Source organism: Physeter macrocephalus, unplaced genomic scaffold (genome assembly GCF_002837175.3).
Source record: "Physeter macrocephalus isolate SW-GA unplaced genomic scaffold, ASM283717v5 random_174, whole genome shotgun sequence".
Taxonomy (NCBI): domain Eukaryota; kingdom Metazoa; phylum Chordata; class Mammalia; order Artiodactyla; family Physeteridae; genus Physeter; species Physeter macrocephalus.
In genome coordinates, this window is record NW_021145482.1 from 44,662 (window position 1) to 100,000 (window position 55,339).

Here is a 55,339-nt window from a genome sequence, read left to right on the forward strand (position 1 = left end):
TCCCACGTGCCCCGGAGCGGCTGGGCCCGTGAGCCACAACTACTGAGCCTGCGCGTCCGGAGCCTGTGCTCCGCCACAGGAGAGGCCACAATAGTGCGAGGCCCGCGTACCGCAAAAAAAAAAAAAAAAAAAAAAGCTCTGTGATGTTACTACCAGACCTAAAGGCTAGAAAGAGTGAATTTATGCCTTCCAGAAAACCTGGAGCTTTGTCCATGGCCAGTTATCTGGGCCCTGTTGCTCTCACCTGGGCTGAGCTAGAAAGGCAACCGCCTTTTGACCAAAGGTATAATTCCTTTACATGGAGGGCTCTTGGGTCTAGAATTCCTAAAGAAGAGGTCCAACTGGATCTTCTCTTTGTAACTTCAGTGTCATGAATGGCCTCAGGTGAGAGCAGGAACATTACAGGCAACCATCCACTACGAGCCCCTGGCTGCTCAGGGCAGCCTCAGTCTGTTGACAGAGGGACCTCTGTGTGTTGAGTCCCCATCTCTTCCCTAAATCATCACTCACCGTGCATCTGAACTTGTATTTCTTAAAGAAAGTGCTAGAAATGGGAGATGCAAAAAACTGCTCATTTGCTAAAAATTTAGGGGCATTTTAGGCAATGTACTTTAGCCACCAGGAGCACAGGAATTTCCCTTCAGAGAAAATTCCCATTTTTTCCAAAGACAAATCTTGTAGTACTTCTAACCCATGGAGCTACTGGGATATGTATAAAAGACCTCGGTAACCCGAAGGGAGGGTGTAGGAAGACTTTTTTATTTGTAAAAATGCTCTAGAATTAGAAGACGGTGGAATGTTCTAGATTCTCTGCTTTTGAAGATAAGGATTACGACTCTATTCATTCAACCGAATATTTTTAAGAACCTGCTATGTGCTAGGCTTTCTCCTTATTGGACTTCTAGCAGTAAATAAGCAGAACTAGCCCCTGCCCTTAAGGAGCATATATTCAAATGGTGGCGACAGATGATTTTCAAGTATACAAATAAATACATAATGCTGGGGAGCAATAAGGGATATGAAAAAGCTGGAAGCAGGACCAGAGGCTGCAGAGCGGTATGTGAGGGCTGAGTAAAGACCATTTTTGATGGAGTTATTATGGAAACTCTCCGGGAGGCGAGATTAGGATAGGTGTCTAATAAAAGTGAATTAATGAACACACAACTCAAGCCCAGAGCTCCATAGTTTATGCTAAGCAAGCCGTATACATGGGCCACATTGTTGATTAGGTAGGAGTGGGGTTGAATGTGCGTATTAGTTTAGTTTCCTAGGGCTGTTGGAACAAATTGCCACCAACCGGGCAGAAAAAGCAGGAATTTATTCTTTTGTAGTTCTGGAGACCAGAAGTCCAAAATCAAGGTGTCACCAGGGCTGGGCTCCTTCTGAAGGCTCTAGGGAAGCATCCTTCTTTGCCTCTTCCAGCCTCTGGTGGTTGTAAGCTTTCCTTGGCTTGTGGCAGCACGCTTCAATCTCTGTCTCCGTCTTCACATGGCCATCTCCTCTGTGTGTCTGTCTTCTCTCCTGTCTCTTGTAAGGACACCTGTCATTGGATTTAGTACCTACCTGGCTAATCAGGAGAACCTCATCTTGAGATCCTTAACTTCACCTGCAAAGACCCTTTTCCCAAATAAGGACATAGTCTCAGATTCTGAGGGTTAGGATGTGGACGTATCTTTTGGGGGCCGCTATTCAACCCTGTAAAGTGTGCAGTCTGGGAAAATCACTTTGACAGCAGGTTTCAAATCAAAATGAAATGTGGCCCGAGTGGCGTCCTGGTGCTCTTTCCCCGCGTCGCCATGGTCGTGATTCATTTCAGTGGTGACGGGGAGGAAGCAGCACGGGCGCTGGGGAGACGGATGACGCGGCAGTGTGTGGTTGCCGCGTGGCTGTCACGCGGAGCCACTGGGTAGCCCAGAGAGCCTGCCCGGCTCAGCAGCTTCTAGTTAGACCATATGCTGCCCAGGGGGGACCATCACAGGGCTGTGGGTCTTCATGGGGGTGCCTCATAGAATAAATAGCAGGTCTTCCAGAACTGAGAAATCAAGGAAATACAATTCGGCCCAGAGGAACAGAATAGAGAAGCGGTTCAAACAGGCCGAGAGAGGGGCAGTCACATTCTATTTGGCTATTTCCCAAGCAAAAGTCAAACAGTACTCATGGTGGCAGGAGACCGGGTAAGTTGCAAAAGTCAGCAGCTTGGGAAGCTGGGACCTCAGCCCAAGAGGAGCTTTTACTGCATTGAGCGACCGTCCCTTCTGGGAATGTCCTCGGTGGGGTGTGCAGGTGCCTCTGCGGCAGCTGTGGCGCGGAACCCACCTCCAGAGGGCGGGCACTCTGCCCTAAGACTTTACCGCCTAGTCTTTTCTCAGCCAAGTCTTTTGCCAGAAGAAGGCAGGGAGGAGCAAGTCAGTGTGCCCAGAGCCCGCCCGAATTGGAGATGATGTTTGCCCAATTCGGTGTAACGCCAGCTGTTGCTCCAGGTGCTAAGTTAGACACTTGGTAATTAGCCGGGCTAATTTATTTAATCATGTTTGTACTGTTTTGCTTCTCGCAGTTGTTCTTCTTGCCCTGATCCTTCAGGTTTTCCTGGATCCACGCCCAGGAGTGTTTGTTGAAAGGTGGTGTTGGGGCAGGATGGATGTTTACTGATGCCAGAGATTAGAGCAGGCTCCTGCTTGGTGCTGGTTGGCACAGGATCCTGGTCACCTCCATATTCCAGGTCAGAGTTTCTCAACCTCGGCACTGTTGACCTGGGGGCCGTTTTTGTGGGCCACCACCCTGTGCGTTGTAGGATGTCGGGTGGCATCCCTTGACCTGCACCCACTAGGTCCCAGTAATGTTCCCCAGCCCCCGTTCTGAAAACCAGCAGTGTCTTCGTATGTCACCAGTTGCCTCCTGCTAGGGTCAGAGTTGCTCCCAACTGAGAAACCCCTGTTCTAGTTACGGTACTGGTCACTGATGTTCTTAACCTGGACTTTTTAGATGAAAATTATTCTTCCAGGGCCATGCCGTAGGTTGGGATGATGAATGTCCTTTCTTAACCATCTCCCATTGCTCTCTTTTTGGACTTGCCCTGACTTGACCAACCAAAGCCCTCGACCAGGGAAGGAGCTGGCTTGGATGAACCCCAAACAGGTTCTTCTGTGGAAGATGTACAGTCGTCGTGTTGACCAGGGAAGGGAACAAGAAAGCTGTGGTATATAGAGGGACAGCAGGTGGCAGGGTTAGCGTCACCAGGAAGATAAGCAGAACCAGAAAAGTCACTTCTGTGTTGAAGGGGAAGCTAAGCTTCGCCAGCTGCTTAGATGGAATCGATCCAACATGGCGGCTGGGCCTGGGAGGGGAGACCATTTGTAGTTTCTGTGTTGGTGTTCCCCCTGGGGCCAGCTCTCTCAATCTCACTTCTAAAATTAGGGCTGTGGGCTGTATCAGGTCCTTCAGAGCCTTGATCTCCTATCCGAGACTCGGATTCATTTTGGTACCCCACACAGGTGCCAACTTAGTGCTTTATGTACAGAAGACACTTTGTTTTTGGCAAATGAGTGAAGATTGATATACTCTTTGAAAGGATCCAGATCATCCGAGGTAGGTCTGCAAGGAAGGGGAAGAGGTAGAAGAAGAGGGAGAAAGCATCAGCTGAGAACTATTAACCTAGAGCAGCACTGTCCCACACAAATAAAACTCAAGCCACGCATGTAATTTTAAATGTTCTAGTAATCGCATTTGAAAAAAGACAAAGGAAGCAGATAAAATCAATTTTAATAATGTATTTTATATAATCCAGTATATCCCCAATCTTATCTCAACATGCAGTCAATATAAAAAAATCTATTAGTGAGATAGCCTCCTTTTTTCCATGCAGAGTCTAGGAAATCTGGTGTGTATTTTACACTTAGCAGCACATTTCAATTCGGACTTGTCACATTTCCAGTGATTATTGGCTAGTGGCTTCTGTCCTGGACGGTGTTGGCCTAGAGAGGAAGTTTAAGTGATTAAATTTGGGGGAAAAACTATTCATCAGAGACGGGAATAAAAAATGAGCTGAAGGACTTAGGGGGACAGTGTTCATCACAAACGCTCCTGACCACCTGTCACCGTAGCGCCTCCACATCTCCTCAACAGTATCTGCTCGCAGGAACCCATCGGCTACCGGCGTCTCCTCCCCCGACCCCTCCGTTGTCCACTCTGCTCGCTTTTGTTTCAAACGAATGAGCACACAGAAAAGGGCCCTGCATTCCACTGGGCAGAGTCTTACTCAAACGTGGCACGGTTGTGTTTTCTCAATTAATCAGGGGCCTGCCTCCCGCCCTTCTCTGCTGCTTTCTCGGCACCTTCATCAGGGTCCTAGCTTGACTCCAGCTTCCAGGGGAATTTCAGGGGCCCGACAGACACCTGCCCAGGTCAATAAAAACCAACTTGGGTCCCTCTTTCCTCCTCTACCAATAAGAAACATCACAAGACTTTTCCTAAGAAGAGAGGAAGGGAGAGAGAAGCAATAATGATGGTGGACAAAGAAGGCGCCGAAAGCAAGACAATCAAGAGACAAGTCATGTCCTTTAAGAGGCAAGGAGTTGAGAAGTGGCGCTTGGTTTCTCAAAAACGTTTTGGGTTTAGCTGTCACGTCCACAGTCTCTCTCTCTCTTGCCACTGCCAAGGATTGAGGACTCTGGAAATAGGACTCTGTTTGGGCTTTTGCTTCTGCTGTAGAAGGCCATGTCATTCCCTCCCCTGGTATCACCTTGAGGTTTCCAAAATGCCCTGTGGTCAGAGTTTTATGGGCAGGCCTGGTTAAGCAGCTGCCCAGGTGATGCAATTTAATGGGGCCTCAGAAATGGGTCCCCTCGTTCTCCCCTCTACCCCCCTCCTCTACCGTCAGATCAGTGGTTCTCAATCGGGGGCAATATTCCCTCCCCAGGGGACGAATGGCAATGTTTGGAGACATTTTTGATGCCACAACGTAGCGGGGAGGGGGGGGTGCTACTGGCATCTAGTGGGTAGAGGCCAGTTTAGATGCTGCTCCTTAAACATCCTACAGTGCACAAGGCAGCCCCCCTCAATAAAGAATTATCCGACCCAAAAGATCAGGAGCGCCCAGGGTGAGAAACCCTGTGTCAGAGCACCTTTCCTTTGAATTTTAGAGACTTCTGGCCTAAAAAGAATCTTCTTTTAGGAGGAGAATCTTCTTTGAGCAACTTTGACCCTAGCAGGTGGCAACTGGTAACATACGAAGACACTGCTGGTTTTCAGAACGGGGGCTGGGGAACATTACTGGGACCTAGTGGGTGCAGGTCAAGGGATGCCACCCGACATCCTACAACGCACAGGGTGGTGGCCCACAAAAACGGCCCCCAAGTCAACAGTGCCGAGGTTGAGAAACTCTGGCCTGGAATATGGAGGTGACCAGGATCCTGCGCCAACCAGCACCAAGCGGGGCCTGCAGAAGGCCCTGGGGGAGGTTAGCTGCGCTTAGGCATATATATGACTAAATGACCACCTTGTTGATCAGTTAACACCTGCTGGGGCTTCGTGGGCAGCCAGCTGAGAATAAGACCTGGATCCAGGTGGTGTCTGAGGGAGGAGGGTAGCCAGGAGGTAATGAGAGCTGAGTGACCCCCAGACTAAAGGTCACAACTTCCTAATTTTCTAAGAGAGGGTGTGCTTTCCTGGTAAGGGTCCCCTTTCTTCCTCTCCAAAGCCTTCCCCTCTATCAGCAAAACCCCAGTCAAGTCCAGCTGGGGACCCATTACTTGCGTCTCTGAAGCTAGAGTAATGGACCAGCCTTTCCTGATGTCGTCGTCGTAAGGAGGTTGCTTTGCATAGATTAGGCAAAAGTGAACACTCAGCCTTCCCCATTGCTCTTAGGAGGGTCAGAGCCAGCCAGAAACCTTGGCATGGAAGTCCCTGTAGGGAAAGAGAACAAAGCAAAAAAAAGAAAGAAAAGAAAGAAGATCTCCTGGTCTACCAAGCCTGTGGTATGGATTGGCCTTGAAGTTTACTCACATTGGACGGAGGCTTTGCGCCTGGCCTCCGGGGCTCGAGTCTATCTTCACACAGACCGTCAGTGGAGCTGTGAGACTCTCACAGCTCACGTGGACCTACACTCTTCATAAATGTGCATTTCACTTCCAGCCGGCTCCGTCCAGTAGCCCCAGGTGTCTGTCTGTCTACCAGGGTGGAGACAGCCTACGTCCAGGTGTGGAAACGCAAGGACTCTGTCCCCAGAGACCCTTCTTTCGGAGAATCTGGGGGTCTGGGGCCTGAATACCACGGCAAAACCTTGACTTTGCTTTGGCTCCACCCAGAGAAAACTCCTCTCAGAGGAGCCGGCTGAGTCACTTGGCGTCTAGGGAGCTTGTGCAGGTTTCCTACGAAGTTATGGGCGATCTGGAGTCCGTCATCCCTGACAGGCTCCTGCCCCACGGCTCTCCTTGTAGAGGTCCTGCGAAGATTAAAAGGCATTTGGGGCCTGGAGGGGAGAGAGAGCGCATAATTCTGGGATGCTGAGGGGAGGAAAATCCTCTCCTGTTGTTGAAAAGAAAAATGTGAATTAGCCCGATGCCTGCTTGACTGTTTCTGTCCTAGTGTCACCTGAGATGGGCCTTTAGATCTCCTAACTCTTAATATTTGCATTTTTCGCTGTTATATATTTTTTTCTTTTTCTTTATCTTTTTTTTTTTTTTTTTTTTTTTTTGCCTCTGCTCCCAAGCAACTTTGGTAGGAGTACTTAAGTAGGAATCATTCTAGACTCGGGCTAAGAAGACCTGTCACCAGCTGGCTGTGTGACCTGGGGTGAGTCACCTAACCTCTATGAGCCTCAGTTCCTCATTCACAAAGCAGAGTCACACTGACCTAGCAGAGTTGCAAAGATCTAAGGAACTAATATTAAAGAAGGAGCTTTGCAACATATGACAAACAGGTGGCTTATTACTTGGACTGGGGAATTTTTTTCAGCTCTCCCCCCGAGGAGACCTTCTCACAGTCCAAGGTAGGAACCTTCACCAGCAGGTGTGTCACTTCTAAGACCTTCCATCACTCTTTAACCTCCGGCTTCCAGGGTTCAGAGCAATCGCTTATTGGAAAAGACAAGAACTGGGTGAGAGCAAGAAAGGGTAGGGATTTGGAGTAATTGCAGTGGTTGTATAATTACAGATCCTGGTCCCCATTAGTCCTGGGGCCGTGTGCAAGGAGCATAAATCATTTGTGTCCCCCTTAAAGGGACTGAATCTCCCATCCCCCGTGCTGTGGCCAGCACTGTCTGCTACATTCCGATTTTTTTTTTACCATAGGCTGGATTGTTCACTTTAATAAGTTTCCTTCCCCAATAAAAGCCAGGTGGGGGCCTAGGGAAACCCACATCTGCCAGGCCAGCCCCTGCAGCCGGAGGCCACTTCCTCTCCTTCAGCTTTGTCCCTTTAACCACTTTGTTCAGCCAGGAGCGTGTTGCCATCTTGCCCCACTGACTGTCCCTTGGAAGAGCAGAGAAGAGGCAGGAGAGGGCAAGCCGGCAGGGAGAGGAAGAGATCAGAAGGAAAGGGGAGGCAGGGCAGCCCATTAAAGGGAAATAAATTCTGCAGAGGGGAAGCGAGGGCTCCCTCCCCCAAGTCTCTGTAAATCATTGTGTTTTAGGGGCGGGATGCGGAGAGAAGTGGGAGATGGGCTGGCCCTGATAACTGGGGTCATTTCTCCTACTTACGTCCGTCTGAATTTTCAGATGCTCCATCAGAGAGCAGCCTCCAGCTGGAAACCGCCGGGGCTCCTTGCTTTAATTTACTGTTGTCATTCTTACTCTAAAATCAGAGCCGCGGTTACTTAAGGAGAGCATTTTAAGAGGTTTATTAGAAAAACATGGCTGGTTTGTTTCTACTGCCTGTTCTCCCTGGAACACCCTATATCCCGAGCTGCTGCATGAGCATGGCGGATACAAGGGTGGGATTCCTGTAGGTTGTTTGAAATTGACTCACTTTTAGAAGTTCTATTTTGTCCCGGAAGGCTTCTTTCAGACCCAACGTTCATTATAACCTCTGGATCCCTGGCCTTGCTTCTCTTTGTCTTGTTAACTGATCTTTCAACCAGAAAGGCATTTCTCAGGGGTGGGATTCACCAACAAAGGGCCCCAGAGATCTGGCTATGGGTGTGTTTATTTTGTGCGTCGACCTTGTGCTAAAATGGTTTGCGTTAGTTGCCAGTACTTCAGTTGTGGGTCTTTCATATAGTTCTGGATCTCTGGCTCTCCTTGAGAAGGTAAAGGTAACTGAGGACAGAGCCAGTCTTCTTCTTTGGCTACAGACTCCGGGAGCTGCAAAGTGCCACCTCCTCGGGTTTGTCACAGTTCCCGTCACTTCTTCGTTCATTTTTATGCTCAGCCAGCTTCACTCATTTCTGTTTTCCACCTGGTCCCTGAAGACAGCTGAGTTTGAGACCTCTCTGCTTTAGCAGAAGCCTTGAGTTACCCACCAGGTGATGACCTTGGGGTATGTGCACGGGCTTCCCTGCAATGAGCTGCGGGACCTCTCTCTGGAAAGTAGACTTATTTGGCACGTGCAGGTCCATTGGCCGATTTGGAGGTAGACCTGCCTCCCGGTAGCTAGCTGTGTGACTTTGGGCAAGTCACCTCCCCTCTCTGGGCCTCACTCTTCTCTTGTTTAAGAAGTACAGTAGTAGTTTAAAAAGTTGTAGCCGCTTATCCCTCGGTGTAAACAAAACCTTACATGAGGGTCAAATATCCTGAATGGTTGAATGCAGGAGCTGAAGGGAGTTGGAGAGCCTGGAAGGGCGTGTCGGGGTTTCCCACTGTTCCCTCAGGCCTCCACGGAGAAGCCTCTGGAAGTGTGAGTCCCACCTGGTGGGAGCAAATGTGAACCCTGATGCCCACTGTACAGAGCTTATCCCAGTGGTCACTGCATGAAAGAAGGAAAAGTACCTTTATGTGTCCTCTTACTATATATACACTCCTAATGTATGAGTGGCTGCCACGTGCAAAGCGTTTCTTCTAGGCCCTGCTAGAAGGGTGCGATCTGGTTCCTATCTTCAAGGGGGTGGCAGACAGCATAACACAGGTAGAGTGTGTGAGTGCAGGCTTGGCCTCTGGGCGACTTCAGTGGGAGAACGTGCCAGGCAGGAGTGTCTAGGGGAGATGCAGAAAGTTGTCAGAGAGGAATAAAAGCTTTCGGGAGGCCTCGAAGGGTCTCCAGCTCTCATGGCAGAGCTGGAGTGGGGGAGGAAAGATGGCCATTTCAGGTGGAAGCGTGCTTTGAGCCCTAGGGCCAGAGGTGGATCTGGGCAGGGCTTCCTAGGACGGGGTAGGGCTGGAGGAGGACTAGAGCAGAGAAGATAGTGGGTGGGGTAAAAAAGAGGGAGGATCTTAAAGGGCAGGCCTGGGAGTTTGCAGAACCTGGAAGGCTTCTGAGCTAGGGCTTGGCGCGACCTGAGCCCACTGGCAGCAGGCTAGGGAGGGAGAGAAGGCAGGTGGGCAAGGGGTAGTAGGTAGATGGGAGGCCCAGCAACGAGGGTCTGCACGGGATCTCAGCAGTGGTGGAGAGAAGGGGGTGATGAAGCAGGCGACATTGGGGGGCGAAATTGACAGCGTGGGGACTGAATGCTTGTGGGGTTAAGAGCAAGATGCATCCAAGGTGATGTCACAAGTATAAGCCCAAGTCTAACCTAATGGGTGGGTCCTCCCTATTTCCCTAATTATTTAATTTGAGTCTGTTGGGTGTCTCTCTCGTCCTAACTGGGTGTCACGCGTAAGCCGAGATGGATAACGCAGGAGGGGTTACGATGGGTTTCTGGAATTGCTTGGGTGTTGTTCATGGGAAGATGTCCTCTTGGCTGCTGGGGATGGGAGTTTGAAATTAGGAAGAGAGGCCAGAGGTAGTGCTTTATTTATTTAAAGAAACATTTATTCCCTTCCTTCTCTGCATCAGATAATACCAGATCCTAGGGATAAATGTATGCGTGGCGTCTAGCTCCCTTTGGAGCTGAGCGAATGCCTGATGGTGGGAAATAAACACATGAACAAAGAAAGCACGTGGGATGGAGGAGAGGGTGGAGCGGGGCCCAGGGATGGTCAACCTCCCGGTGCCACGGGACGCTGGGGAGACGGGGGATGTGCACCCACACCCAGGAAAGATGTAGCCCTGGGGTGGACCCATAGCGGGGGGTCTGGGAGATGAAGGGGAGGGGAGGGTGAGGATGGGACCCTGGAGAACATGGCAGTGATAAGCTGGGTAGAGGCGGGTGAGACATGGGGGACACAGAAGGGAGCCAGGGGTGTGCAGGTGGGGGAGGAAAGACAGGGTTTATAATGGGGATGCAGACCTATAATAATAACTGATCATAACCATCGGTTCAGTGTGGGCTGTGGCCTGTGCAGCCTTGTAAATGCACTACATGCACCAAAATCTAGTTCGTTAAGCAATGGTAGGCTCTGGTTTCACCCCATTTTACAGATTGAAGTTCAGAGAGGCAGGAAGAAGTCGCTGGCTCCAGAGATGACCGTTTCTTGCATTTTGGGTGCTTCTATCCCAAGAGTCACTGTCTGATCTGAACAGAGGCCATCTGCATTGCCTGGAATAGAACTAACCCAAGCTGGTCTTCTTCTTTTTTTTTTTTTTTTTTTTTTTTACACATATATACATTCTTTTTTATATTCTTTTCCATTCTGGTTTATCACAGGATATTGAGTATAGTTCCCTGTGCTAGACAGTAGGACCTTGTTTGTCCATTCTAAATGTAATAGTTTGCATCTGCTAACCCCCAACTCCCAGTCCCTCCCTCTCCCTCCCCCCCTCCCCCTTGGCCACCACAGGTCTGTCCTCTACGTCTGTGAGTCTGTTTCTGTTTCGTAGATAAGGTTCATTTGGTGCTTCTTCTTGAACTCAGCTGCACCTCGCCTGTTTCCTCCTGGCCTCCCCTGACCTTGCCACTCAAAAGCTAACACGAGAGGAGATGCCGGGCGAGTGCAGTGTTGACAAGGTGCCGTCTGTCTGGTTAGAGGATGTCGGCTGTTCAGACAGGCCCTCTGTGCCCTGCGATTCTCCCTGCAGGAAAGGGACTTGGTCTTTGTGCCTTTGGTCTGAGCGGAGTGAGGCAAGGGAGGTGGAATTCTGCAGGTGTGGTTGCCGGCCGCGGTTTTGTGTGTTTCCCTGCACGGCTCACGGCTAATGACAGGGCAACTGGCAGGTAGGAACACGATCACGCCCTGGGGCTCCGCTCGCACCAGGGTGGTTGGGCAGAGAAGACAATGGCAGATGTTCCTGGAATTCCCAAGCCGGATACAAAATTGCTAGCAGGATGCAGAGAAAGAGGAAAGAGACAAGTGTTTTACATAATGCGAAGCCCGCCTCCTGCCTGCTCGGCCCCTCGGAGTGCCGAGGCCCGTGGGTCGGGCCTCCTTTTCCAGAAGCCCCGAGGATCAGGGAAGCCGCGTGTGTGTCCGGGGGGCAGAGTGCTGCTCCAGAAGAGGCTTTCTCTCGCTCTGGTAGGTTTATATCCCGGATCCATGGCTTTCCACCGGGTGTGGTGAGACCAACGCAGCCAAGGGATGAGCTTCTACCCAGAAGCGCCGTGGTGCCCGGGATGGAAAAGAAATTGGGCAGTGAGCCGGAAAGGAATGGGAAGCAGCCACCCAGCTCTCTTCCCTGTCTGGGTGGCAGTAGAAACACCAGAGCGTTTTTGCATCCAGCCTAGAAGGAGGAGGCCAGCCAGGCAGAAACGGAAGATTCGGGAGACCCGAGGGGCTGAAAGGCAGAGGCCTCTCGTGGGGGGCTGTGAGTGGGCAGAAGGCTACTTCTGGGGGGCCGGGGGTGGGACCTCGGGAGCCAGGGAGCCAGTTCACCCCCCAGAGCTGACACTGGTGACCTGAGGTTCGCGCCTCTGCCCCAGGTGAACTCGCCCCTTCACTGCTCTACTTCCTGTGAGCCACCCTGCAAGGTAGTGCTTAGCAGTTTGTAAATGTACCACCCTCTTCCCTCACCCAAAAGCTGGCTGTTCTTGGAGTCTCTTCGAGCTCTGTTTCACTTGGGAGAACGTTCGAGAAGGAATTGGTGCAGGAAGGAGATGGGTGTCCCTCCTCAGTGGGGCCTGGGAGGCGAGGTTTTCCTGAGCTAGTCGCACGACGCCCGAGGGAGACAGGTGGCTGCTTCTCATGGTCTCCTCCTCAGGATGTCGTCCGAGGGTGCTGAACACGTCTGTCCGTGTGTCTCCGTCTGCAGTCCCATTGCTTGGGTTCAGATCCTTGCTGTGTGAACGTCACGTGTCCACTGTTTTCTCATAACCCTCGATCTCCCCATCTACAAAACAGAGATAATATGTACCTACCTCGAGTGTCGTGATGAGTATTATGATGAGAATAAAAAGAAGTTTTCCACGTTGAGTTCTTCCCTGTAGTAAGTGCTCCACAGATGTTAGCTCTCATTATTCTTCCATTTCTTTTCAAAAGAAAGAACTCACAGAGGGTTTCCCTTTAAATATTTGACTTTGGACCAGGCAGGGGTTGACAAACTATAGCCCTCTGGCCAAAACCAACCTGCCACCTGTTTTTGTATAGGTCATGGGCTAAGAATCATTTTCACACTAAAGGTTTTCTTTTAAAAAGCAACATTTTCTGACACGTGAAAATGATATGAAATTCAAATTGCAGTGTTCTCACATAAAGTTTTATTGGAACTTAGCCATGCCCGTTTGTTTGCGTATTGCATGTGGCTGCTTTCACGGTGCCAAGGCAGAGTTGAGTAGTTGTGATAGAAACCATACGGCCCATGAAGCTGAAAATATTTACTATCTGGTCCTTTACAGAAAGTTTGCCAATCCCTGTTCTAGATGACTAACTGCTAAACAGGGAGGGTGAGGTAGGCGCCCAGAACAAAAATTATAGGCTTAACGCTGACTGGAATAAAAAGCCCACTCACCGCCAGAAAAGAAGATAAAGCTTCGCTATTTTAAAATCAGAGAACAGGAAACCGGGTCTGAGTTTGGGAAATCCTGCAAGTGATGTTCGTGCTATTTTTTCAGAAACAGACTCTGAGTTTCAGGCCCCCAAGCCCCAAGTGTTTGCAGAGGCTGTGTGTTCTTCAGTCCCTTAAGGAGGGAACCCGCCAGGTTGTTGAATGGGTCAGTACCAACAGGGGTGGGAGGGCCAGGAGAGCAGGGGGCAGGCCCAGCACCTCTCCTTCCCCCCATCCTTCCTCCCTTTTCCAAGTGGACCCCACTGGTGAAAACAGAGCCTTGCTTGGGGAGCTCGTTTGATTTCACCTGTCGTGTGTATTTGTCTGTTTATATTCTGCCTCATTCCACCTTGTTATAGAAAGGATTTACGGCAGCCAGGACCCTCGAATGTGTGAATCACAAACCCCAGAAGAAACAAAACTTAGGGGCTGTGGTGAGAAGAGTAAGCTGAGTGAAGTGTCATTGGTGATCTAAAAAAGATGACAGTGCAGACATAGAAAACAAACTTAGGGTTACCAGAGGGGAAATGGCAGGGGGGAGGGGTAACTTAGAAGGATGGGATTAACAGATACACACCACTATATATAAAAAAGGTAAGCAACAAGGATTTACTGTATAGCACAGGGAACTATATGCAGTATCTTGTAAGAACCTGTAACGGAAGAGAATCGGAAAAAAACATAGGTGTGAGTGAATCATTTTGCTGTACATCTGAAACTAACAAGACTGTGGATCAGCTCTACTTTAGTAAAACAAAAACACAGTGAGGTAAATTTGTGTGTGCTGACATGGAAGGTTCTTCAAGATGTCCTGTTAAGTGACAAGATGCAAAACAGTGTGACAGCATCGATAATGATAATAACTATTAGAACATGTATCAGGAACAAACATGGAAGGGATTCGCAAAAAAATAGAAGAGGTGACAGCGGAGCCGAGCTTTGAATTTTTCAACCAAGGGAGCATTTTCTTCTTGCCTTTTTCTCTCGGCCTGCTGGGACCCCCATCCCTGCTGCTCACGGGGCCCACTGGGTGTACTGCGGACCGACGCAGGAGAGAGGGCCGGCACGGAGTGCAGGCCAGGCTGGGAGTTGGACGGGCTCGGCGATGAGACTGAGTAATGGATGGAAACCGCGAATCCATGGGTGACCCGGCTGAGAGCACAGGTTATGAATCACCCCAGCCTTCGCGCCTGGCTCTGGAGGAGCGGTTCACACATTCCCAAGGGAGCCAGTGTCTGGGAGACATGTCGTGGGCCCTGGGAGAGGAGTTTCAACAACATGTGGCCTCGGAGGAACTTGTTCCCATGGGTAACACCCAGCTCCCCGGCGTGAAAAATCCCAGGCAAAGGAGATGAGGCTCTGAACCTTCGTGTGTGTGCACGCGCGCGCACGCGCTCACGTTGTAAAGGACGCGTCTGGTCCATTCTGGGACCTCACTGTTAGCTACTGGCTCTGTGTCCGTGGAGGCCGGTGAGGACCCTCATCCCCACCATCACAGGGAAGACGTAGCCTTGATGGCGAGCCTGCCTGTCTGTAGCCATCCCACCATTTTTCTCGAAGACTCTCCCTCCACGAAATCCTTCTCCAAACCCATGATTTGCAAGAAACATTACCGATTCAACCACGAGGTCTCCTCATTTGCCCGCACACTTGAATCGTGTGGTTAGAGGGGGCTGGCCACCTTTAATTGATTTCAGAAAGGCCAGGCGAGCCCTCTACAGCTGCTTATTTCTCCCAGCCTCAGCCGTACAGCTCTGGCAACTTCTAGACACATCAGCCCCTCAGGGCTTCTTCTGCATGCGTGGTTCATAGGGGAAAGAATAGACCTCACAGCAGCCTCTCTTACCACTGCCTTTTCTTTTACAAACCTGACTACCAAATGACCAGATACCAGGTAGCCTTTCTCGTTGCACTGTTACCAGTCATTGCTGAATTAAATCCTTGTTTTATATTTTTATAAAATCTTTATTTTTGCTCACCTGTGATGCCCTCCTGTTGAAAAGCCCTTAGCTTGTCCCAACCTTCCTGGGTAGCAAGAACCTGAAAACCTTGGAAATCGAGTATCTCGTGTGGACAGTGGATCCAAGAAGAGGAGGAATCTAGTGGATGCCTCCTTACCAATTAAGTGAAAAAAACAGGGCGCTGTGATGGGGTTCACATGAGGGTCGGTGGCGTGGTGTATGAACTGGGGACATGACTTGGCTGTGGGAGCCCGCGGATCTGTGATGTTTGCTGGATAGCTGGTTCGTCACACTCACTAGTACACAATGCTTATTTAAACCAAAGCAATGCTTCCTAAAAACAGTAACCTACACTTAGACGTTCATATCTATAAACTTGTATTGCATCGAGTCCATCTGTCTCCTGTGTATGTTCTGGTAGCCCCCAGGGGTACCTGTGGTGGTTCATCCCAAGCTAGCTGGTGGGTTTCCAGTGAATTCCTCATTTCCTCTTGTTCTTTGTGAGCGGGTGTAGCTTTGGGGGCCTGGCAGTTCCTCAGAAGCAGAGAGAGGACGTTTGTGGACGGGTTGCTGAGCTAATACCCAGGAACTGGGTTCTGTGTTGTTTGTCCCACCCACTGGAGGGTAGAGGGGCAGAGAAGGTGGCCACGCAGTGGGCACAGCAATCGTAGAAACGACCAGCCCTGCCGGGGCAGGAGACACACGTGCTGTGGTTATCCTTGGATCGTGGAGAGTTATCTGAAACACATTCGAGAACCATTTTCCTTGTTTCCGCATCACGGACTTTGCTTTCTATTTCCTTTCTGCCACGCTCCTTGTGAAAATGAAGACGTTGTCAGGCCAGCCTCCTCGTGGGGGGTGATTTGCAGAGTGTCTGAGGAGGCCGGAGGGACCAAGTTTCCTTCCAGGAGAGCTGCCTGTCGGCCGCAGCTCAGCTGTTTTCTAGCTTATTCTGTCTTGGGATGGGTACCAAACCGCGGCCAGGTTTCTCATTTTCCGAGGCTGCTGCTCTCTGACATGCTCTCAGGGATTAAAGGTTGAACACAGGTGGGTTTCTTACCCCTCCTGTCCCTGTCACCTGGATATTACCATGGCGATAATCCTCCCTGAAACAAAAATAAAAGGCAGAACCGGTTGGACAGAAAGTGTGGCCACAGACTTCCACTGCGACTTCCACTGCGACTGAGCCATAAGGAACCTGGAGGCTCTCTGGAGCTCCTTCCATGTCCCGAGGAGCAGGAAGTAGAAGAATGAGTGGCGTGGCCGGCGTGGGGCGAACAGCCCCGGACTGGCGATGTGTCACATCGCACTGGAGGGGAAGCTCCAGTTCGGCTCCTTCGTGGGTTTGGTGGGTTTATGTTCTTTCTGCAGCCGCAGTCCTGTCCGGCCTCCTCCGGCCCCGGGGAGAAACATTACCGTGGAGCCCCAGTCGGTCAGCGGAGATTAGCTGAGTTTTGAATCCCGAGGGAGGATGGGGGCTGGGGATTATAATCCCCTCTGCAGAGTCTTGTGGGGCGTGCAATGGTGGAGGTTTTGGCTTCTTGAGGAGCCCCGGGGTTTAGGAAGGCAGGTTTCACTATGTCAGCACTGAGAAACCCGTTTGGGGTTCAAGGACCCACAATAACTAGACAAGGAGAGGTGTTTGCTCAGCCTCCTGAGTAGGACTTAGAGTTAGGGTTAGGTTTAGGGTTGAGGTTAGGGTTAGGGTTAGGTTTGGCTGGGGGAGAACGTCGAGTGGGCCCTCGGGAGTCGCTCTTCCCCTCTTCTCTCTCTTAACATCCTCTGCGGAATATTCTGAAGGGTTGGCAGATTCTAAGAGAGGATGTCGTTGGCTCATGGGATCTTCTCAGTAGCGGCTCAAAGCAGTGACCTGGGATTGGTACCAAGAAGCATTTCACTGTCTGGTTTCTCTGGAGATTCTAGAAAGAAAGGCGGGAGAGAAAAAGACGGAGATCTGTGTAGGGCGGTTTTGCATGCAGCCTCCCTGGGGCGGGGCGGTGGTCTGATAACCTGGCTGACCTCTCAGTCTCCTCCTGCCCTAAAGTATGAGCCACATGCATTGTTGGGTGACATGCACAGACGGATGAGCCAGCGGCCAGCCATTCACCCCACAGGTATCCACCGGGCGCCTACTAAGTGCCACGGGCTAGTCGTGAACACAGCAGAGAAAAGTCTTCTTTCTCCATCACTAGAGAGATAGCAGGCTATAAACAGATACACTGATAGATCCAGAAATGATCAGTGCTCGGAGAAAAAGAGAGAGGTCAAGGGATAGAGTGATGATGGATGGCCAGGAGAGCTTTTCTCAGGAGGTAACATCTGAACAGAGACCAGGCAGGTGTCTAGGGGAAGAATGTTCTAGGCCAGTGGTCAGCAGACAATGGCTCTCGGGCCAAAACTGGCTGCCACCTGTTTTTGTAAATAGAATTTGATTGGAACTCGGCCCCGCCGAGTCATTTATGTGTCGTCTGTGGCTGCTTCCTCACCGTTGCAGCCGCGTTAAGTAGCTGTGACCGAGATCGCCTGGCCCACAGAGACCACCTACTGTCTGGTCGTCGACCGAGAAAGTTTGGGAGCTTCTGATCTAGGCAGGAGCAGAGTGCACGTGCTACTCTTTATGGGTCCATTCTCCTGGTGATGGACACCTCAGTTGTCCCTAACTCTTGGGCACAAGGCAACTCTTCGGTCATCCATCCTTCCCATGTCACTGGGTTTACCTGTGTGAGACTCCAGGAAAGAAGTTATTTTTCACATTAGGATGAGCAAGGGAGCGTAAAACTGCCGACAGGCGATTTTAATCAGATTATAGAACCTGCCGTACATCCTGCCGCCAGGGCTGTTGATTCTCTCAGGGACAAAACTGGCTCATTTGCGCTTTGTTCAGAGCCTGTAGTACCCCTGGTTCATTCTTAGGGGTTTGTGTACATCTTCAAGGGACCATGTCCGTGCAAGCACTTACTTGGAAGACCATAAAGGCTGAATAAATGTTGGAGGTGGGAAAAGATGATGTTCTTAAACTCAGCGTTGTAAGTTATCCATAGTACAGATTAAAAAAAATTTTTTTTAATTTTTAAAATTTTATTTATTTTTCACCTTCCTTCAGCATCCCAATCTAGACTCAAAGTTTCCTGAGAGTGGGGTCCATTCCTTCTATTCCCAAAGCCTGGCAGAGTGCTGGCACTTAATGGGAACAGAGCAGATGCTTTTTGAATAAAGAGATGCCATCTCCTGTTAAGTGCTTCTGAGCAAAGTAGAAATTTGTTATTTTAAAAAACAGGGCTTCCCTGGGGGCGCAGCGGTTGAGAGTCCGCCTGCCGATGCAGGGGACGCGGGTTCGCGCCCCGGTCCGGGAGGATCCCACGTGCCGCGGAGCGGCTGGGCCCGTGAGCCGCGGCCGCTGAGCCTGCGCGTCCGGAGCCTGCGCTCCGCAACGGGAGGGGCCGCGGCAGTGAGAGACCCGCGTACCGCAAAAAAAAAACCCCAAGCAACCAAGCAAACAAACAAAAAAAACAAAACAATCATTTACATTCTAAAGCTGAACAGAAACGGGTTCAGGCACTGATTTTGTTTGTTTGTCTTTGGAGGGTACATATCGTGCTTGATAGACAGTCGGGCTTATCCTGACCCAGTGGATGGCGTGGAGCCGAGTGGCGTCACTGTTTGGGCTGCAGAGAAATTGCACAAGCGCACAGAATTATGTGTTCTCACCACATGGCCTTTGCCCGTGCCTGTCCTCCTGCCAGGAATACCCAGCCTGGGGTCTCTCTGCAGGCCTGTGTCTTTCTCAGCATTCCAGACCCAGCTCTTCCATAACCTTGGCCCTCAGAAATTTTTCTCTTGACTTCACAGCGTTAGTAACTGTGCCGTGCATCTGGCAGTGGATCACATGCCACCCTGTGGCATCTGTCTAAGTGGACGCTGGGTTGCAGGGTTCTTAGGGCTCAGACCATGGTTTATGGGTCTGGATGGTCCTTGGAGGGCTGGCTCTGGGCTTTCCTGTGGCAGGCTCAGTGCATATTGATTTATTGATTGATAGGATGGCCCATTGATAGTACGACCATTGTAAGTTGCCCTGTTAATATCTGCCACAATCTTACTTTGGTTTGATTCTCCCAGGAGACACGGCTCCAGTGCTTTGAGAAAGTACCATCCATGTTTCTCTTAGATCCTTTCTGCTGATGGTCCAGAGCAGTTCCTTTTGTGAGGTGGACTTTGTTTTAGATGCCTGGTGCTGGTCCCTGAGATAGAGAAGTATTTCAGGCAGAGCTGACACCAGGTCTTCGAAATTAGACTATTTTTTCCAGCGTCTGTTTAATTGACAGTCTCAACTTTGCATGAACCAGGAAGTTTGTCCGTTTAACTTCCTTGTGATCTCTGGAGAAGGGGATGAGGAATGAATATGCTGGATGGGGGGCGGGGTGGGGAGAGAGAGAGAGAGAGAAAGGGGTGGGGAGGGGAGAGAGAGGTGAAAGGAAAACATCTCATGGAAAGCCAGCCATGGCGGTGCTGAGGGCCCTTCATAGTGGCTCTCACGGCCTGTGCTCGGTGGGTGCTGGGCTGGAGGTGGCGAGGGAATAAGCCTTCCTCTTGCTGTTGAGTGGTTGCCAATGCAGGTTTTAATTATTTCATTTATATAACGTCGCTGCTGTTGATTTTTGAACATTGAAAGCAGCCCATTCATAAGCCTTTGCCTCATATTTTGGGTGTGAGGGCGGTGACATTTTCTTTACCCTGCATTGTTGCCATGCACAGGGCAGTGCTGGAGAAACTTAATGCTGGAAGAGGCCCTGTTCTGTTACAGACGGACTCTGCCCTGGGACACATCACGGGGAGCCGTTCTTTCTGGGCCTCAGTTGCTCCACTGGAAGAGAGAACTGGGAGATGTCGTAAGGCCCTTCTGGGGCCTCAAAACATTTCTGAATGGGCTCCGCCCACGGTTCCCAGTGACTGCCCCAATCTCATCCTCTTTCTGGCTTCTGGGCAGTTATTCCAGCCATGGCAAGCAGGTGTCTGCTGAGTTCTGGAGATCTGATAAGCGGAGCATGGCCCCTGGGAGGAGCCTGGAATGAAAATGGTTTCTAAGCATTCTTGCTTGTGACTTCCAGAAATGGTTGGACCTTTTGTCCATCCGTCAGCACAAACAAGGCCCCTGCCGTAATGGAGCCTTTGGGAAAGATGGTATTTGGATCCAGAAGCAGTGCCTGCCCTTGGGGCCTTAAATTGTGGTTCTGGAGCTGAAGCAGACATGCCCAAGAAAGGACTGCTTCTCTGTTACAGGTTTTCCCAAACTGGAGCCATTTTAGTCCAGCCTTTACTAGTTAATTCTATTACTTTTTTTTTTAAGTGACTTGATTTAAAAGCACTGGTTCTCTCTTTTTTTTAAAGGCTTTTTATTGAAGTATAGTTGATTTACAATATCATGTAAGTTTTGGGTATACAGCACAGCAATTCAGTTACACACACACACACACACACACACACACACACACACACGTTTTCAGGTTCTTTTTCCTTATAGGTAATTACATAATATAATATTGAGTATAGTTCTCTGAGCTATACAGTAGGTCCTTGTTAGTTACCTATTTTATGTATAGTAGTGTGTATCTGTTAATCCCAAACTCCTCATTTATCTCTCCCCTCACTGCCTTTCCCCTTTGGTAATTGCTTATAAAATCACTTACAACTTAAAAAAATAAAAGCAGTGGTTCTCAACAGAGGAGGGGTGTTGTCCCCCTGGGGACATGGAGCAATGTCTGGAGACATTCTTGGCTGTCACCACTTGCGGGGGGAGGGACGGGTGCGTGTGCCACTGGCATCTAGTGGGCAGATGAGGCCAGGGGCTCTGCTAAACGTCCTACAGTGCACAGGACAGCCCCCGGCACAAGGAATTATCCAGCCCGAAATGCCAATAAGGCTGAGGTTGAGAAACGCTGGTGTAAAGAAACGTTCGTTTTAAATGAAATTTAGTGAACCAGTATCACTTCTCATACATCCAAAGTAAATATAAAAATAATGAGCACATTGAAATCAAAACCATGTTTATAAATTCTAGGTAGATGCTATTGTCTGCCAAGCCTCTGGGCTTGAGACTATCTTTCTCTTTATAATAAAGGGAAATTAGCACGTGGGGAGATGTCACAGACATCCCAGGCGGCACCGAACCGAGCTTTTCTCCTTGCAGGTAATCCGTAGGATTAAAAGAGAAGAAGGTAAAGAGAGTTGCCTCCTCCTGCTGGGATTTGGTGCTCTTTTGTGCTGTCTGCCCACTACCTAAAATAAAACTGCGTTACCCCCTTGATGTGCCCCATCCCAAGCTTTGGGAAACACAGTCTCAGTGCCGTGGGTGTAAGTATTGATATAAGCAGCTGAGAGCTGTTGCCTGCAAGGATGGACTCCCTGTACTTCTGGCTCCTGGGTGCTAGAGCTGATCAGTAGGCCTAGATGGGACTCTTTTTTCTCTTTTTTCACAGGTAGTCATAATAATAACAGCCCCCTTTAGGCACAGGCTTTTCTCATCTTCGAAGAGCTTGATAAACGTGAGCGAATCTCCCTGTTCCCCCGTGAGGCCAGGAGTCCCATGTTTCACTGGATGGTGCCACCAAGGCCAGAGACATGGAGTGAGTCATAGCATTCCAGGCTGGGAGTTAGGTGAGGTTAGGGTTGGGGTTCAAGTTTACAGCTGCCGGACTCCTGGACATGGCCTTCTCTGCACCACACCTTTCTCTTGGCCGGCCCTGCCTTGGTATTTGAGCCAAACCTCAAACTCAGGCGGGTCTGGAGAGAGAGAGGGTGACATTTCTTTTCCCTTCTCTCCGAGGGCAGCTCTTACAGGGGCAGCTCAATGCTTTTCTTTAAAAATAAATAAATAAATAAATAATTCCCCTATGGCAAGGTAAACCCCCCAAAACCAGGGAGTTACTTTAAGAAAATATTTTCCTTGTGGACCCTGTTTCCCAGGATGTTGGTAGGAGTGGGGCCGGAGCAATGCTGCTTTTCACAGGCTCTGTTTGAAGACGGCTGTGGTTGGCAGGGCCCGGGCACAAGGACCGAGGGCGTCTGGCTACGAGCCGTGACCGCGTCGACAAGGACCACCATGGCGCGAGCAGCCTCTGGGTGCCTGCGGACACGGCGGCATTTCCTTTGCGCTTATCCCAGACTCTTCTGGACCTGGCCGGGAGGGGAGCCAACGGGAGGCGTCAGGGAAAAGAACCAGTAGGGGGGGCTTAGGGGACAGAAGCTACAGGGTGACAGCAGCCATCTCATACTACTTCCCGAGGGTTCAAAAAATAAAAGAGTAGAATCTTCGGGATTCAAGAGACATTGAAACCTGCCAGTGGATCACCATGGGTCTCTGAGTCTCGTAACTTCAGGGGAGGTGGTCCGATGGGAGCCACACGGGGATCCTGTGATAGTGGCCCTTAAATACGCTCCACCACAGACTCGAATGAATCAAGGCAGAGGATGTACTTCCAGTCGGAGCTGGAGGGGTGGAGTGAGAGTATGTTTTTGTTTATGTTGGTAGCGCCACCAGGTATGGATTGGACAAACTTCTCGTGGCACGGAGATCCTCATGTGTGCCTGGCCCAGGGCAGGGGACATCCTGGGTTGCTTTTTTTTTTTTTTTTTTCTCTTGGTATGCGGGCCTCCCTCTGCTGTGGCCTCTCCCGTCGCGGGGCACAGGCTCCGGACGCGCAGGCTCAGCGGCCACGGCTCACGGGCCCAGCCGCCCCGCGGCACGTGGGATCCTCCCGGACCGGGGCGCGAACCCGGGTCCCCTGCATCGGCAGGCGGACGCGCAACCGCTGCGCCGCCAGGGAAGCCCGCTGGGTTGCTTTAAATCTTGTCTGTGAAGGAGTGGACAGCCCCAGCTCAGCGCTGCGTTCATCTAAAGCCTTTGCTTTTGTCTTGGTCAACTCTGGCTGCTGTAACAAAAATATCACAGACTGGGGGGCTTAAATGACAAACATTTATTTCTCAGGGGTTCTGGAGGCTGGGATATCCAAGATCAGAGTGCCAGCATGGTCAGGGTCTTGGTTTACAGACAGATGTCTTCTTGTTGTAGTCTTATGAGGAGAGAGGGAGAGAAGGAGAGAGGGAGGGAGGAAGCAGCGGCAGGGAGGTGGGGGGTCAGAGAGAGAGAGAGAGAGAGAGAAAGTAAATTCCTGTCTGGAAGGTAGGAAGGACTGTGTTTTACCCTGAATTTATGAACTAATTTTTGGTGACTAATTCTTGTCTCTTCCTATAAGGGCACTAATCCCATCACGAGGGCTGCACCCTCATGAACTAACTACCCCACCAAAGGCCCGCATCTCCGAATACCATCATATTGGGGATTAGAGTTTCAACATATGGCGGGAGACGGTATTCAGTCCATAGCACCTTTCTTTTTGATCTTGGGGTTATGAAGCACCCGGTATGGATGGGGTAAAGGATGCAGAGCAGAGAGCCACTCACTAAGACCTGAGGGCAGAAGCAGAGTCTAGACCAGGTCCTCCTGCATCCGTTGATGAACTTGATCACTTGCCACTTGTAGGATGTGAAGAAGGACCACGAGAGCAGGGCTGGGGTGGGAGTGAGCTGGCAGGAGAGAGAGGATGCTCCTAGCTCAGAGGCCCCGGAGCTCCTGCGACACTGGAAACCCGGGCTCCATTGATCCCCATCCACTGCCGCAGCCATCTTGCTCGTCCCTTAAAGGTCAAATCCGGTTGTTGGAACCGTCAGCAGAGGCCGGCTTGTCACCTCGCCCTTTGTTGCTAAAGGATCCAGTTCCCCAGAAAACAGAAGTGTGGCCCCATGTGGCACTGTGTCCTCCTCTCATTTCAATCATTTCTTCGGGCTTCCTGTTACCATGGTTTCTAACCAAGCCAGGTAAATGATACTCGGATAGAATGGGATGGAGACAAGGGAGGGGGCTCCCACTGGGATTAAAAATACCCTCTCAAGGCACATTACCTGGTCTCTGCCTTGTCCTTCTCCATTGTCTGCAGGCTCTTCCTGCCTCTCCCTGCTGGACACATCTGTGCTCATTTTCCCTTATCCCACTTAACCCCTTCCTTCCCCAAATCGCAACTACAGTAAGTCCCCTACATACAAATGAGTTCTGTTCTGAGAGTGCGTTCATAAGTCCAATTTATTCATAAGTCCAACAAAGTTAGCCTAGGTACGCAACTACCATAATCGGCTAAATAGTGCTGTACTGTAATAGGTTTGTTATACTTTTCACACCAACAGTACATAAAACAAACACGAAAAATAAAGAAAACATGTTTACTCTTACAGACAGTTCCTTGAAAAGTACAGTCGTACAGCACGACAGCTGGCATCCAGGGGCTGGCATCGAGTGAACAGGCAAGAAGAGTTACTGACTGGAGGGCAGGAGGTGCGAGATGGTAGAGCTGAAGGATCGTCAGCAACAGGAGATGATGGAGGGCAGCCTGCAATGTCACTCACGTCTGGCGTTGACGGCACAGGCTCCGATTCCTTGCTGGAACCAGACGCACGTTCGCATCTTTGAGAGTTTGCAACTTGAAGGTTCGTATGTAGGGGACTGACTGTATAGGTGAGAGAGCTCAGAAGCCCAGCCCCTCAGGTTGGTTCATGCCTCATCCTCACCTTGAGCCATTCGGTTCATTCTTGACGTTGAGGCTGCCCCTCCGTCCCCATCGGTTCCTCTCAAGTCGTGGCTGCTTTGTTCTCACCCTGGATTGCGATTCTCTCCGGAGCTGAGAGCCCAAACAATCCTTCCTGCGATTGAGAAAATGGACATGAATGATCACTCCCCCTCTTTTCTCTAATTCTCTCTCTCTCACCCTCTCTGCGACCACAGATAAGGCCCTTTCTTAGCTTAGCGCTTTTCTCAGACATGGCCACTTCATTGTTTCTTTCCTTGCACAGAGAGGGGGAGATTGCCACGAATCCTGTATTTTATTTGAACAGCTCATCCATCCTTTCCTCTTGGAAATACAGCTCCAGCTTTTATACCCTTCTGTGTGGGTCCCTCCAGACCACTTCAGATCTGGTCGCCTTTTCTTAGTTTTTCCTCCCTGTGTTCACTCCTGACCACTCCACACTGACCACCCACAGACTCCCTCTCATCCCACCTTCTGTTCACGGATGAGCTTCAGCCCTCGGTCTCTATAAATTCCAACCCACTGCCACGGTTTTGGCCGCACCCCTCGGCAAAAACGACTCCCAAACTTGCATCCATAGCCTTGAGATTTCTTCACACGTCAGCTCTGTGTGTCCTTTTTTTAGGTCCACCTCCTCAAGTTCGTTACCTTTGAAGTCCAATGGCCTCTTGGTCCCGGATGTGCTCTGCTCTGGCTGTCCTCATTCTTACGAGGATAAAATCATTTGTCTGGATATCCACGCTAAGTTTCATTTTCTCCTTACCTTTTGGCAGTGACTCAGCTGGTCACTGTGATTTAATATTTACCTGGAATGTTGGCTTTTCAAAAACAAGGGTTATGTCTTATTCTTTGGTACTTCCTGGGTGTGCGTTACCCTCTGCGGTCTTTAACAGGATGTGTTATAATTGAGCTAAAAGTATTGTTCCCCCCATCGTGTACAGCGCTTAGGGTCTACCCGCCCTCTTTTTTCCCCGTTCTCCACGGCATCACCCTGGACGGGAGGTTGACACTTCACCCTCAAAGCTTCCCACCCTTTTGAATGCGAAGACATGTCTTAATATTACGTTTTTTCACAAACTCCTATTGACTGGGTAATAATTTAGTAATTTGTCTACCAAATACTTGAAAAATAAAACATTTACGTAAGACATTATGTATTCAGTCCTCTAGCAATGCTCAGTGTGCCTGTGTCTTGTGGGACCCTGGCCTTAATTTTGTGGCCGTTTGGCGACCACCAACCTAGACTTTGGCAGTGGTTCCTAATTGGTTTTCCTGGCTCAAGTTTCCATCCCTCCAGCCAGTCCTACACACTAGTAGGTTATGCACCTTTCTGCATATGCCACCTCCTGCTGAAAGCCTTCTTGCTCTTACCCTGGATTTTATCCTGAAAATAAGCTCCTTAACCTGCCATCCAGGTCCACCCCAGGTTCCCAATCTCTCCAGCGGTAGCATCCATTCCCCTTTGACGTATGCAGTCTGTTCTGGGCAGTTTTTTCCCCCAGCAGGCATTTTAGGTTCCAGTTGCTTAATCTTGGTTCTTATTCCCTTTGTCTGGAAAACCCCACCTTTTTAACTGTACGAGCTACCTGTGTGTAAGACCTACATTAAACCATGCCTGGTGCCCACCCCTACCACTCCAAGGGGCTTGTCCCGCATATTTGTGCTTAAAATCTGCTTGTGGGCTGTGTCTTGCTTTTATACACACGTGGACGTGCTCACACATTTTAAACTTTCAATTTGGAAATAGTTCAAACATTCTAAAAATGGCACAAGAAACACTCATATATCCTTGACTCAGATTCACGTGTTTTTAACATTTTACCCCATTTGCTTGATTTGCGCGCTGTGTGTGTGTGTGTGTGTGTGTGTGTGTGTGTGTGTGTGTTTGTATACCTGTATGTATGTTTTTTTTTTTTTCTAAACCACTTGAAGGTAAGTTATGTACATCGTGGGCCTTTACCTCTAAATTCATCAGTTGTATTTCCTAAGAAAAGGGATGTGCTCTTAGGTAACAGCAGTTCAATGATCACTGTCATAAATTCCCATTGATACTTTTGTCTAATCTCCATCCATGTTCCAGGTTTGTCTGTTGTTCAAATAATGACCTTTGCGACACTGTTGCCCTCCATTACAGAAGCTGGTCTAGAGTCAGCAATTTCATTGAGCTGTTGTCATGTTTCTTAGCCTCCTTTAATCTGGCACATTTCCACAGCCTTTCTTTGTTTTTTATGACATGGACATTTTTAAAGGATACAGTTCCCTCCTCCTCCATTTTTTAATGGAAAAGTCCTCATTTTGTGTTTGAAGCTTCCTCGTGATTAGACTGAGGTTGTGTATTCTTGGCCGGAATACTGGTTGGGGGGTGTGGTGTCTTTCTCATCGTGTCACATCTGGCGGTACCCAATGTCTATCTGTTCGCGATTGGTGATGCTAATTTTGGTGGCCCACGTAAAGTGTTGTCTGACTTCTCCAATGTTTAATTACTGTGTTCTTTCTCCCTTGCAACGAATGAACAGTCTGCTGGGGAGAACCTTTAAAGTCGTGCAAAGATACTCATCAAAAGTTCCTCCTAGAATTAGCGTCCAGTGATGATTCTTGCCTGATCCAGTCTTTACCATGATGGTTGCAAATGATTTTCCGGCACCAGTGCTCACTCAAAATTTATCATTTGGTTCTTGGCGTTCTACTGTTAGCAAGAGACCCCCTCCCCCCTATTTATTTATATACCTGTCCACTCACTGGACTCATGAATTCCTGAATTCCTGAATTATTCAGTGGTTTATAGTTCACTACTTTTGTTAATTATTTTGGTGCTCAGAATGTTCCAGATGTGCCAACGGGAGCTCCTTCAAACTGGCTCCTGTGTCCTTACACAAATGCACCCTTACTGTATTGTAAGTCCCTTAAGAATATATTAATATTGTGACCCATATGTGATAGTTCCTAAAGTGTGTTAGGAGAGAGAGATGACTCGTGTCTGTTGGTTGCTTTCTTGGGTCCTCTCATGCTGCTGTTAAGTAACATCTATAAAGATCTAATACATCCGCTCAAGTCGTTTCATGGTTAGGAACTTTGGAGTGTCACAGCACTGAAAGTGCTACTGGCTTGCACTGGAAAATCTAAGAGTGACAGTTACTGCTGTTAAGTCGTCTCTTATTTTTGAGTGTCTTTTTACCGAGCCATGTTACTTATATGTACGTAGAAGGGCTTAGTGGATCAACATCCATTGCTGACATTCACATGGGAAAGATCAAATAGAAACCTCAGAGTGGAGGTGATTTTTTTTCTTACTAGGAATTATAAGCTCAAATGCCTACAGGGTCCAGGAAGGTAACTCAAATGAATAAGGCATGTGCTTTGGCAGGGTGTGCATTGCAGTACACTGGAGAGCACATGCCCTGCCTTACAGAGGCAGCTGCTTCTTGGCTCTGACTACTTGTTCCTTTGTAGGAACATAGGTGTGAGGTTGCCAGATCTTCTCATTTTTCAAGACCATCCAGAAACCCACATTTTTATGCAAAACCTAAAAATCTCCCATTGTTACATCCTACCACCGAATTTTTTAGAAAGGTTAAAGCATACATCAGGTTAAATAGAGGACACTTCAGGTCTATAAGCTGAGCCAGCTAGCTCCATGGCTGTGGCCCGTGATCTCATCGAAGTACAGAGGCGGAGAATTGATTAGTGGACCTTTCATGAATCTTCCCGAGGGTATATAATTTGATGACCCTGGGATTTCCTATCCAGAGGAAGAATTCTTTAAGGTTCATCTTAGAGTCCCATTTAAAAAACAAAACAAGGTATAAAATCCATTGCTGTAAAACCCAAACGATTTTCTTCTAATATAAATCCCAACTGTATTGCTAATGACCTCTCCCCGAAGCTTCAATTCCCAGTGGCTTCCTGGATCCAGTCTTAATGCAAACGTAGTTCTGTTACTCGATTTTGGGAGGTGAGTGACTAGCCTCTTCTCTGGAACAAAGAGGGGTTGTAACGACCGCTCCCTCCCTGTTAATACGCACTCTAGCCTGTCATTTCCCCCCTTGCCAAGCCATTTCCAGGGGGGAGCATCTTCAGTATGTGCAGTTGGTCACGACTTCACAGATATTTCCACGGGACCGTTACCACGGAAACCGTTGCCTTATGAATTTTTTGTTTTATGACTTTGCTGAAGCAAACGCACTCCGAAAAGACACACAGTCTTCCACTTCACTCAAATGCTATGCCTAGGGCCCTGTCTCTCTGTCTCTCTGTCTCTCTCTGTCTCTCTCTCTCTCTTTTTCTTCTAAAGAAGAAGCATAAGAAATGCCAAGTTATAACACACGGCCTTTTCCAGATGCATATGGTGTTTTCTGTCCTGTGTCTCACTGTGGCTAGTTAGCTGGATTTCTGATTTGAAACGCCTTCAAGCCTTTGACCTACAAAATCAAGTAGAACCTATTGGTCTGTGACTGGAATAGACACACCTGTCAGTTTACACTTGACCCTTTGGGATTTTTCTGAATGCCTCCGTGTCTCTTCTTTCTGGATGAATGATACCAGAAGAGAAGATCTCATGAAAGGCATCTTTTCGGTTCTTTCTCATCTGAAGACTTTCTTCCAGCAGCCTCGTGTCCTGGCCCAAGTTGTTGGAGGCCACGACTGTGACCCACCAGGCCAGTGAGGGGTTCGATTATGAATGATTCTGGACGGGGGTCCAAATCTCTACCTTCTAATCCTCACCCTAAAATTTTCCAGAGGACCTTGGCATCTCTTTCCTGCTCTGAATAGCATCCCTACCTTTAAGAAAACTATCTCCTGGTGTCTCACTGAAAAAGGCAGACGAGAGTCTCTCTCGGCCCTGGTTTTTGCAGACTCAGCCTCACCGGGCATAAACCTGAAAGGCAGTTGCTCATTCCCTGTGTTTACTTTTATTTCCAGCCACATCTGGAGGCCAAAATTCATAAATTTATCGCCAAGCCTGGCAACAGTTTACTGAGTTTGTACGTTAAGGCAAGGGGGAAAAAAAAAACCCACAAAACACAAAACACAAAACGGTCTCCTGACTTGTCGGGTGTAAAATGGATGGAGAGATCAATGGGCAGACCATAAACCCCAACCTTGTTTATTAACATCTGCGGCCTGCTGCAGACGGTGGAGGCGTGAGCCGGCCCTGTTTGTCTTGGAGGTTTAGCTCAGAGAGCTCCATGGTGTACTCTCCGTATATATACAGCCAGGCATCTTTTTAACCCAGCAGAGACCAGTGGACGGGAACAAGGGCTGTTCAGAGGTGGAGGACCACAGATCCGATAGGGGGAGAGCGGGACTGGGCCCCCGGCCGTGTTTACAATTGGGGCAGGACAGTGGGTGGGCCAGTTCTTGTGACGTACTTGAGGCTTTAAAAAGCGGTCATAAATCTGATGTCTGTCAAACAGGGCTGGCATTTTCTTTTCCTTTCACAACCAGGTTTTGTACGACCCCCAAAAAAAAAAAAAATTTTTTTTTTTTTTTTTTTTAAAAAACAAGAAATCGTCTAAACGCTTGTGAAGAGGGTCCTCCTCTCCCACCACTCGGGAGGAACGTTTCCCGGGGCACACTGGAGTGTTTCCACGCAGGCTGTGGTCCACCCTCGCCCCACCCCTCCCCGGTCCCCCACCACCCCAAACCCCTGGGGAAGGGCGTTGCCGTTATATTTTGCGTTTTTACTGAAACGTTGGCGTGGGTACAGCAGCACACTGACGTGCAACCCTGTTCGACAGCTTGGCTCTCACCAGAGGTTTTGCCCCACTTGCTTTGGGTCAGCCGGGAGCACCCCCCCTAAGCCAGCAGCTCCTTTGGGTAGCTGCCCTTCTGCCATAAATAAGGCAGGGACCAAGGGAGCAGTTTTGGAGGGCCCCAGGATGGGGGCAAGGGCGTGCTGTTTGTGGCCGCCAGCCACGGCCCCTCTGACGAGAAAAAAATGTGCTGGGGATGTCCTTTTAGCAGGCGGTTTGGCTCTGTGGCACCTCACGTCTGAGGTGAGCCCGCCGAAGAAAAGGGCACTTTTTGTGGTCAGGGCCCGGGGCTTGGACGAAACACTTGGCCGGAGAGACTATGTGCCCGGGGAGGGCGTGGCCCGCCGAGGAGCAGAAACCGCCCCCCCCCCCCCCCCGTCTGCGAGGGGCTTGGCTGCCAGGTCAGGGAACACTGAACAACTGTTGGAGAGCTTGGCCTGCCTCGGACTCCAGGTGTGCCCTGGCCAGCCAGGTGTGTCATCTTACGCAGAGAAGCCCGAGGGTCCTAGGGTCCCCCGCTGCCTTCCCGTGCCAGAGCTTTCCCTATACTTGGGGAAGCACCCCCTTCAGGATCACCGCGTGTCCCGGGAGACTTGACCCTCTGTTGTTATTATACAGGATATGGGGGCTTCCTCCCCTTCTCACTCCCCCAGGTCACCATGTTCCGTGTCCTCGCCAGGCAGTGTCCCAACCAAGCTGCCAGCTGTCAGAGCTGAGGAGCTTACTGCTTTTCAAGGCATATTTCCTGGCTCCTGGCCCCGCGTGACTGCTTGGTTATTCAGGCAGGGCTGTTCGAGGGTGTGAAACCAATTGGGCCAGAGAGGGAGGTTAGGGCTCCATCCAGTGGGCTGGGATTTCCCCATGGGGGTTGGATAGGGGTCACAGACGTGTCCCCAGAAGGGACCCCCGGGAGAAACCCAGCCATGGAGATGCCAGTACTTTTCCATTGATGGGTGGTGCCGAGAAGAGGAGAACTTTGAGCCCCAGTGACCCCGCAGCCTAGGGACTTTCCAGGCTCGCCTCGGGAAGGTTATCCCAACCAGAGGCTAGGAATCAGGAAGCCTTTATTTTATTTTATTTTATTTTTATTTTAATCAAGTTTCACTCATGGTGATAAGTTGAGTGGTCACGCTTGAGGCCCTCATCAATGCCTTCCCAGAACCCAGAGGGTTCTGCTTGGGTCCTTCCGAACTTCTCAGCTCAGTGGCAGGTGCTGCAAGGAAACACCGCTCTCAAGGGCTCCCCGAGTTTCTCCCCTCACCTCGAGGTCACGTCTGCAGTTCTGTGAAAGTGAGTGTTCCTCTGGCTTGTTACACTCACAGGTGTTGTGTTCTCTCAAGTCGGGTTGTTTTCCGTTTTCACCATTTCAGAATTGCCGCTCTCTGCAGTGTGGCCTGGGAGCTGGGGTCCACCCCAGTTACACCTGGGGTTCAGGCGGCAGGTGACAGCTCCCTGCGTTAACTCACGGGGCTAACTTAAGTCTTACCCTTCAGGTATCAGCTTAATGTCATTTCCTTCAAGGGGCCTCTGCTGTCACTGTAACTTGCCTCCCACCCCCGGAGCATTCTTCTCTTTTTCCTCACAGAAGCTTTATCATTGATAGTCCAACGTTTGTCTTTATTTGTGTTCATCATCTGTGAACCTGCCTGGAATACCAGCCAGCAGGACAGGCAGAGGCTGTCAGCTTATTACTGACGAAGCCCCAACTGCCACCATGGCATCTGACACCCCAAAGATGCCCACGCAGTATTTGAATTAACACCTCCAGGATGGGAGCTGGGGAACGGCGCATATGGCGGATCAGACATGGCTGCAGTTGGGCACTTGTGCTTTCTGGCTTTCTGCATTTCTCTTGGCTCTGGTTTATACTTGGCTGCCTCCAGAGAAAGGGAGAAAAAGGAATTCCTTTTAACATTCAAGCCTGATTATTTATTTATTTATTTATTTATTTATGGCTGTGTTGGGTCTTCGTTTCTGTGCGAGGGCTTTGAGCCATCGCGGTGCGCGGGCCTCTCACTATCGCGGCCTCTCCCGTCGCGGAGCACAGGCTCCGGACGCGCAGGCTCAGCAGTTGTGGCTCACGGGCCTTGTTGCTCCGCGGCGTGTGGGATCTTCCCGGACCGGGGCTCGAACCCGTGTCCCCTGCATCGGCAGGCGGACTCTCAACCACTGCGCCACCAGGGAAGCCCCAAGCCTGATTATTGATCTCTCAACCTTACAGTTGCGATCAGAGGTGCAGAATTATGGTATATTTATTTTAGATGGGAAAAGAATGCCAGCAGGATCACGAGTTTCTTTGCCGTTACTGCAGAGGTGAGTCATTGCAGGGGCATGTTTCTTAACTGAAGAGATGGAGTCGCAACGTCCTGCCCTGCTTGGCAGGTTTCCAAAAGCCCTGGGTCCTGATGTGCGTTTCGTTTAAGGTAATCCTCTGGTTCCTTCTACTCTGGCTGTGCGGGGCGTGGCCCTGATCACCTGCAAAGCTGCTTCTCTTGTGACCACGTCAGGTCGGCACTTTCTGCAGGAGGGCTTAAAGGGCTGAGGTGTTTCATCACCCACTGCAGCATCCCTTTAAACTGAGAGTTTGCGTTTGCTCATGAATGCTCAGATGCCCACATGTTGGGAACTTCGGCGTGTTCTCCAAGCATCTTTGGACAGCCAGAACCTTCTGGTTGAAAGGCCCAGCTGGTGTGAACGTCTGCACAAGAGGCCCAGGGCATTTTCTCCGGGGAGGAGAGTGTGAACCCTACAGGCTCTGGGGTCTAATTAATAACGCCTCTGCTAGGAGACCTGAGTTCTAGGTCTGGCTTTGCCTCCACCCTGGGCCTCCTTTTGCTACAAAGCCGGGCACCCGTATTTCATAGTTGGAGACTGACTGAGGGTAGATAACCAGAGAAGAGAAAGCAATGAGCAAATATCTAATTTATGCAATTGGCAAAGATGTAATTATGGCAAACATAGAAAAATGTATATAAACACAGATGGTGTAGTGGGTTTTGTTTGGTTTTTTTGTTTTTGTTTTTTTGGTATTCCTTTGTCATCTGTGCCCATCTCTAAATGAGCACAAATTCTTCTGCAAGTATGTCTGCATTTCCTGCCCTGTAAGGAGATTCAGGAATTCAAAATACAGTTGCCAAACTAGCAAACTAATTTAAGATGATGTATGAGTTTGCTAGAGCTGATATAACAAGAAGTACCACAGACTGAGTGGCTTACACAACAGAAACGTCGTATTGGCTCCTAGCTCTGGAGGCTAGAAGTCCAAGATTAAGGTGTTGGCAGGGTTGGTTCCCTCTGAGGGCTGTGAGAAGGAGTTTGTTCCAGACCTTTCTCTTAGCTTCTGATGGTTTGCTGGCAATATTTGGCATTCATTAGTGGGTAGAAGCACCAGCCTCATCTCTGCCTTCACTTTCATGGGACAGTCTCCCTGTGTGTGTGTCTGTATTCAAATTTCCCCTGTTTATTTATTTTAAATTAATTTTTATTTTATATTGGAGTATAGTTGATTTACCATGTTGTGTTAATTTCAGGTGTACAGCAAAAATTTCCCCTTTTTATAATGACATCAATACTATTGGATTAGGGGCCCAACCTTATTTCAGTATGACCTCATCTGAACTAATTACATCTGCAACAACCTTATTTCCAAATAAGATCATATTCTGCAGGATTGAAGGTTAGGACTTCACATATGAATTGGGGGGGTTGGTAGGGGAATACAGTTTAACCCATAACAGATAACAAATGACCAAGCCTTACAAGAGAACTAGAGGGAACATGGATTCAAAAACTTTCAAATTATTAATGTCACCTCAAGTCTTGAGATTAATCTGAGGCATCCAAGAAAGTGTCCAATGGGTAGTTAGAACTCTGTGGGGGAAGGGCAGAGTTAACCCTTCCCGCGCTGCCTAAGACTTATGATTTTTGCCGCACTGGTACGTGTACACTGGTACACGTACTATTATTTTCTTAATATTTTTATACCCAGTCTCATAATTTACTTAAACACACTTTAAAAGGAAACCCTGTTATCACTATCACAAATGGAGTCCAGGGTCACTGGGTGTAAATAGAAGATACGATGAAATCGTGAAAGATTTAGATTTTGTGGCTTTCCCCAAGGCTCTGAGCCCGAGAAGCATTCTTTCTCTTTTTGTGTAGCTACAATTGTAGAGGTGTTCAAGACTGGAAGCATCAACTGGAGATGTTCTTCCTGCTTTCATCAGGATGGAAAGAGATGGGACTTCCCTGGTGGCGCAGTGGTTAAGAATCCGCCTGCCAATGCAGGGGACACGGGTTTGATCCCTGGTCCGGGAGGATCCCACGTGCCGCGGAGCAACTAAACTCGTGCGCCACAACTGCTGAGCCTGAGCTCTAGAGCCCGCGAGCCACAACTACTGAGCCCGCGTGCCACAACGACTGAAGCCTGCGCGCCTAGAGCCCGTGCTCCGCAACAAGAGAAGCCACCGCAACGAGAAGCCCGCGCACCACAACGAAGAGTAGCCCCCGCGCGCCGCAGCTAGAGAAAGCCCGCGCGCAGCGACAAAGACCCAACGCAGCCAAAAATAAATAAATTTTTTTAAAAAAGGGAAAAAAAGGATGAAAAGAGACTAGAAAAAGGAAAAGCATTTCTGCGTGACTCAGTGTCATTTCATGTCGTGTTGGAGTGTGGCCAATTTATCCCAGGTGCCACTAGGTTATATATCACCCCTATTTTCGGAGACACTGATCCAGTCCAATTGCCCCATCTCTTAGATGAGAAACTTAAGGCCTCTGAGAAATGAAGGCCCCTGACAGTTTTCAGATTCCATTGCTAATTAGTGGCTGAGCTGACTGTAGCCTGGTGATTCTCAACCAGGGACAGTTTTGCACCCACTCTTTGACAGTGGTCTGGAGACATTTCTGATTGTCAAAACTGGGGGATGCTACTGGCATCTATCTAGTGGGTCGAGATCAGGGATACTGCTAAACATCCTGTATTCTACAATGCCCGGGACCACCTCCACCGCAAAGAGTGGTCCAGCCCCAAATGTCTCTAGGGCTGATGCTGAGAGCCCTGCTCTAGATAAAGGTTTCTTGGCTCCTGGTCTCCTGTGGATCCCCTTGTTCTCTGCCGCCTTGTCTTACGTGATTGCGAATGCTGTCTGTTTTCGGAGCTACTCGATAGCTATCGCTCACACCAGCGAAACGTTGGAAGACGTTATCGTCTCTAACTTATGAGGCTCCTAAGCCACTTGGTGGCAGACATTACAGCCTCTGGTTTTCTCGACAATCCCTTGACCTTGTAGTGGGAAATTTTGCCCGTTATTCGTTGGAAGTGGCCTGGGATCTGATGGTGGCAGAATTGTTCACCCCCAGATCTTCCTACATATAAGGCAGTAGAATAATCTTCATCTCCATCCTGAATGGAGGCGGTCTGGGGAAGTGGAATTTGTTAAGGAGAAACTCTGAAGGGTCTTTACATGAATCCAACAGCGTGAAAAGATGAGTCAGTGTGGACCATGTCTTCAAGGGGCATCCACCCTAGCAGGGACAGTTAATACAGGGCCACAGGCTCTTAGAATACAGACGAGCTGGAAATTTACAAGAGCATGAGAGAGCTGTGTGGTCTCGGAACAGCCAGGTAGAAGGACCCGAATGTACACCAAGTGTTCCGAGAAACCGGCGGTGCTGAAGTTTGCATTGACGCCTATGCCTACGTAAATAGAAATTCCACCCACTTCTTAACGAAACGTCTTAGGCGATAGGCCCACACGATCTCTTCCCTAACTCTGGACTTGACCCTTCAGCTCCGTGAGTTGATAAAACTTTGCTTTGCTCATGTCCTGGTGTAAGGCATGGCTTGACAGCCTGTATGTGTGTGTGCGTTGTGTACACTGTGCAGTTGGGCTGCGTCCGGTTTCTGCATCAGACGCCAAGTCCCGGGGCGGCCAGGCCTGTGTTTATTCTGTGCTCCTTTACACATAGGCCCTCGTGTGCGAATTGCTGCCCTCTTACAGGGCTGTTTAGCCCTGTGTTTGGGGGTTTCTGGGTCTTTTGGCAGAGGGGCCGGACTTCTTCCATTTTTCCCTCCGTCTCCTCCAGCCTTCCTCCCGGGTCCGTCACGTCTGTCCATAGGCTGGTGGGTGTGCGGCCCGAGAGTCCCAGCAGGTCCCTGGTCTCCTTGGAAGCCTGGAGTGTGATGACTGAGGCTCACCGTCGTCTGACCTCTGACCCTCGTTTGAGTAACTGTCTCAAATCGCGCTCCACGCGCAGCCCGGGGGCTGGTGGTGTCAGACCGTATTTGGGGCCAGGCTGGGTCCCCGCGTTCCCCGGTCCCGAGAGGGCCCTGTCGCCGTGCGATCAGGAAAGCCAAGTTAATCCACCCTCTGATCCGTCCGGCCCCGAGTCACAGCTCGAGGCTTTAAAATCAGCCAAGCCTGGAAAAGGAGGCGTCACATTATGAGGCTGTAGGAATTCCGTCTAACATTTTAAAATATCTGCACATTCCTTTCCCGGTCTCGGTTAAATAACCTCTCTTCTGTTAGGATGTTCTGATAAACCCAAAGAAACCTGCAGCCGTTGCCCACACATGCCTTCCACAAGTAAAATAACCATCCCTCCTGCTCACGGCTTGCCCTTCTTCTGAAATGGCACATCTCCACCCTGTCTCCCCCCAGCCCCCAGCCTGGTTCTCCTGTGTCCCCAGACATCCCAGGGAGACAGGAAGAGGAGGAACGATGGTCCCGATTTTGCCAGTGGAGATGAAAAAGCAGCATACATGCAGGGTCGGGGCTGAGCTGCCCCGGGACTCCCACGAGGGCCTCGCGCTTGCTCTTCCGGCTTTGAGCTGAGCCACGCACCTCCCGACGGCCTCATTCGGGCACTGCCTTTGCCAGGCGCTCTCCCTGTCTCTCCTTGGCGATTTATTGATCACCTTCTGTCTGCCTGCCTGCAGGTGACTGTGGACTATGTGCTTTTTACTGATGCTCAAAAAAGTGGTAAAAACGCCGGTGCCCAAGGTGGTACGGCTAAAAATTGTCAGAGTGGTAATTCACACCTGGAGAGGCCCAGCGTCTTCCTTTCCACTGAGCCAGGTGAACCGTCTGGCAAACGACCCTGCAGCCATTCCCTCCCCACCTGCCCAGATGCTCCCACCTGCCCCCAGGGCGGTGGGAGCCGTGTTCTCCCCCAGTTACTCACTGCACATACGGGGCATGTCATGTATGTACATGCATATAACACGTATGACGTAATCTGTAATGTACCCGTAGAATATGTAATGTACCCACATGTAATACCTTGTAATACGTATCACAAAATACGAGCATCAGTTGTTTTCAGTGTCATCTTTTCCCACTAGGTTTTCTACTCTGGGGAGTCTGGGACCTGCCCTTCCTGCTTGACCTTTCTGGCACCTGCTCTAAAAGCATGAGCACATAGCAGGTGCTTTGTCAGCATCGGAATTCCCTTCGTGGTGGTTTTTCCTTAAGAAAACCCCTCCTTCCCTGCAGGGGTGTGTGGTGCCTGCTACCGGTGTCCAGCGTCCTTCAGGCCGGCTGGTCACACTGTGGTCCTGAGGAGGGGCTGGGGGGTGAGCGTGCCTCCCTCCCAAACCTCACACCTCACGCTGGTTGCCCACCTGTCATCTGCCTGCCCTGGACACGGCAGGGACCTGGGGGTGGGGGGCACTGCAGTGCTTGGCCCAGGCTTCCCGGGAGAGCTCATTCCCTGATGGGGGCAGGCTCCTGTGCACCAGACGGAAGGGCGAGAGCCTTCAGTCCCCAGAATGAGCTGTCACACTGTCCCCGGGGCCCACCTGGGCCTCGGAGGGACCTCAGTGGCTCCCCGAGAAGCAGGGCACTGGGTGGCCCGGCATCCACGCTCCCGCCAGCCAGGGCAGGTCTAACTCTGTTTGTACTTAACTACTGGCGTCCTGCATCTGAGTTCGTTAGGGAGGAGGGGAGGCATTTAAACTCTCATATATAACATTTATTACGCTCCGGACACTGTCATAAGTGCTTTACCAATGCTAATTTATGTAACCCGCCAGGCAGCTTTATAGGGAGGTGCTATTTTTATATCCGTGGTTGACCGATGAGGAAACCGAGGCACAGAAAAGCCCAAGGCTTGGACTACATGGCAGAGGTGGGATTCACACGCATATGATCCCACCTGATTCTGAGTGCTGCTGCTTTAAGAAAGAACTTGGAGAACCATTAAGGGTTTAGTCCCCGTTTCCCCCTCACTCCTAAGTTTGCTGGAGTAGCAGCAGAGGAAGCTGATGGCTGGGCGTTGGGAGAGGGGGGCCCATTTAGGCCTGTTTGTAGTCAGAGTGTGGCCTTACGGAGCACCGTCGGGGCTTTTCCTGTTAGCATAAGTGTTGCTGCCGCCGCCCGGGTGGTCTCTGGGGCTGAGGTCTCCCCGGATGTGTTGCCCCCAAATCTGATGAGCAATCGTCTCAAGGGAATTCTTAAAAAAAAATGTTGCTTGGGGTCACACCGTTTAAATTTACCTCCCTGACTTTCTGTGATCTCATTTTTTTCCTCAAAATATCATTGGAAAAGTGTTTTTGAGTTGAGCATTTTATTTTCCATTCAAACGTGGTGAAACTGACACACGGGGGCCCAGGCTGGGCTGGAGGGTGGGTGACCCGGACCTCACACACCTTCGCGGGTCAGCCCTCAGCAGGCTGGCGGTGGCACTGGACCACAGCAACATCTGAATCCCTGTCCGGTGATGCTGCACCTCCGTGTCGCTGGTTGGGTACACACCGTATTCAGAGGGTGTCCCTCGAGGCAAAGATGTGATTTTAAAAGAGAAAGCTTGTAACGCTTTTTTTTTTTTTTTTTTTTTTTTTTTAAGCATGGTAGATTGGGCTCTGTTTTAGGCTCGTGTCAAAAACTCTGCTCAGGGAAGACGCAGGACAGAGCTCAAAGTAGGACCAATGTTAGCAGCTCCAGAATGAGGTGGATTGGGAAAGACGGGAGCTCGGAGAGCTACCCAGAGCAGCAAGTCCAGCTCCTCCGGCTTAGCAACCCCGGGAGAGCTTTGCCGTTGCTGAGATCAGCAACCACCTACATGTATGGAGTACCACGGGCCAGAGCACGTGACAGCTATGATGAATGATTTGTACGCTGTACTAGGCGCTTAGGAATCTAACAGGTGAGCCATATCGCCCACCCAAAGGAATTTAAGGTCTCCCTGGGGAGAGAAGATAGATAACCTACCCCCTCCAGGATCTGGTGTTTAGCACGAACGTAGGGGTACGGGCAGTAGTCCTGTGGCTCAAGTGTGAGCCGTCACTGACAACTGGGAAGTCAGGTGGGCTTCGGGCCAGGCTTAAAGGGAAGGTGTTGGGGAGAGGCAGGGCAAGGGAGGTGTTGCAGGTTGTGGGGAGCAAATATCGGCTGAGAGGCCTGCAAAGCAGTCCTACAGCGGGGCTGGAGAGAGAAGGGGACGGATCTGCTTGCGCATGGCCTCTGATTTCAGGCGGTTAGGCGGCCACCGACAACTGCTGGGCAGAGTCTGGCTGAGTTAACTGATACTTTAGGATGATAAGCCGGAGAGCTTTATAGCGTGGCCTGGAACAGGCAAGTCTGAAGTTGAGGAGCCTGCGTCGGGGGTTATTGCAACAGGGGAAGGCAGGGAGACAAGGCTGCACTCAGCTCCACCCCTGGAGCCAGAGGAGCTTGGTGCAAATATTGACCCAGCTACTCATAGCCACGTGACCTTGGGCAAGTGTTAAATCTCTCCGTACGTCAATTACCTTATCTTTTACGTAGGGATACTAATGTTCATTCGTTCCTTCAGCCAAAAGCGGGCTGTACCATACAATGTGTGCTGATCATACAATGGAGTACAAAACAGACACTCTCTCTGCGCTCGGGGATCTAGTAGGCAGAGACACAAGCTAAAATGAAATAAACAAATACGGCCATTTCAGATTAGGTTAAGTGCTGTGAAGGACACAGCCGAGTTGCACTGCTTGGGTGGCCCATGTCATAGAGCCGTCACGGAGGGCCTCTCGGAGAATGTGCTGTCTGAGCAGCAGAGACTTAGGAAGTTAAGGGACGTGGTTCCACTAAGGAGACAGCAAGTGCCAAGGTCCCGAGGCACAGAAGAGCTCGGAGCTTCCCAGCCCAGAAATAGAGCCAGTGTGTGGAAGGGTAGTAGACAAGGTGAGCGGTGATACCAGACGAGGAATTAAGTAAGGAACACATGTGAAGGGCTGGGACACAGTAAACAAAAAATGACATTCTTATTATGGGAACCTTATGGACCTGAGGTTATCGAGGGCCCGAGCTGGTATCATGGCCATGGGGATATAACAGAAGACGGGCCATGAACAACATTAGCAGAAGAACCAACTGGAGGTAGAGTGATGCCCGGTGTTGGGGGAGGGCTGCCCATCCGGGTGATGGAGAGAGTGAAGCAGGGAAATTCACCGAAGAGGGGCGCTTCCAAGGGGAGCCTGGCTGAGGCGGTAGAAGAGGTACCACTTGGATGTGGCGAATTTGAGGTGATTTGGCAATCGGTGATCACCCTGCCCTGTAGGCAGCTGGCACGCCGGGGCTTAGGATAAAGGTTAGGGCCAGGGTTTCGGGGAGCCTTTCATCCAGGATGAGGGGAAAGGGTGGAAATTCAGCTGGCTGAGGACCGAGCCTCCGGGCTCCCCTCTGTGCTGGACCAGGAGGGAGAAGAGGATCCAAGGAAGAGAGGGGGAAGGCGATCTTGTGAGACGTGGGCGCCCGAACGGGGTCCACGAGGATCCCAGTCCTCAGGCTCACATACCCTCTCTCTTGTCCACGCTCCTGGGGGGCGCAGCAGGCCCCTTGTCTCCCACACGGCCCCTGCAAGCTGTGTCATGGAGCCTGGCCTCTGTTTGCCGCCTGGAGTTGGGTAACAGGCTCCGAGAAGTGGTAGGTCCTGAACTAAAACGTGAATGCCATCAGAGAGCCAGCCCTCTGTCCGTAACAACGCAGGTATTTGGAAAATGCCACAGAGCAGGTCTGCTCAGCCCTGCGGCTGCAGCCTGTCAGCAGGGTGAGGATTCTTGGTCAAGTACACAGTCCAAGCCACTATTGACCATATCCTTCGGTGGAGAGCGCTGCTCTCCTATCAGTGGAATCTCAGGCTGCCTCTGAGATCACCCCGCGGCCCTTGCCGTCTGGGCGCGTCCGACTTCTGGTCTCCCCCTGATGGTGCGGGAGGTCCCAAGGGAACCCTTGCCAGCTGGCACCTCAAACCCCAACTTTGGGTCAGGCTGGCAGCCACTGATCCCTGATTTCCAAGCTGTTGCTGATTTCACGAGCCATCCTGCAACTTCTATTTCGACTGTTTTTAAAAATTGCATCTCTAGCTTTATTTCTAGTTCCAGGCGACGGCTATCCCTTGCATGTTTATTATTTATCGAGTACCGTGGCATTTTGCTCTTCTTTACCCAACAATGCCTGTTTACGTTAGACGTGCAAAAATGAGAACACAGATCACCCATCAACTTGCTTTACCCCTAGATGACGGCTGTTAACCTTTGCTCTTTCTTCCGGGTTTGTGTTTATAACCTCTGCAATGCTGTGATTATTTTTACAATCATAATAATAGCTAGCACTTATTTATTCCTTACTACGGGCCAGGAAATGTGCTATGCAGTTGAACACACGGTTTAATTTAGCACCAGTAAGCAGCTTGTGAGATGGAGACCAGTGTAGTTCTATTTTACATCCTCAAATAGAAATAACATAATGGTGGTGGCTGAGAGGCTTATTACTAGGGGCGGCAGGCAGAGGAAGGCTTTTGTGCCCTTCTACAGCAAGAAAAAAAATGTTTTTTTGGCTCCTAATAAATGTTTATTGTTAAACTGCAGCATACAGAGCACTTCAATACTGTGTCCCTGGAAAATATGTTTCCACAATATAAAATAGGTACTAGATAAGAAAAAATATATACAATAGCAGTAGTCAAGTGCTCCCTTTAATCATAATTCTAAATTACTTATTTTCATATTAACATAGATATTTCATAGACCAAGAAAAACTGAGCTAAGTATTATGTATTTTTTAATGGCTAACACGCGTCAAAGAATTTGTATTTAAAAGTGATCAGGAGCTGGTAATTAAAATAAATAAACAAAAATAAATAAACCTTAATCCTGACCTGGAGACAAATCCCGGTAAAGATCCAGCTTCATTTTTCTTATTGCTCGAACCCTCGAATTCATCGTGTGAATTTGCCAGATTAGATGGTATAATTATCTTTCAGAGGCCTGGGTGGGATGTATGCTCAGTGTTTACGCTGCGGGGGGTGGGTGGCCAGTGGTAGCACTCAGCAAAGGGTCTCGGTGACGACTGAGAGGTCGGGAGACTGGAAGGAAGTAGGCAAATCAGGGCTGAATTAAGAATGTTGTGGCCTTAGGCACTTTTATCTTTGGGAGCCCCTCTCCTGGTAAAAATCAATCAATCAATCAATAATGGTATTTTCGCCTCCGTAAAAGGATGAATATAATCCAGGCTGGGTTCATTGTTACATAGGCGTTAACGTCATTGTCAAATTATTCCTATTAATTTTAAAAGAAATTGGAACATTTTCGTGGGCCCCTAAATTATCGTTGAGTCCTGGGCAGGTGTGCCCAGTGGGTGTGTCGGCCTTAGGTAGGTTCCTAGAAAGGGGACCTGGCAGTTTGGTGTCCTGACAGCTACTTGGCCTGTTTTGTAGAAGTCCCTCCCCTGTGACTTCGGACCCACTCAGAAGGTTCAAGAGATCCCCCAAACTGCATCCCTTTTTGGCCAGAGGCGGGGCTCTCGCTAACACCGTGTTGAAATCCCGTGTTCTAGCCCATTTATTCTTCTTTCCCCACCCTGGTCCTCCCCTGCAGCAGTCTGCTATGGGACGGGACGTGTTTCAGGCTAATGTTTTCTTGGGGCCTCACCAGCCGGGCCTTTTGTTCCTCAGTCCCAGTTATCCAGGAGGACCTGCCCCTTCCATCTTGGTTGGAGGTGGTTGGACCGAGAACCGCTAGGTGACGTTTGGCTCACAGCATCCGTGAGATGTCAGGAAGGAACCTGTCAAGGTTGGGGGGTGCGGGAGGAAGGCAGGGACCTGGGGCGGGGGGGTGGGTGGGCAGGCTGTGGGTAGCCTGTGGCAGTCTCTGGCCTTCCTTGGAGGTTTGGTGTTGGGCGTGGCACGCTGCTGTTGCCCTGCTTCCAAGGGAGGGTCATCTGCCCCCCGTCCCGCTGGTGCCCTGAAGATGCAAAGGCCGCGGGGAGGTGTGTGTGCAGCCTCGGCAGACGTGGAAGCCAGAGCGCCGTGGGCAGAGAGGAAGCATCCGTGCTCCATCCAGCCTCCCGAGAGGCCCTGCGTCTTGCCTGCCCTGTATGGCCATGACGACGAGAAAGGCAAAGGGGAAAGAGACCCCCGCTTGTTTTAAAGACCAGAGCAAACACAAACCACTCTGTTCAAAGCAGTGGTTCTTAGGGATGTATTTCAGGCTGGAGGTTGGATTGCCTAGAACTGGATTATAGGAGAGGGGGAGGGCCGCTCTCTCTTGGGATACAAGTAATGTCTCTCTCACCCTCCTACACTGCAGGAGTCAGCCGGGCAGGTCCAGAAACCAGCTGGCGAAGAGGGGAAGGCCCTAGCGGAAGAGCAGGGAGGGGTCAGCTTGCGTGAGGTTTCTGGGGAGGGGGATAAGGAGGTGTTTGAAGGGATCCCTTCTAAGCTCTCGCTTCTGTGGACCACCAGCGTTGGGTTCACCCAGGAGCTTGTCAGAAATGCAGAATCTCCGCCCGCCACGTCAGACCTGCTGAATCTCCAGGTGGTCAGATGGTCCTCAAACTTTGCTGCATATTAGACTTTCCCTGGGAACTTAAAAAAAAACTTAAAAAAAAAAAAATCCAGTGCCCGGACCTTAATCAGGACCAATCAGAACCACGGAGGGTTCTGAGGGTTCTTCCCCTCAGGCAGCAGGAATGGCGATCTCAGCGAGTAGCCGAGTCTGGGGACCCTCCCTCCCCTCCCCATCTCATTCCCCTACCATGAGATTTAAAGAAGACCCCCCTCGAGTGTCCCACTATCTCCCCTCCAATGTCTGCTGCTAAATTGGCTGGCTTGAGATGTCCTGGGGGTGGGGTGAGTTGAGGTTCACTTGCGTTAAATTTCTGGTCTCCCCTGGAAGGCTGATTGGAATCGTTTCCAGTCACCTAGGCTTGAGCTTGAATGAGTTTATGGGATGCTCTCCACCTAATAAGCTGAACATGGGTGGGGCAGGTGGGTGGCTTTGCATAAAATAGTAACAGGAATGGGAAGCCATTCTGGGTGCTGCGGTTGGAGTTGGAGAGCACATTGCTGTTTTGCTTACTTCTTTCCAATGAGTTTTCTAGCATCTGCGAGTTGTCCGGTTAGGTCCCAAGAGCTGCACGGTTCATCGGAGCTAAAACTGTCAAGTTCTTTGCTCCATGGTCAAGAGGCCTCTACTGCATTTGAGGTTGGCTGTGGTTGAGGAAGCCAGCCCAGCGAACATGTCCCCAGGATTGCGGGGAGGGGGTCCTGGAGCGCACGGGGATCCTGATCCAGCGGCTGCAGCCCAGCCCCATCCTCGGAAACTCTAGAAACCTAGGGAGTGATCCAAGCCCCACGATGATGTGTGTGCATCCAGCGAGGGAACAAAACGCCGCCCAAACAATCCTTTCTCTTGTGAGTGAAGGTTACAGGTTTTCTGTTTCAAACCTGATGGTGTTGTTTTCCTCCGTTTTCTTTCTTCTCTCTGTTTTCATTTGCCAACCTAAGGGTCTAGAGTGATTTCTTTGAGCCTTATGATGGCGAAGCTTAGAATGAGGCTATTATCTTTAAACACCTTTTGAAATACTACTCTTCCTGGTGTCTGAATTAGGTTGAACAGAGGTCGGATTTAAAGATTAAATATCTATTCTTTTGCAGCAACAGCGACTATGCTGGTAACTGTGCGTGTTTGCTCAGGAATTCTACGGGTGGTGTGGAATAGCCTTGTTCTCTAGAAACCCGCAAAGGAGTAAAATTAATAAAAGCATAGCTAATATTTATTGAGTGCACAGAGCTAGGTGTTCCTCATGTGTTATCTCATTCAGTGAATTCAAACATATCATAAGGTCAGAGTATATAAAAATTCAGAAATACTGTCATAGAACTCTTTGAGCAAAAGTCTCCCCAACTCAGGACTGTGGCAGTAGATTAATTTTGTAGTAAAGGTCCATTGTGAATTTAAATTTCGTTATAACTTTAAAAAAATGACTCTCCAGTGTCATACCCATTCATGTCTTAGTTTATTCTAGATCTAGTTTATCATGGTGATAACCTATATTTCTTTGAAAGTATCCTTCAGTTTGCCGTGTACACGATGGATAGGACATGGATTTCTCCCTTTATTCTGAGTTAATGTAGTTTTATTCTATACTGAAGAGTAAACAGCTATAAACTCCTGTGTCCCTGGGAGGCTGTCTGGCATTCGTTTTAAGCTTGAAGATGTGTTTCGTTATCCGGTTTCCTGTTGTAAATCTCCCTTTCTTTCTCCAGGTGAAATCAGAGGTTCGTGACTGACCTGCCTAGGTGCTTTGAACCGAGAAAGAAGGACAAGATAAAAGGTGAGCTGCACATAGTAATCAGGGCACAGCCCTGCTGTTCCTCTTGCTTTGGGGGTTCTGCTCCTTCCGTGTCATACCTGGTTGCCCCAATATCCCGACGCACCTGTGTGCCAGCCTGGAGTGGCAACTGGCAGGCCGGAGCCTTGCACTGGCCATCAGAGAGGGTCCAGAGACACAGGCTGATACATTCTAACAGTGATCACGATTAATTCAGGCCAGGCTGTACTCTCACAGCTTTCACTTAGATGAACTCATTCTTACCTCTCACAGCCCAAGCCAATCAGTCATGTTATACCCAGCCTACAGAGGGGGAAACCGAGGTCCAGTCATCCACCCGGGACTGCACAGTTAATTAATTAGCGAGGGAGCCAGGATGCAAAGCCAGAGCTGGCACCGGCGCTGTGATCTCTTTCCATTCCGAGTGACAGCGAATCGTCACAGTTGCCCGGTGCACCGTGCATCAGTGTTCCTGCCGCCTGCTCTTCAGACGCATGGGTCCGAGGCGGGACACAGATGTCTTGCATTTTGCAGGGAGAACCATCAGGTAGGTGACTCCAAGGCTGCAGGATTCAGGGGGATCGCAGGGCTCCTGGAATGCTGCTGACTGCAGTCTGGCCCTAATAAAGCAGGATGTGGGGCCAGGGGCCACTCCCTGGGTGCGAGGGCTGGGTTGCCTATAGCTCTCTAGACCCCATCACCCACAGAAGCTGCAGTTCTGGCTGTAAGTCCCAGGCACACGTACACGTCAGTTCTGCCAAGGTAGCTGGAAGCTCGGAACGTGGGCATGTTTGACTGGAGGCAGCAGATGGTCTAAAAACGGGCGTGCTGTGCTATGCAAAGCAGGGCTTTGGAACTGGGAGATTATGGTGCAAATTCGCCACTGTTGGTCTAGCATCAGGGTAAACAGCATGGACCCAGAAGTCCTGGGTTCAAATCTTACTTCCGCTACTTTCTCACTTTGTGACCACAGGGCTGGTGACCTTCACTCCTCCAAACCTCAGTTTCCACGTCTGTAAAATGGGGATAATAAGGAGTATCCCTGCCACGGTGTGACGTGAAATGAGAGAATACACCGGGTTAGGTGCCTGGCACCGTGCCTGGGACACGCGAAGCCTACAGTCAATGTCAGTGTTGTTGTTGTTGTTTTTCTTACTAGCTCTGGGCATGATCTTGGGTAAATTACTAGGCCTCGGTTTCCTCATCTGGAAGCTGGTGATGCCAATGCCTTATCCTCAGGGGAGGTCGTGAGTTAAATGAGATATGTGATGCTAATCCCTCCGTCCACTAGAATACCCAGTCCCAACAATTGCTCTACAGCGATTTTCCGATTAAAAAAAAATTTTTTTATTAGAGTATAGTTGCTTTGCAATGTTGTGTTAGTTTCAGGTGTACAGTAAAGTGAATCAGTTATACATGTGCACATATCCCCTCTTTTTTTAGATCCTTTTCCCATATAGGCCATTACAGAGTACTGAGTAGAGTTCCCTGGGCTATAATTAGTAGGTCATTATTAGTTATCTGTTTTATATATAGTAGTGAGTATATGTCAATCCCAATCTCCCAATTTATCCCTCCCCTGGTAACCATAAGTTTGTTTTCGACATCTGTGACTCTACTTCTGTTTCGTAAATAAGTTCATTTGTATCGCCTTTTCTAGATTCCACATATAAGCGATATCATACGATATTTGTCTTTCTGTGTGTGCCTCACTTCACTCAGTATGACGATCTCTAGGTCCATCCATGTTGCTGCAAGCCCGGTTTTCCAGTCTGATCCTTCTCTCTTCCCAGCCGCCCCTGCTCTTGACTTTGGTAGCACAAGCTGGGACACACCCTAGGGGCTCCAACCTTTGGAATTCCAGTCTTTCTTTTCCAAAGTAATTCTATTTGTGTTTTCCCTAAGCCTCTTTCTTCAACCCAGGATTCATCATGTCGCTTTCTGACTGAAAACAAACAAACGCAAAACCTTCCATGGATTTCCATCGATCATCTCAGCAAACAGATCTCATTGGGCACCTAACCTTATCGCCCACCACTTCGCACTCGAATTTGAAGCCTTTCAGCTGAGCTCACCTGCTTTGGATGCTACCCCCCCAAGACTGGATTGTTTCTGCACCCCGCCTCTGTGCTCTCCGCACACCCTCTCCCTGTGTCCCCATCCGTGTGCCTCCCCTCCTCAGAACCCCACACCCGTAGGGCCCCGCTGCACCGGCGGCCCCTACACCCGGCGGGCACATCACCTTACTTTCAGGACTTCACCTGCCCTCTTGCTGTGCCTCCCCAGCTGGTGCCTTGAGAGTGGGTGGAGGCGGGGTGGGGCTTGTTTTCTGTTACTGGGGTGTGTTGTTTATCCCACCCCTTTTTCGCTGCTGCTCATTCTAGGACCTGCACAGACTGGGTGCTCAGACGATGATGGTGTGGATCACCTGGTGGGAGATGGGCCTGGAAAGGAGAGCCAGTTGCTTAAATGAGGCTTTAGCTGCTGTGTGGCTTTGGGTGACTGGCAGGCTGTGTGTGAGCCATGGGGGCGGGGGCAGGGGGTTAGTGAGTGACTCCAGGGGGATTTCCAGGCAAGTTGTGGGCACTGCCTTTCTGAGAACAGCGCTCTCTGCCGTAGCCCGCCCTCTCCCCTCCCTCCCTGGACGACCCCCCGCCACCCGAATGCCAGTTCATTCCATAAGAGGCGCAGTCCCTACTCCCGTTGGGATGGCAGTGATGCCCTCATCATTCTTTCATTAGTTCGTTCTTTCATTCGTTCATCTAACAGATGGTTCTGGGGTGCCTGCTCTGTGGCAGGGCTGTTCTAGGCAGAGAACATGATCCTGTTTTCACGGAGCTTTGCTTTCCAGTGCGGCGGCGGGGAGGGGGGACTGGGGGGGTTGGGGGCGGGTTGATAGTACGCAGAATAGTAAATAATGAACTTATCTAGTACATAAGAAGGTGACGGCACTGTGGAAAAGAAAATAGAAACAGGAGCTGTTCGCCTGTGCTGGGTGGGTAGTAGAGGGCAGGCTGTAGCCTTGAGTGGGTCGGACGAGAAGGTGACATCTGAGCACGCCTTCAAGGAGGTGAGGTCTCTGCCAGCAACAGCTCCATCGGGGCCGAGGCGGGGGCGTACCTGGTGTCTTTGAGGACAGGGGCGCAGGTGGGGCTGGAGCTCAGCGGGGAGCTCAGGGCCTGGGGAGGAGGCGCGGCCCAGGAAGAGCCCTGGGGCCGGCGGGCTTTCCCTCCGAGGGCCCCGGGCGCCACGGCAGGATCTGGAGCGAGGCCGCGCCGGCAGCCCACTTACTAGGGGCCCGTATGGAAGCTGAGGGGCCGGGGCAGCTGAGGGATGAGGGTACGAACAAAAGGGGCATCGCAGGCGCCCTTTCTCCCCTCTTCGCTCACGTACACGTGGCAATAGCATGATGCCGAAAGTGAGGATGAGCTGAAACCCCCACTACCGCTCACCGGGGGCCGAGGCTCAACAGCCGTGCCTGCCTTACTCAGCAGAGGCTCTTGCAGCGGGGTTGGGGCTTCGCACGAGGATCGGTGTCCCCTCATCCCTGCCGGTGGGGCCGCCCGGGGTCACACGGGCAGGCTGCAGACCCCGCAGCCGAGAGTAGTAGTGACGGAGGAAGAAACAAAGGAAATAGGGAAAACGTGACACGAGGAGGGAGACCAGCTACCCCTGTTGCCCCGTTCCAGCTGTGCCAGGGCGGTGAGGGGTGCAGGCTGCTCTCCAAGGACCCCTGGCAGTGGGGTTCTCACCCCTCGGAGTGACCGGTAGTGCTCAAGGTCACCCCCTTTCCCCGTCCGCCCGAGAACAGGGGCCTTGACAAGTGCAGGGACGCATGGCAGGATTGTAGGAATGCCATGGCTCTTCTTTCATCTTTCCTGTCCTGTGGTCACAGGGGCCAGCAAGGTGGGCACGCTAAGGGAGCTCGCACGCTAAGGGTGGTCCAGAGCTCACCTCGGAAACAGGGTCTTTCTTAAAATGCTGCCAGGAAGACCTGGTCTTGGCTGTCAGCCAATGCCCTGCGATGGCAGGTGCACTGAAAACTCGGCCCGTAACACACCTGAAGCTAACACAGCATTGTAAATCAACTATACTCCAATATAAAATAAAAACTTTTTTAAAAAACAACAACAACAAAGGAAAAAAGAAAGAAAACTCAGCCCGTAATGGAACGCCTAGCTAAATGCCTAGTCCCCCCATCTTTGGGGGGCTCCTCTGTGACTCATACCTATGGCGGAAGAGGTAGCGGAGGACTGTGACCCAGACCCCCGTGTACCTGGTGACGCCTTCGAAATGTGTCCCTGCTCTGCTGGAAACGCTTGAAGGAGGGACAAGGCGAAGGGCAGAGTGGGCTCTTTGGCTGCATATTTCCCCCACGCTTGAGTGTACTTCCAAGTGGCCGCACCAAGCTCCTGGGTACCGGCTCTCCCGGCGACACTTTCCTACCCGTCGCCTTGCGCTCTTTTACTTCCCAACCAAATGGCCCGGGGAGCTGGAGCGAGATGGTGGCCCGACGGCTGGGCCCATGGAGCAGTAGTCGTAAACAGTAATATTAAAATATTGCCAACTTGCATTGATTTAGCAGAGGCTTCCTTCCAACCAACGATCGCGTTCGCTGCCCTTGAGCCCCAGAGGCTCCTGTGTGAGATCATCAGGAAGAGGAAGTATTTTTACAGATGAAAAATCTGACGCCCCGGGGGAGGACGGGCTCTTTCCTCCGGCCCATCCATCGTGTGTGTGTGTGTGTGTGTGTGTCCATCGTGTGTGTGTGTGTGTGTGTCTGTGTGCGTGCGTGTGGTGGGTCGGGGAGAGGCGCGGCGGCTAAAATGGTGATTCCTGCCATAACCATAATTGAGAGGGAAAAGCTGGGGCTCTGGGAAGACGAAGCTCGTCCCAGTTCTGAGCTGCCGTGGGGATGACCTCACCCAGGGGACGAGAGCCATCCAGAGGACGCGCCGACGGAACTTTCCCTCGGGGTCCAAGTGTGAGTCACCGTGGCTCTGGTCCCTGCAGCGGGCTCCGTCCCCAGGCCTCCCACTTCACCCTGGGACATCGTGGTCACTGGTCAGGCCTCATGATTCACTCGGTCCCTCAAGCCAGCAGCCGGGGGTGGAGTCTCTCTCCTGGCATCTGTCCCCTCAGTGCTATCAACGCAGATGCTATGTGCAGGACGTGTGTAGCAGGGAAAGCACCTCACACCCTGCAGGGGTCAGGCCAAAGCCACTGCCACAGCCAGTGGATTTCAAAATGCAGCTTGGAAAGTACGGGGTGCTCCGTGGAGCGAAGACAGCCACAGCCTGACCTCTCTGAGCCCCCGGAGATGAGTCACGCTGTGATACCTGAGAGGTGGGGGGTGACAAAGCTCACCAACAAGGAGCTCCATGTTGGCGCCCCATCTAGACAAGCGAGTTCACCCAAAAGGCCAGCGGCTGGCAGGGTGTCAGGTTTCTCACCACACCCAGGGCTCAGCCTCTGCTGTCATTTCTCCTCCTTGGTTTTCATCTTCTAAGGATAGAAATAGTGTCATCTTTTCTCAATCTGTCAGTCTCACACCTGCCGGCAGCTCCTGGCCAGGAGATGCCCGGTTGCTATCCAATCTGATGTCATCTCTGTTTACTGTCTGTTTTAGAAACCAGGTAGCGAGAGGGACTTTTTGAGGATGAAAAAAAAGTAAATCCCCAAACTATTTCAGTGAGGGTTGTTTTTTTTGTTTTTTTTTTTTTTTAACTCTTGTGCTTTATTTTCTCTCTCTAACTTTGTCTTTTTAATTACAAAAAAAAATTATTTTCTAGGAGAGACCATACATGAGTGGGGAAGGAAGGATTATCCAAAGAGGTATATGAGTTTGTTTTCCCGGATGAGATTTATTAGATGTCTATCTGGGTGATTCCTCCTGAGAGATTTACTCCAGACCCACCATAGGAGCCTGATGCCAGCATCTTGGCCTTGGTGGCCAGTCCTGCCTCTCACCTGACACAAGAAGGAGGGAAGCATGTTAATAGCAATGGGACTCAGTTTACCTACCTTCAACCCCTGTTATTCCCAAGAGGGAAGCTGACTTATTGCCTCACAGTTGTGTCCTTCGGTTCATCAGTTCTGGAATTTTCCACTTCTAGTCCGTTCCCAAACAGAGGGTTGGGAAGGTAGGAGAGTGCCATTAAAGGTCGAAGGTGACAGAGACCTCACCCAGCCTCAGGCCTGGGTGGACACCTGTCAGGCTCTTTCTCCAGACTCCTGGTGGGTCCCAGTTGAGGGAGTGGGGTGAAGAGCAGGAAGGGTGGAGGCTGGGTATCGGGGATGCTGTTTGGCCTAAACCAATGAGGGTCAGCTCCACAGGGCTCAGCTGACCTGGAAAACAGGTGGTCGAAGGTATGGGCACGCATGTCCCTTGGCCAAGGTGTGAGAGCTTGTGTGAAGCTCCGGTGACTCACTCTGCTAGCAAACGATAAAAGAGAAGTGACTCACTTCCAACCCTGAATGAGAACTCCTAAGGCCAGGCCGCCAGCACCTGTCTGGGACATGGTTTAGTTATTAACGCTGCCGGTAAGAGTGTCATGGGAACCGGACGCTGGCCTGGATTTGCTGGAGGCGGCCTGACTGCTCACAGCTCCCACACCATCCACTCACCTTCTTAGGGCTCCTTCCGGCCTGACCCCAAGTGCAGAAGAGGCCATGGACCTCTTAGTTGTAGAGCATCTCTCAAGGTGCCCCTCGGGGTGCAAATTCCACGAAGGACGAGGTTTGGTGAGGGGAAACCACAGACGACAGATGAGCCCAAACACGGGCATTCCAGGAGTGGACCACGGATGGGCTGGCCCTGCCTGCCTGCACTCCCTGCCCTGCGGGTGCTGCCCCCAGAGTTCTGCTTTCTGGGGCTCCGTCAGACCTGCAGCGCATGGCTTCGGGTGGTGTGGGCCACATTGTCCAGGGGCCCCGCCGAAGAGGAACTCTGCCACCTCCCGTGGAGGCCCCGGACCCGGGATCATCAACTCAGGCCCTACTGACCTGTGACCCCAGAAGAAGGTAGCGTTCTTGCTCCATTCTGCTCTGCGGGCAGCCCACCACGTCCTGAGGCTGCTTGGGACAGCTTAGGGAAACAGAGGGCCCGGCTCTGAGCACGTTTATGGGGCAGGTTGGGAAAGCCGTAGCTTGTGAGTTGAGCACGGCATTCAGATCAGCTCTGCCCTCTCCTCTTTCTTTTCCATGCCTGGAAAAGGACACGGTGGGGGCACTTCCTGGCGGTCCAGTGGTTAAGACCTCACCTTCCAATGCAGGGGGTGCAGGTTCGATCCCTGATCGGGGAACTAAGATCCCACACGCCTCACAGCCAAAAAAAAAAAAAATTAGCCAAAGCATAAAACAGGAGCAATATTGTAATAGACTCAATAAAGACTTAAAAAATGGTCCACATCGAAAAAATCTTAAAAAATAAAAAATGTACACAGTGGGCAGCTTCTCCTCCCAGATCCCCCGAAGCATCCTTCACTGCTCTTGGGGCGGCCCAGCCTGGGCGCAAGCCATGCCTTCCTGCCTCCCTCCCCCAAGTCCATGCCCTTCCACTTCCAGGCGTCAAACAGGAGGACAGATCGAATGGGAAGAGGTGGGAATTTTGGTGAGTCGGGCTCCCAGGGTCCAAAGAGGAAGCCCATTGCCCAGAGGGAAGAGCCGTCCCCCAGTATTTGTTGCCACATGTAAAACCCTAAAGTCCTGGAGGGCAGTCCAGAGAGGGTCGGGTCACCATTTGCGCCCTGGGCCATGGAAGGCGCCCTGGACTAGCCACCTCCCTGGGTGGCCCTGAGGAAGTCATCGAGCTACTGCAGCAGAGTTTCCCCATCGGTGAAGGGGGAATCATAACAACGCCTGTCCTGCTCACTTGACGCGGTCTGTGTGAGGCCAGCTGAGATCACTGAGCACGTGACAGGGCTCCGGGAACGGCAAAGGCCACCCAGGTTGGTGTTGAGACACTGGGGTGCTTACGGTGATTAGCAGTAAAGCAGGGCCTGAGGCTTGTGCTTTCCTGGGAAGGAGGCTTCGCAGGCACCCACCTGCGGCTTAAGAGCTTCTTGGGCCTCACACAGCTGATAAGTCACCGCCTGGTGCGTGTGCTTTGTCTGGGCCAGCCTGAACAGACAACCTGCCCTTGGCTGCTGCAGGACCTCCTCCTCTGCCTTGTCTCCCTTTCTTAGTGGACAGGGCAGGAGCAAAAAGAGATCCTAGGGTCTTGCCTCTTAGGTTTTCCCGAGAGACCTTCCGACTGCCCATGTAGAAACTCTGGTGGCGCCGAGTCCACGTAATCATTGGGGTGGTGATTTTGGTGTCTCCTGCCGTATGATCTGTCCTGATTTGTCACCTTCTAGCCATCAGAGAAGAGAGAGGCGCATAGGAGTGTCCGATCGTATGCTGTATACCAAGGAGGTGCTTGACCAATAGTTGTTGAATACACAAATCATCTAATTCTTAGTTTATGTTGCTTTGTAGTGTTCCGTGCATTCATTGAAAAGAGGACTGTTGAGATTGAAGGGATCTTTCCTGATGGGGCAATAACCATCTATTTAGTGCCTTTTTTGTTTTGTTTTTTTGCGGTACGCGGGCCTCTCACCGCTGTGGCCTCTCCCGTTGCGGAGCACAGGCTCCGGACGCGCAGGCTCAGCGGCCACGGCTCACGGGCCCAGCCGCCTCGCGGCACGTGGGATCCTCCCGGACCGGGGCACGAACCCGCGTCCCCTGCATCGGCAGGCGGACTCTCCACCACGGCGCCACCAGGGAAGCCCAAACCCAACTCTTTTGACTATCTAATCCCATCCCGCATTCACACCCAGGACCTCCTATACGTCTTTCCAGAGAGGTGTTTCCTGCGTGAACACTTCAACGACCGAGAATCCCATCTCTCCTAAGGCCACCCCCTCTCACACTGGCAACTCCAGCTGTTGGGAAGTTCATTCATTGAGGGATCTGCTTCTGGATACTTCCAAAAGGGATTGAGTTCTGGGGCCTGGAAGAATCAAAGGAGACTGAGGTTACTGAGACTTGAAGAAGTGGAGAGAGAACTGTGCTGCAGACCACCCCCATCGGTAGGGGGTTAAATAGTATCCCCCAGAGTTCATGGCCACCTAGAACCTCACAGTGGGGCTTTATTTGGAAATAGAGTCTTTACAGATGTAGTCAGTTAAGGATCCAATGGCAAGTCCTTAGGAGAGAAGAGAAGGGGAGACAGACACAGAGAAGAAGGCAACATGAACTTGGAGGCAGAGTGGAGTGATGCGTCCACAAGCCAAGGCTTGCTGGGAGCCACCGGAAGCTGGGAGAGAGGGCTCCCTCAAGGCCTCCAGAGAGGCACCAAGTGTGCCGACGCCTTGACTTTGGACTTCGGACCTCCAGAACTGCGAGGAGATAGATGTCTGTTGTTTTAAGCCGCCTGTTTGTGGTGATTTCTTACAGCAGCCTTGGGAAACTAGTAAC

At 50.7% G+C, this 55,339-nt stretch overlaps 1 long non-coding RNA gene across 2 annotated transcripts; it reads left to right on the forward strand.

Moving 5' to 3' along the window:
- The first annotated feature begins 24,224 nt into the window (after nt 1-24,224).
- Nucleotides 24,225-47,903, forward strand: LOC114484948 (uncharacterized). 2 transcript variants are annotated; one of them, XR_008616595.1, is made up of 4 exons: nt 40,365-40,450; nt 45,816-45,883; nt 46,154-46,427; nt 47,786-47,872. It is a non-coding gene; the product is annotated as an uncharacterized lncRNA (long non-coding RNA). The 2 variants fall into 2 exon arrangements; XR_003678331.2 differs by lacking the exons at nt 40,365-40,450; nt 46,154-46,427 and adding an exon at nt 24,225-24,439 and having other exon boundaries at nt 47,786-47,903.
- The last annotated feature ends 7,436 nt before the right edge of the window (nt 47,904-55,339 follow it).